The sequence below is a fragment of the Liolophura sinensis genome, chromosome 13, assembly GCF_032854445.1.
Source record: "Liolophura sinensis isolate JHLJ2023 chromosome 13, CUHK_Ljap_v2, whole genome shotgun sequence".
Lineage (NCBI taxonomy): Eukaryota > Metazoa > Mollusca > Polyplacophora > Chitonida > Chitonidae > Liolophura > Liolophura sinensis.
In genome coordinates this window covers 978,715-1,050,803 of record NC_088307.1, presented here as the reverse complement: position 1 = coordinate 1,050,803, position 72,089 = coordinate 978,715, and the positions used below count along the sequence as shown (strand labels likewise).

Sequence of the window (72,089 nt, the reverse complement as noted above, 5' to 3'; positions counted from 1 at the left end):
ATCTTATACAAATATAAATGCCCATGAAGCGAAATGCACAAAGCATCAAAACAAAAAACAATGTTTTCCTAAGAAAAGTATTAAACAGTTCTGTAAGTTCTGTCTTCTATAAAAAAAAGTCCGAGCGATTACACCAGGATCATTATAAATACATGCTACTGTGTAAGTAAATAGTAAACACGTGTTCATCCACAAACAATCAACCTATGCAATACCACTGTGTGAATTACCCGCCACTCCCCCCATGAATCAACCACACAGTCTACTCGCCTTTCGCGGAGTTTTACATAAGTGTATGCTGAAGTGATCTGCTCAGAGGTTTGTTACGGTTCTAAATCCATATCAATGTGTAGGTGCAGCAAGCTGTTGCTGTTGTACAATGTGCAGTGGCCAATGTTGGCCTGTGTCCTGTGGTCAGAGGACGTGACCGCGGACCCTGGACACAACATCGACCCAGGGGAATCAATAGCAGTGATGAAAGCAGAGGTACTCAGCGTAGTTACCTAACGTTGTTATGAGCCGTGCTGATATAACAACGCCATGTCCTAGACTTTTTCATTGATGTGATGGCAGTTAGGATTATAAGTGCAGGAAACCTGCATGAAACGCTGACTTTGACAAGGTGTACGTGAAAATACCTCCTGACGATATGCCGCAATTGAAACAACCAGAGCTAGATTCGAACACACAACCTCGCAGTTAACACTACACAATACACCCATTATGAAACCGGATACGGTAAGAGAAATGTTTAATGATTACCGGCATCTGGAGCAGTGCCTTTCTCCAGCAGTCGTTATGTTGATGTAAACAGAGGCGGGTGGCCGGAAAAGTACCGGTACGGGGCTAGTCTTCATCAGCGTTATAAAACTCGGGAACATGGATTACCCAAACAATCAATACTGGTGTCCTCTGAGAGTTTTGTATTTAAATATAGATCGTCCGGGCAGACAGAGTGTGAAACGGTAAACAAATTTAAACCCGGACAGACCCAAGGTTTGGTAACCAAGTACAATTTCACACAAACAACGTTGTCGCTATTATTCGGCACGGCGTTTAGAACGAACTACCCCAGATGACACCGACTATTTCATGCTAACAACAGGCTGCACTGGTCGTGGGCGGATGTTACCCCTCGGGGGATCCGTCTGGAGATGGGTAGGGCTGGGCGTAGCGCTCATGGCCAGCGTCATGACTGGATTTGACCTGGCCTTTACCGTGTACTCAGTGAAACTGAAAGATGAACTAAATCTGACACAAACTCAAGGTAAGAATCGTCAGGTTGTCATTCATTAGTAATTTGTCTTTTACTGTATTAACAGTTCTCTGACATATGTACGGGTGTTGTCCGTTCCCTAAAATCAGTTTGGCAGATATTTAAATGTTAAAAAAAAACAAATGTTACGATACATATACCATATATTTGTAACGTTAATCAGTTAATCCTTTAAATCCGGTGAAATGAACACAGAAACACGTGTGCCTCAAATGAAGCGCATACCATGTAGGCTCAATTAGATATTACCACCCAAATAATACTGTAATCTACGAGGAGTTCTATGAGATCTGATGAACGCAATATATGTCCCACGTATCTGATTTGTTTTGCACGATTGATCAGTTACAGGCTGATGTTTCCTCCACTCACTATGATACCTGTTAAATATTACTGTAGAACAGCGTATACAATCATTTAATAAACAACCGGGACATGGTGTAAATTTGGTGACGATATGCGGTCAACAACACACACGTTTGATCAGCCTAACGGAGGTTGAAGACCACTTGTCATCCTTCAATATGACGAGCTCCTGCACATCACAAGTCGGTGGTTTACTCCGGCCATCGCAGTCTCCTTCAGCCATAAGAGTGATCGTCATTGTATAAGTGAAAACTTCTTGATTATAGCGTTAAGAAACCGTCAAATACACGAATCCATCAATTAAACAACAACAAAGCATAAGTAAATACCCATCCTTACATGTATCGTGAACAACTGTTTGAAGATGTGAGAGGACAACCACACTGCCCCTGTCTGTTCATCGTGGTTAATGACGCGCAGCCGTAACAGCAACTCTCTTGAAGCCTTCTGTTATCTTATCATTTGACTTTTAGTTGAGATGGTGTCTAATTCTGGTATGGCTGGCTTCCTAACTACTCCCCTGACCCCAGTACTGGATCAGCTGGGTGGGTTGGACCTCACCTACGGGCTCACTCTTCTTACCGGAACCGGAAGTCTCATGCTTCTGTCATGCGTGGTTCAATACCCAAAACAAGTGACAAATTTACCATTAGTAGTGAGTGTGCTTCACTTTGGAACAAGTAAGTTTCAGCAGTTGGGAAAAGATCATAAATGCATATTTTCCAAAATCATGTAACAGAAATTCACATCAAAATCGGCCTTTCGTTACGTGGTGCGCTGTGGATTCCAAACTCTTACGCAGTAAAATGGTGTTGGATTAAAATGTATGTCGACATTTCCACCTCTTGAGATCTCGACGTAAATTAATGATGTGAAAATACCCTAGTGATCAGGAAGAGTAGTAAAGAAATATAAGGATTCTTCCGTTGTGAGTTCCTGCGGATGGCTTCCCCAAGATGCTGCTCAGTTTCCTCTCACCATAACGCTGGACGCGTTATATAAGTGAAATATTCTTGCGTAAAACACCAATCAAATAAAGAAATAAACAAAGAAATATTGTAGCCTCTCCCAGACTCAGCCATGCATCACTACAATTGTGAAGTATAAGTTCGCTTATATTAACTTTCATTAACTTGGTTATTAAATTTTTTGTACATTTACCGACCTAAGTATAACAACACAGGTTGATAGCCAACAGGAATAGTATGTGTCGTGTCTGTTACAAGTGTAACAAAAGGTTATCCAGCGGATATGGCGTATATTAAGACTGTCATGCATGTATGTAGACTGAATGTTAAACAGGAATTGTATGTCTTGAGCCTGTAATAAGTACGGTATAGCAAATGTTGAAGAACTTCTTACATTTCGTCGTCTTCATTTTGGCTTTTTACATTTCAGTTTCTGCCTTGTCAATTGTGTCGCTTCAGATCTGCTCCATAACACTGTCAAATTGGCCTTTATACCATAGCGGCAAAGTCAGGGCCGCCATATTTGCGACAAGTGCTTTTGCGAAAGCTTTCTTCGTGGTTTTATTTAGGCATGCTGTGGGTGAGGACTTGGTGAACTTCTTCCTCGTGACAGCTGCTCTATATTTCGGGATTATTGCTCTGTGTTCAGTTTTCCTTCGACCAGTTCCTTTCACATCTAGCGGCGGCTTTGTCGTCGTACCTACGAAAGAAGTCAACATGTTTGCAGACGCAGAAGTGGAGGTGAAAAGCACCACATGTCATAAGGATCGTTGGATAAGTTTGATCACCAGCCCTCTCTTTCATCTCATAGCTTGGCCCGGTGCCCTGTTCCAAGCTTCCTGTCTGACATTCATCAACAATGTGTCCAGACTCAACACGTCGCTGGGCGTGGCCTTATCTGACGAGGCTGCCATATTGACGCTATCAGTCTCGAATGTTCTCGTGAGACTTGCCAGTGGCGCATTTGTCGATGTGGTTGCCTCTGCTAGAAACCATCGGAGGCGAGTCTTGTCTCAAATCGCCGTCACTACTTTGTTCGCAGTTTCTCTTGCAGTTTACCTCGTGTTTTTCGGAAGCAACGTCACCATGTATGTTGTTATGGTAACGACTGGCGCTTCTCTTGGTGCGGCAGTAATCTTTCCCATCAGCACGTTAGTACACGTGTACGGAAAGCCGTTTTATACCACGATAGTTTGTTCGTACAATGTTGTGCTGATAGCTGGACTTTGTTTTCTACAAACAATGATTGGGTTTATTTATGACAATTCTGGTCTGTGTAAATCTCTCACCAGAGGCACGGACGGAAAAGATAGTGCTAAAGTTTGTCTGCTTCTCATCTTGTTGTTTTCTCTCCTCACAGCAATTCCACATTTCATTAACTTACTTTTTATTCGCGAAAGAAGACAGACTGAAGCTGACTTTGACTCAGACGACGCTATGTAATTGTCTACCCGATAGTCGTGCTGTCCGGTGTATTTAGTTCTTGTTAATAAATCTACAAAACACTTTACCTTGTCACTCAGATGGGGTCTAAATACTTAAGTTATTGCTCTCAATCTGTACTAATTCCCTGAGGTCGAGTCTATAGACTTGGTTATAACTCGTGATCCGTGATAACTCTCTCAGATAGTGTCTATAGACTGGTTTGGACTCGTAATCTGTAATTATTCTCTCCAACAGGGTGTATGAACTTAGTTATAACTCGTGATCTGTGATAATTCTATCAGATAGGGTCTATAAACATGGTTATAGCTTGTGCTGTGTAATAATTCTATCAGATAAGGTCTATAGACTTGGTTATAACTCGTGCTGTGTAATAATTCTATCAGATAAGGTCTATAAACATGGTTATAACTCGTCATCTGTGATAATTCTCTCAGATAAGGTCTGTAGACTTGGTTATAACTCGTGCTGTGTAATAATTCTATCAGATAAGGTCTATAAACATGGTTATAACTCGTGATCTGTGATAATTCTCTCAGATAAGGTCTATAGACTTGATTATAATTCGTGCTGTGTAATAATTCTATCAGATAAGGTCTATAAACATGGTTATAACTCGTGATCTCTAATTACTCTCTCAGATAGCGTCTGTAGATTTGGTTTTAACTCGTGATCTGTAATTATTCTCTCACACAGGTCGTATAGACTTAGTTATAACTTTTAATCTGTCATAATTACTTGAAGACTGCAAAGGTTTCACAGGGATAAAGAGAACAGTTTGGAGGAATACGGGCAGGTGTGTGGCTAAATGTGGCGAACTTTTAACTTAAGAAGTTTCCACTCCAACAGCTGGGGACTCTGGAATATTTGAAACAACAGCTATCCTGGTCAAACTCCACGATTTATTGTCCATTTACTTACATGTTAAGGTTTGGCCTCACACCACTGTCCCTAAATCTGCGAGCCCCAAGCGCCCCCGTCCTGATAATCATCGCCCCCTGATACATCTCCAGTCTTATCCCTGATAAGGGTTGACCCATGAATTTTGTTGCACAAAATTGACAAACAGCTGATCGTGGTCAACCTCGTCTAGTCGGGGTGGGTTACTTGGGCCTTGTGATTGTTTTGCCTAGTGTTCATCCGCCTACATTTTTGAAAAACATTCAAGTCTTAAACCTAGTATGAAACTTTATTGCCTCTGCTAAAAATGACACCACCAAAGGGTGCACTATCCTCGAGTTACGTCCCCTTAACCTCTCGGCGTTACAGAATCACTTACCCCCAAGCCATCACATGATAACACAGTTCCAAGCATTACTCACAAAGCTGATCTGATTCTTTCCCTATGACAAATATGTTTATGAATAAGGAGTGTTTATTTCGAATGACCAATGCTATACTATTACTTCCTATTCGGTGCTTTAAGTTGGGTAGTGTGTCGTGGTATGAACATGCAGTGGAAAGGGCCGTTCACATTTCAGTAAAGCTATCAAACTGGAACAAAGTGGGCACCATCAGGTTTTACATCTTTGTACATTTATAACACTTGTCTAATTGACATCCTGAGGCATATTCAGCTTTTTGAGGGAGAAAATCTAGATGGCGTTTGTAGTAATTTATTAGTTTGCAAACATTTTTCACTGTTAACGGAATAAATTAAGGCTCGTCTCATTTATTTATGAACTGATTACATTCCTGCTTTCTAAGTACTAGGTTCAGTTTGAAAACGGTGCAAGAGATACTGTATTCATATATGCAAAAGATATTGTAAAAAGTGCTGAAATCAACAGTTTTTTGTCGTTCGAAGTAATAATCAGCCTTAAAACTGGACTAAGTAAAACTACCAACCGACTCCATACATCGCCGGCCGTGTGGCGATTTCCAGATATCCCCGCTGCCTCAGTGTGGCTAACTTTCCCAACCATTCTATTGCACTGTACACCATGACCAAATATCTTCAATGTATGACCCCGTAATGTCTACATGTGGGCCTCGTAAATAAGAGAAGCCACGTGAAAATCATGTAAGGCGAAATTAGGCTTACAGGTGTGATTGCTAGATCAGCTCGGACGTCGAATTACGTGAGCTGTATATCCCCAATAAGCGATCGCCGTCGCTAATGGCTCATATCTGTTTGTGTGGTGTAACAAATCAATAAGGCATGTATAACTTTGTTGTCAAATACAAAAGATCTCAAATGTTGCTAGTTTACACCAGACCCTGCTTTCTTCCACCCATAAAACTGACCGACATCGCATAAATGCTCTTCAGCGTAAGACTGCGCAACTCCCACACTAGCGTCATCGACCGCTTGATGTCACCGAGGCCCCACAAGCAATGACAGCTGGTGAATATCCCTGTGCAAGGTCCCTGTCAAAGGCCGTTTTTGAACCAGCAACTCCTACGGTTCTAGCGATTGAATAGAATGCACATCTAACCACACTAAAGACCATTTCGGTTGTCTTACGGTTAGAACGACTTGGGATCAAACCCCGATCAGGTCATACTGAAGACTTTTGCTGCATCGCTTGGCGTTCAGCACTGAGGGATCAGAGCAAGGAAACAGGACTGATTGACCCGGTGTCAGTATGGTTTGATTGGAAGGGGTGTCATGCCTGGTGTCTTCGGCATGATACCTAAGTGGCGGCAGCACTTTGGCGGCATGGACTCGCCCTGCCGCAAGCTCTTCGTCGTCATACGACTGAAGAATTTTACGACGTAAAGCATACCAAGCATACACATAAACATAACATACTAGACCACGTTCCGCTCCCACACTCATCTTTTAGTCCATTTTACTTTATTTTCATTTCGCATAAAAAAATTAACATATTTTAGATCCAGTGTGTGTAGATTGAACAGTATGAATAGGCATATGTATGGGTTTATACATGAACAGGTTTATGTATGGGTTTATCTGGTGGTAAAATGATTCATCACTTATACCGAGAAGACTCCACATTTGATTTCAATTTTTTGTTTATTATTCTAATCCGTTGTTCACCCTCGTGTTCACAGAATGCTATTCGAGCGTGCGTGACATATGAAGACTGGCTTACACAACACTCTCGATTGTCTACTCACAAAACACACCATATGTCGAAGTATGTCTACATTTATTTCTAAATCTTTACTTCGGTATCATTCACATATCTTATCTCCCTGCATATGTCCCTGAATTTTATAAATATTCACCAAAGGCAGGACAGAAAATGAGAACATAATACTAAGACTTGGTCCAAACAGAGCATGAATTTTTATCTGTTGCTGAACTTACTGTCGTGTTTCTATGTGTCTCTCTAGAACGAAAAGCTGCTCTGCTTATACGCCATTAAGTGTCATCATGTATATGTGAAAAACCTTTCACAATGAAAACTGATATCACTGCTGAAAACCCTCTTGGGAGTGAGACTTGTTGACTCAGATATACTTGTTCACGTACACATTCGCTTTAACAAGATTTGTCTCCAGTGTGAAGTTTTTATGTATATGTAAAAGTGGTTCGTACAGAAAGAGAGATGATAATCATATAATTCATATTTAATATAATGTATTAAGTTTTAATCCCATGCTGGCTTCCTCTCCGGCCGTACGTGGGAAGGTCTGCCAGCAACCTGCGGATGGTCGTGGGTTTCCCCCGGGCTGTGCCCGGTTTCCTCCCACCATAATGCTGGCCGCCGTCGTATAAGTGAAATATTCTTGAGTACGGCGTAAAGCCCCAATCAAATAAATAAATAAATAAATAAGTCTTAATCCAGTTTATACAAGCTGGCCCAGAGTGAACAAACATACACTGGTCAAGGCCGTCTAGTTGCAGTTATTCTCAGCCAAATGGGTAATGTAGTTGACCTTCATTGTCAACTCCTGGAACGTTTGAGGGTCGTTACGTATGATCCATGTGTGATGACATTACGGTTCTGTTCTAGAAACGATACTCCCACCGGGGACATACACATAACTGTCACGTCCATATCACCACCTAGAGGGCATAAGCCAAGTTTTCTTCATTCATACATTCAACAAAGTCTCCATATCTCATTTCCTCCGTTACGCCACGTTTTTTCGGCTACACTGAAATAATATTCTGACACAGATTCCTTTTTTGTGCCTCACAAATATAGCGGAGTATTAAAAATAAACTTCAGAAAAAAAGCTAAAGAAATAATTTAACATTGGTCACTTAGAAAGAGGACAAAACAGACCTAAATACCACAGCAATTGTTTTCGGATCTCTCTGAATGGAAACTTTAAAAATCACCCTTTAATTTAGAATCCTTTCGGGATCATGGGATACGCCATATTTAATAGAGGTCATGGCATACGCCATATTTAATAGAGGTAATGGGATACGCCATATTTAATAGAGAAATTGGAAATACAGTTAGCAGGGTGACGTCAAAGTGAAACAGGCGCTTTCTTCTTTACCGAAATAACTCGCGTCTTATTGCTAAAAGCTGAGAATTTACCAGATTAAACAGATAACGTTGCGGCCATTCCGATTTTCACGATGTCGGCTTTATTACTTGCCTTGAAATCTGATATCTGGGTTAGGCAAATTAAAAGCTACACCTTTTAAACTATGGATGGGATACTGTATCGATACATATGTACATAAAGCCTGGATTTATTTCATACAGAGGGTTCCCCGCCACGCTGCTGGGTTTTACAAGCAGCTGCTATATACAGACGTGAAGAAGTAATATTGTTCGTCACAATGTCTTATAAACCACTGGCTTTGCCCTCAAGGAATCTAAGTGTCGAAAGTTTCGCTGTACGCCTTAATTATATTATATTTCATATATTTCATATTCGTCAATAACCGCAAGACCAGTTCAACGTTCAACACAAAGAACTAACCTCCAGCAACTTGTGGATGCTCGTGGGTTTTCCCCAGGCACGGTTTTCTCCCAACAGAATGCTTGCCCTCATCGAATAAGTAAAGTATTCCTGAGTTCGGCGCAAAATTGTACTCAAACATATAAATAAATAAATAAATAAATAAATAAACAAAAGAACTAAGGAGGTATCTAAAGTAAGAAATTTTGACGGAATCATGAAAAGAGAATCTGTCAAAAGTTTTCAATAATAAATTTTAGCGTAATTTGGCAGTTTTGGGTTAGAGGTTATCTGAACGTTTCTAAGCGGGACAAAGTTTCCAGTTGTATACATGAGATAGAAGTAAGCTGATTTCACACTATTACATTGAGATGATATTAAAAGAAGAATATTTTAAGCTTAACGTCTAAATTACCGGTCTCGATCATTGGTAAGTAGGCTAACTGATTTACTTTTGCATGCGCATATATTGTGTATGTTATATTGGTAGGCAGCACGTGATGCCAGTAGAACTTCATGTAAGGCTTCCTGGAGAACCGTGCAGACATTGAGGACCGCTTATCACCCATCAAAGCCACCCAAAACGGTGGTAGCTTAGGGATACCGAAAATTCTTTGTCTGGGATGAAAACTATACACGGTGTATCAAAGCGTTTAAGTCATAAGCATCGCCAACGACTGGCCTAGACCTGTCATATTTACCCTCTGCCATCCTAAAGATAGTTTTAATGGGTTTTAAAAACTAAATTATTAAATAATCCCAAAATGAAGTTCATTAGATTGCCAAAGCCCGGAACAATATTGGTCTTGTTCGGGCGATAAACAATACCCACCTTTTAACTGATTTCCCCCAAAACTGTTCGTCAATACTAAACCAAACTCCTGGTATGTACACAAAAGCAAAAGTGCTATGCAACTGTAAACAAATGTAATTCCGGTATGACTCACATTTTCCGCCAAATTGTTAGGTGGCACATACCTGTTACAATCTTCTTTACAAGAGCCACGGCACAGATCAAGCGGATGGTATTTTGTTACATACCAGCAGCTAAGAGCGTTGAGTTCTAATGAAAACTGTTAACGCTCGCCATAGGTCAGGTGGACTCAAGTAAAGAAAAAAAAATACATGTATAAAGTTAGTTGTTACTTGGTCTCCTAAACTCCAATCTGGTTTAATTTTTAATTAATTTTTTATTTTTCTACAATGCTAGTGCGATATGCCTCATGTTTGAAGGCCATGTAACCGGAAGCTAGATCAACCACTACTTTTCATTTTATTCCCATGTAACAATTTTTGTTTTGTAGACAAATTTGTTTAAAGACTTGTTGTATTCAGTGACAAGTTATACTCTCATAGTGACAATGCTTAGCTAGAATGTGTCTATGGCGGCAGCGTACCTGTAACGAGGTTGTCTACCTTTCCGTTCTTCAATACCCTATAGTAATGTTATAATAATATTACACTACGGATATGAAGTGCTACCCGTAGTGTAATAATTGTTCCATTATATTGTTTTATTACATCACGGGCGTCTAAGCTGCATTTTATCAACAGCTTACATGCACACGCTATCACCTTCATGTTACACTTTACCACATTCTGCCTAGTTCGTGTGCATATATAACTCCCGACGGCCATCATCTTTTTTTACGCACAGTCCTGTACACCTCCAGGCTGTCAGCGGTTATAAGGCAGCTACTTGTATCAGCGGATGTGGTACGGGACACAAAGGCACACATGGCCTCTTCACTACTCAAGATAACCAAAGACCGTATTCAGCGCTACAGCCCGTTTTGCCTAGTGGACTACAAATTGCTGCCTTTGTTATGGTATTTCAAACATTTCCATGACGTATGGGGAAATAATTCTTGTCAAAAAAAAATGTTTGCTTTTGTCAACAGTTTGTATGAAAGTTTTAAATCATAACGGATGCGGACGAAGGTGAAGGTGTTCACGGCTGGTTACCTTAGTTATTGATGTTCCAGTATTTCATTGGCTAAAGACAGCTGATTATAAACAGATACAGGTACGTAGCAGTACCTCACTGAACACACCTGTATACCAGCGTGACATACCCGTGATATCACCTGGGCTAGGCCAGTCTCATCCTATCCTTGAATCTAGGCTCATTTCGCCATCGATAGTAGACAATCACAACTTCTTACGGAAGCATACCGGTAACTTACATGAAAGCAGAAGACTCAAAATACGTCTTCAGCGATAGGTACCGTGAAATCACCTGATAACAGAAGACAGAAATACCAGTAAATTCACAAGGTAACATACCCTGAAATTACCTGCTTACCGAGGAAGAAAGACTACCAAGTTCATTACGAATTATACCGATACCGTGAGATTACCGGCCTACTAAAGCCAAGAAGATTACCGAGTTCATTACGAATTATACCGATACCGTGAGACTACCGGCCTACCAAAGCCAAGAAGATTACCGAGTTCATATTCAGCTCATTAGGACTATACCTTTAGCGTAATCTGGTAAGTTTATAATTTTTGCTGGCTTTGAAAACTTTGGGAAATTTTGGGCTTATTTCAAAATTTGGGTTTTCTGTGTTGCATAGAAAAGAGGGAAGATCAGGTGGCTCCGAATAAACATGTCTTTTATAATATCTAATTAACGGTAAATCCAAGGCTGGGCATAGGTAAATGAAAATGTGCAAAACGAGAACAAAACCATAATTAAAAGATAATGGAAGAATATGTATGATATTTCAAACAAGCGAAGCGTAATGACTATAAGAGTGACTCTGGTAAACAAATCACAAACATGAAGACACCAACGCCATTCCTAAAAGAGTTCACATAATTCTGTATTTACCCTTGTTATTAACCCAATAGAAAAGCTTTTCGGCGGTAATCGGTAATCAAATGTATTTCTTATGAAACGTGTTTAAATATATTACTTGCATGCGAATACTTGCACTTTATTACATATGTATATTCCAGGGATACTTTCTTATCATTTGTTTACTTTGTATTTTATTTAAAATATCTAATGCGTGCAGTACACTATCCTGTGATTTTTTTTTATTTCGTGAGAATTTCAGCAGATCATTTACAAAAGTTTTCAAACGTTAACAAGACATCGGCTAGCTTTCATTTAGGCCTGTAAGTATATAGTTCTTGTAACAGCCTATTGTATCCGCACATTCTTGTTTGTTTTACAGATATCTTAAAGTTCAAAAAGCACTAAAAGAATATTTCACTTGTCTGACGTTAGGGCGGCGCTTGAAGCCCTAGGAGCACCACTTTACTTCGTAAGGTAACTGTCAAAACTCCCATACGTAGAAAAACGGCCGCGTTTTGAGAGATGGAATTGAACTCGCGCTTTCGTAAGCCGTATGCTTAGTGATATGAACCAACTAAGGATGGGCTGGACAGCTCACGAAGAAATTGTAACAGAAAAAAATACATATGAAAGAGGCATCTTGTCAGAATTCGACGCTAATGCTCAATGTGCAATGGTGTGTTTTATTTCAGCAAAACATATGCTTTGGCTACAGTTATTAGAAACTCACCATTTTAATAACAGGCATACTATTTGTTAACGTATCCATCCCATCGTTATTGTATGGTGCCTATCAGGACAGGAGATTAACAGACAAATTACTGAGTGACGTCTTTGTGATAGATGCACCCGATAATCGCGATATTGTACCCTAAATATTAGCTGGTTGTTTAACTTTATGTATTGAAATATCCTGTTTCCAGATATATTCTTACTATTTAATTAATTATAAAAATTAAAACATAATCGGGATAAAACTACGTAAAGCACATTCTCTCGTGCGTCTCACTATTTTTTTTTTTTGATACACTTGGAGAGTGGGTACGGAGAGCTGTGTAAGTGCGGAAGACGGGTTGGAGTTATGGGGTGGGATGGAGGGGCATTATGTGTATGTAGATATACAGGGCGCGTTCCCAAATCAGTGAAACACGCCTAAGTATGTTTGAATAGACATAAGTAAAGGGTAGTAGTAAGGTAGTAATCACTGACACAAAAACATTTTTTTATTGAAAACATTTAAAAATAGTTGTGCGTTGTGAATATAGACTTCCTAGGTGCGTACCTGACGCATACAAGCGTCTAGCGAGCCTTTCCACATGGCCACCATATGCGAACTTTTATCTGTTCAGCCATCGTGAAGGCAGCCATGTGTGACCTCTTACAAATTGGTGTTAAGAATGTCAATGGGTCGAGAGCACGTCTTTATTGTGTACCAGTGGCAGAAATATCCTGACCCATCCTCTGGCTTTCGGGAATTGACCTTTACAGTTGTAGTGGCCATACCGACCCCTTCCAAAAGTGTCGTTTATACAGTGACAATTATTCCATATGGACTAAGACGTGATTTGTTATGGCATAAGAGAACCTCTTTTTTTATACTACCATTTGTTTTCTCAGAATGTACAAAGATAGTATTTATCACGATAAAAACAGAACCTTAGTACATTTCCAGCTTTTTCAATACGGACAAAAAATAGGATATGTTTTGGTACAATAGATCCCCTGGTTAGAGGGCAGTTCTTACACCTGTTACACACTATATACTCATCCAAGTGTCTTCTAATATTTGCCGTGGAATTAGACCGTGAAGGTATTGTTGCGTCTAGAAGAGGAACTGACCTTTTCGAGGCTGTTGACCGAGAAATGACCACACCATGCTCGAGCACACTAGTGGTCGGGAGACTGAGACCGGGTCACAGCTGGGTGCTGATAACGACAGCAACTGCGCCTTGGTTATTAATAAAAGAGGAACGTTGTTAAGAATTGATGTGGATCTTTATATCTGTAAGACGAAACGAAAAGTGTCAGGTAAGCTCTCCGTCTGGTAAAGCAAGATAAAACCCTTTGAACTGTTTCTGTTTGTATGTTAGATTTTTGCTTTCGTCCTATTAAATGCAATTCCTCTAACCACTGCGGTCGCTGGGAGTTCAAGTCCAGCTCATGCTGGCTTCCTCTCCGGGGGTAACTGGGAAGGTCTGGCAGCAGCCTGCGGATGGTCGTGGGTTTCCCCCGGGCTTTATTGTTTTACTTTTCACAGAGAAAACGTGCCGATTACACACAGACCCACCTACACAGGGATGCAAGGGCAAACACTGTCTCTTTTTTTATTTGTGTTTTTTATTTCGTTTGTGATCACACTTAATGGTATTACGAAAATCTTAACTGGGTATACAATTATAATTTGCTATTATATATTATGACATATTTTAGTCATTATTCTACAAGTTATAAGAAATTACCATGCCCAGTCCTATCTTACTTTGCAAATAAAACAGTTAACCATTTTGAAAATTGCAAAACAGAATCGGGTTTAGAGATACGTGCGTTGTAACACGGTTAGCGTCACTCTTGTGCTAGAGACAGATCAATGGATTTAATAGCTATCCAGTAACATCATACGTTTCCTCTGTCTCAGTAATAGTATGTATGTCGAAATAAGTGATCATATAAAGAAAATATTGTTCATCAAAACTCGCTAATTCATACAGAATAGAGACATTCCCGTGTGACAATTTCCAGGGCATTGTACAAAGCAAAGGTGTTGTCTACGCAAATTCACTAAACTTTATCTACAGGCTTTCCTATTTTTCTGACACGTTATCAGACGTAATTTACATGGATATTTTTGTAGAATTTCATGTGAATGAATGAATATTTAACGTTATCTTCTGTGTCCTTTTTTACGAATACCTCCACACCTAAAATGGCTTTTGACTTTGTGTTTGGTTTAACCGTGACCTTGTGAAACGTTATCTCTTAAGTTAGGTGTAGAGGAGTAAGTGAGTGAGGGATTAGGGTTTAACGTAGTACTTACTCGTAGAGGAACGTGGTTCTAGATTTATTCGCCTTGTTTCAGTCACAGCCCATCAAAACTGACAATTGAGGTTGCAAGTTCCAACCAAATTCTAGCAGTTTCCTAACACTTGTTATGGGGAACACAAGCTAAAAGTGTTGATTTTGGCATCAGATTTTGTTAAATTGGCAAATTCTCTTTAGTATTAAAGAGTGTTAACCTAGCATTATAAATGCTTTTCTCTAGCTTCTCCGCCACGGACATAACTAGAGGGGGAGAAACCAGAACTTATTGTAAAGTTCAGTTGAAAGAATGAAGGGCTTTAAATATGGGCTTCAATATTTTTTCGATTTTTTTTTTCACTGAGAACACGATATTTAGAATAACACTTGTGTGGTGGTTATTTAGGACCAGATGAGCATATCAAACATATCTAGTTTGCTTCTTTATTGTGCTCCAATTTTTGCTCCAACTCTTACATTTCAAAGTGTAGATATATTAGAATACATGTTAAAGGAAACGCCAAATGGCTCTTAGCTCGCAACACTGAATGTTTGTGACTTATCCAATTGGCTCTTAGCTCGCACACTATATGTTGTCACTTTTCCAAAGGGGTCCTTAGAAAGCGCTTTCAAGTGTTCGAAAAACAGCTTGACAGCGGAATTCAGTGGAACGAACCACAGGTCTTTCACCTTTCTTTCGAGAGCAAGACTGCAAATTTGTTTACAGCCGTTGGTCGGGTTTGGGTAGTGTTGACATGCAGTTAGCAGATACTGGCTATAGTTATTGTGCCTTTTAAATACACCTGTATAGAAATGAATATATATATATATATATATATATATATATATATTATATATATATATAATATATATATTATATAATATATATATATATATATATATATATATGTATATATATATATATATATGTATGTATATATATATATATATATATATATATATATTATATATATATATATATATATATATATATAAACGTCTGGTGGAAAGAAAATGTGTAAGTATGTATAGGTTACTTGGCGCCATATTTGCGTGATCTGATGAATTCTTAGCTCCCATTTCTCACAGGTAAGCGGCAGACCGAAGTGTTATGTCATTCAGCAGCTATAGATTAGTTCTCATCTGGTTTCCTTCATTTCTCATCTAATTTACTTACAATGAGTGTCTTACTGACCTATATGCAGGTTAACTGCGCGGGGTAAGCCTGTTATATGTAGCAAATGTAACCACTCTAGGATTTCACCTTGATCAAGGCGCAGTACGAACCTCCCATTGATTGCTGTAGTTTGAAGTTCAATCTCGACCTTGTACACATTTTTGCGTATCATTTTACCTCAAACTCTCACAAATGTTAATAAATGTCACTTTCATTATTCACAATGAATGCACATGTCATATGTATACAACCAGACTTGTCAGTGCTTTAAATCAAACTGTGCTTTAATAATTTTGTTTAACTTGAGTACCTTATTCTTCATGGGATATCGTTTAAATGAGGACTACATTTTATAGAATTAACACAACTTATTTTTGAAATGTCATGATTTGCGCGGTCACAAACTGATATACTGAAAGTGCTGTGAACAGTTGAAGAAGTCATGTAAAAAGGGGAGAGGCTTTCATGAATCGTTCTGATTTCTATAACATATACAAAGTGAAAGCTGACACATTGTCACAAAAATCATTTATAACTAGTTAACCAAACACAGAAAATGTCAACTGTTTAATGACATTTTGGGAAAAACACTTTTACCGGCATGTATTGTTCCAAAATTAGTTTCCTATTCTAAATATAACAGATCATACTTGAAGGGCTTATACATACATATGAATATGGCCGTGTTGGAAACATAATGACATTCTAATTTGCCATATTCCTCTAAAATTTAAGCTAGAAAAAAAATACATCAGAGCATTGGCATAGGATTCGCTTGAGGCACGCTGAATGTAAGATGTAATGTAAGATTCTCTTGAGGCACGCTGAATGTAAGATGTAATGCAAGATTCGCTTGAGGCACGCTGAATATAAGATGTAATGTAAGATTCTCTTGAGGCACGCTGAATGTAAGATGTAATGTAAGATTCGCCTGAGGCACGCTGAATGTAAAATGTAATGTAAGATTCGCTTGAGGCACACTGAATGTAAGATGTAATGTAAGATTCGCCTGAGGCACGCTGAATGTAAGATTTAATGCAAGATTCGCCTGAGGCACGTTGAATGTAAGATGTAATGTAAGATTCGCCTGAGGCACGCTGAATGTAAGATTTAATGCAAGATTCGCCTGAGGCACGCTGAATGTAAGATGTAATGTAAGATTCGCCTGAGGCACGCTGAATGTAAGCTGTAATGTAAGATTCGCCTGAGGCACGCTGAATGTAAGATTTAATGATTTAATTCACATATTAGTCTTATATTAATAAAAAGTAATATACAGGGCATATAATGGATTAGCTCAAAGTCAATATCTCTGTACGAACATTGCAAGACGTTCAGCAAGGTTTAGCGTATAAGTTTAGGAAAATGCCCCATTGAAAAGATGATAAGAAAAATTACCACACAGTTATTAGTTCTCGGTGAAGTTCGTCTGTAATATGTAATATTCGTAATATGTCTATACTTCTGTAGATCATGTCTATACATCTGTAGATCATGTCTAGACTATACTTTGCAAATCATTGTTATACTTTGCACATGTCTATTCTTCTGTTGACCATATGTATACTTCTATAGATCATATCTATATGCCTGTAGATTATGTCTTTGCTTCCTTAGATCATGCCTATACTTTGCAGAAAATGTCTACACTTATGTACATCATGGCCATATTTTGCGGATCATGTCTATACTCATGTCTCCTTATGCAGATCATATCTACACTTATGCAGATCACACCTATACTTATGTAGATTATGCCTATACTTCCACTTACGTACACTTTCACAGTTCACTGTATAGAACGGTACGTGCCCATTCTACAGTACAATCAAAACAACGGTATGTGTCCATTCTACAGTACAATCAAAACAACGGTATGTACCCATTCTACAGTACAATCAAAACAACGGTATGTGTCCAATCTACAGTAGAATCAAAACAACGGTATTTGTCCATTCTACAGTAGAATCAAAACAACGGTATGTGTCCATTTTACAGTACAATCAAACAACTGTATGTGTTCTTTTTACAGTACAATCAAAACAACGGTATGTGCCCATTCTACAGTACAATCAAAACAACGGTATGTGTCCATTCTACAGTACAATCAAAACAACGGTATGTGCCCATTTTACAGTACAATCAAAACAACGGTATGTGTCCAATCTACAGTAGAATCAAAACAACGGTATTTATCCATTCTACAGTAGAATCAAAACAACGGTATGTGTCCATTCTACAGTACAATCAAACAACTGTATGTGTTCTTTTTACAGTACAATCAAAACAACAGTATGTGCCCATTCTACAGTACAATCAAAACAACTGTATGTGTCCATTCTACAGTACAATCAAAGCAACTGTAAGTGTCCTTTCTACAGTGCAATCAAAACAACGGTATGTGTCCATTCCACAGTACAATTAAAACAACGGTATGCGTCCACTTAACAAAACACTGCAAAGAGCGGTCAATGCTCATTTCATAGAACACTGTAGAGAACCGTATGTGCCCATTCTACAGTACACTGTAGAGAACGATAAATGTACATTTCACTGTACACTGTAATGAACGGTTTTTGTGAGTTTCAGAACACTGTATGTACCCATTTGACAGTGCACTGTAATGAACGGTATTTGTCAGTTTCACAGAACACTGTAGAGAACAGTAGGTGCCCATTTGACAGAACACTGTCGAGAACGGCTTGTGCTTATATTTGATTTTGATTATATTTGAACATGTGCGCATCAGACATGAATTAAGATGCTTAAAATATAAGCAAATGCATTTTAAGATATGTTTAGAATGTAGCAAAAGTTTAGTGTTGGTTAATTGACGGGTAGGCTATGCCGGTGTTACCAGATGCGTTCATGGTTTACCTAGAATCGCAAAACTCTTTCAACAATTCGGTTATGTTTCAAAATGAATAAAACACCAGCCTTTTTAGTTTTATTCCGGAGCGGTTTCCAGCTTCCTGAATCACGAAACAAAATATATTTATTTATTTGATTGGTGGTTTACGCCGTACTCAAGAATATTTCACTTTTACGACAGCGGCCAGCAATATGGTGGGAGGAAACCTGGCAGAGCCCGGGACAAACCCATGACCATCCGCACGCTGCTGGCATAAAGCAAAATATAAACATGAGAAAGTTAAGAACATCTCATAAGGTCAATTTCAGAAGTAATGATTTTATATTTAGCTTTTGTTGCTCATTTTAGTACAGTACATTTTAGTACAGTACATTTTAGTACAGTACATTTTAGTACAGTACATTTTAGTACATTTCATTTTCGTAGAGTACATTTTCGTACAGTTCATTTTAGTATAGAACATATAGATGTTAATATGGAGGAGTTGAAATTCTAGAACAAGGCACCGCAGAAGAGACTGTACTCCGGTGCCTGTTTATGTATGTCTCATTTTAAAGCTCAATGTTGTTTAGTAGCAGGGGAATCTAAAGTATTACGAAATATTATTGTAATTTATGTATTCCTCACCCAAATGTCCCATTATAAGGTAAGGGGGTCTTTTAACACTTCCCTTTTCACGCGAATACTGAATTTGTTTTGTATTTCTTCATAAATGCATTAGGTTTTCAATTTCAGCAGTTCTTTTTGTGTATGTCACTTGCGATATTTACTTTATTTTTGGAACCAAATTTCCGCTCTTACAAAATTCAGTGTGCATTTTGCAAAACCTGATCATTCCGGCTTTTCACTGGTATTCAGCATGACGGTATGACCCAAGAGCAAACACTGGTGAGTTACCCCACACGAACGGTACACAGCGATCATACTGTCACTGTTATGCACCTGACAAACCCACTTAAGACCTGCGGCTGTTATACTCCAGAACCGGGTATTTACAAAAGATGGTCACAAAAGAAGATTGTAACCAGGGTGTTCGAGTAAACCACAAAAACATGTTACGTTAAATGCTGAACTCATAGACATCGTGTATGGGGTTTTGACTGAAAGAATGAGCTGCATGTAAGTGTATGAACAGTTGCAAATCTATCCACAAGTTGTGGGAAACAGTGTACAGAGTGTGTCACTGTGTGAGTGTATGAAAGCAATACTGCGGGAGTGTACCATGATGTGTGCGTGCCATGCAGTAAGTGTATGAACAGTTGCAAATCTATCCACAAGTTGTGGGGAAAAGCGCACAGAGTGTGTCACTGGGTGATTGTATGAAAGCGTTACAGCGAGAGTGTACCATGATGTGTGCGTGTCGTGCAGTAACTGTATGAACAGTTGCAAATCTATCCACAAGTTGTGAGGAAAAGCGCACAGAGTGTGTCACTGGGTGATTGTATGAAAGCGTTACAGCGAGAGTGTACCATGATGTGTGCGTGCCAGCATGAGCTATACTTGAACTCACAGCGACCACATTGGTGAGAGGTTGCTGTGTCATTATGCTGCGTTAGCGCGCTAACCAACTGATCCACGGGGGCCCCTGTTAGGGTATGAAACTTTCTCGTTGTGACTATGTTAGCGTGTTACCGTTTTGCCACTTGTCTTAGATTATGAATTACCTTCGTAACTGTTTTTGTGTGTTACCGTATTTGCACGTGTTAGGGTATAAATCTCTCACTTGGTGACTGTGTTTGTGTGTTACCGTGTTGGCATGTGTCAGGCTTTGAATCTCTCACATGGTGACTGTGTTTGTGTGTTACCGTGTTGGCACGTGTCAGGCTATGAATCTTTCACATGGTGACTGTGTTTGTGTGTTACCGTGTTGGCACGTGTCAGTGTATGTATCTGTCACTTGGTGACTGTGTTTGTGTGTCAGGCTATGAATCTCTCACATTGTGACTGTGTTTGAGTGTTACCGTGTTGGCACGTGTCAGGCTATGAATCTCTCACATGGTGACTGTGTTTGTGTGTTACCGTGTTGGCATGTGTCAGTATATGTATCTGTCACTTGGTGACTGTGTTAGTGTGTTACCGTCTTGGCACCGTTTGTGTGTTACCGTGTTGGCATGTGTCAGTGTATGTATCTGTCATTTGGTGACTGTGTTAGTGTGTTACCGTCTTGGCACGTGTCAGGCTATGAATCTCTTACATGGTGACTGTGTTTGAGTGTTACCGTCTTGGCACGTGCCAGGCTATGAATCTCTCACACGGTGACTGTGTTTGTGTATTATCGTCTTGGCACGTGTCAGGCTATGAATCTCTGACTTGGTGACTGTGTTTGTGTGTTACCGTGTTGGCATGTGTCAGTGTATGTATCTTTCACATGGTGACTGTGTTTGTGTGTTACCGTGTTGGCATGTGTCAGTGTATGTATCTGTCATTTGGTGACTGTGTTTGTGTGTTACCGTGTTGGCATGTGTCAGTGTATGTATCTGTCTCATTGTGACTGCTATTATAATGGCACTTTTGATGGTAATGTTGTGACTGTGCCTCGTATGTATTTTCTAAGGTTTAGGGTCAGTGTATAAAAATGTCGGGGTTTTCATGGTGTGTTGTATGTTGTGTGATCGTGTCACCTAAAACAAAATATATTTCATCTTTCTATTTACTATATATATACCGTATACATAGTTTAAACGTGGTACGTGGGAACAAATATTGTAGATTTGCTTTTATACCTCATAGACGTGTATAACTTATTAAAATCATAATAAAATCCTGTAGACTTGTTTTAAAACTTGATAGACCTGTAGACCAATAGCGTATTCAGGGCATAATAAAAAACAGACAAACCGTTGAACTAAAAAATTCCTAAGACTGAGAAAGTAAATAACCATGGAACCATGTAACGTGGTTTATTTATAATCTGCACCTCGAAAGCAAATAGTCCGCTGTGGTATGCCATGATGGTTATGTTAGTCTGTTTGAGTGGTTTTCACTGCTCCACTCCTAAGCCAAGAACCAGTCACCAGTCACAAGGGCTTTCTTCCTTCACAAATATAATATTTCCATGGCGGTCATAGAAACTCATTGAGCCTGACACTTCTGTGCTCAGCGGTCTTTAACAATGCTCTTCTTTGTCACACACCTCTTTACACCATTACCTCATACCAGCCAATGTTCACTAAATTTTAGTACAAATACTTGACAGGTATGTTTGGGTAGGAAAAGCATAAAAATGTCGATGCACGGATATATCTGGAATGTATTTTAACAGATCAAAACCAAAACTTCAAAGATTCACTTTGTTTTCTACTGAATTAATTTCTGAGGATTTTTTTCACTGTATAAAAGTGGGATTTTTGAAAATATTGATCATGTATGTCATGTCCGAATTTTCTCTGGCCCTGTAAAATAAGCATTTATTGTTACATTAGAGTGTTCATGCGCAAACACACATTAAATGCATCTCAAGACTTTTATTCAGATTGAAAAAGGTGTAAAAAGGTTGTGTGACGTCACTAACGATATATGATTTTGATGCGATACATACAGCTGACCTTCCAGTCTCAGCATTCAATCTTGTGAAAAAAGTTTTATTAAATCAGGAAAAGTATTTTCTGACAGTTTTCAATGGTTTTATGCTGATGCTCACTTATCCCCGACAATCTGTAAAGCGCTGTCCTGTCACCAACAAGGCCCACCTGTTGTGAAGCACACACAAACGGACTACTGTCAGTCCACCTGTCCAGTCACCAACAATGCACACCTGTTCTGAAGCACGCACAAACGGACTACTGTCAATCCACCTGTCCGGTCATCAACAATGCACACATGTTGTGAAGCACACACAAACGGACTACTGTCAATCTACCTGTCCGGTCACCAACAAGGCACACCTGTTCTCATGCACACATAAACGGAAAAGTATTAATCCACTTATCCGGTCACGAACAAGGCACACCTGCTAGGAAGCACACACAAACGGACTACTGTCAATCCACCTCTCCGGTCATCAACAATGCACTCCTGTTCTGAAGCACACATAAACGGACTACTGTCAATCCACCTTCCGGTCAACAACAAGGCACACCTGTTCTGAAGCACACACAAACGGACTAGTGTCAATCCACCTGTCCGGTCATTAAATATGTACACCCGTTCTGAAGCACACATAAACGGACTATTGTCAACCCACCTGTCCGGTCAACAACAAGGCACACCTGTTCTGAAGCATACATAAACGGACTACTGTCAATCCACCTGTCCGGTCATCAACAATGCACACCTGTTCTGAAGCACAAATAAACGAACTACTGTCAGTCCACCTGTCCAGTCACCAACAATGCACACCTGTTCTGAAGCACGCACAAACGGACTACTGTCAATCCACCTATCCAGTCACCAACAAGGCACGCCTGTTCTGAAGCACACACTAACGGACTGCTGTCAATCCACCCTCCGGTCACCAACAAAGCACACCCGTTCTGAAGCACACATAAACGGACTACTGTCAATCCACCTTCCGGTCATCAACAATGCACACCTGTTCTGAAGCACAAACAAACGGACTACTGTCAATCCACCTGTCCGGTCAGCAATAATGCACACCTGTTCTGAAGCACACATAAACGGACTACTGTCAATCCACCTTCCGGTCAACAACAAGGCACACCTGTTCTGAAGCACACATAAACGGACTACTGTCAATCCACCTTCCGGTCATCAACAATGCACACCTGTTCTGAAGCACGCACAAACGGACTACTGTCGACCTACCTGTCCGGTCACCAACAAGGCACACCTGTTCTCATGCACACATAAACGGAAAAGTATTAATCCACTTATCCGGTCACCAACAAGGCACACCTGCTGTGAAGCACACACAAACGGACTACTGTCAATCCACCTTCCGGTCATCAACAATGCACACCTGTTCTGAAGCACGCACAAACGGACTACTGTCGATCTACCTGTCCGGTCACCAACAAGGCACACCTGTACATATTGACCTGATAACATTACACTCCACTCTGATTAATTACATCAATCAGTGAACTGTTGATAATTATAATACTCAGTCATTCATGTAACAAATTAGCCAAAGTATCTATTTTCTTTTTTTCAGATAGCGCACAAAATCACATTACCACAGCAAGATGCGTCGACTTGACAACTCAGCATCGTTGGAGCCGACACACATCCGCATACTCCTCATAGTGTATGGGAGTGAGTAGATATACCTTCTGTTTAGCAACTTAAAGATCACAGGTCGTTCATGGAGAAGTTATTTTTATTAAGCTTAGTGGTATTTTGACCACATGTCACAAAGCAAAGACCTCATTCCAGCGATATTTGTTTAGTTACGATTTGCATTGGTAGAGATGAGAAGGCAATGTGAAGGACGATGACATTTAGGGTTGACATCCAGCATGATTGTTGATGTCCGGAACGATATTTAGCGTTGATATCCAGGATGATGGCATTAAGGGTTGATGTCCACCTTGATGATATGTATCGTTGGTGTCCGGAACGATGATGTTTAGCATTGATATCCAGGATGATGGTATTTAGCGTTGATAACCGGGCTGATGGTACTTAGCTTCAATGTTCAGGACGATGACATTTAGCCTTGATGTCCATCTTGATGCTATTTAGCGTTGATGTGAAGGACGATGATATTTATTTTAGGATGGAGGGGGGGGGGGGCGTGGCTTATTTGGTTAGCGCACTAGCGTAGCTCAATGACCTGGCGGCCAATGCGGTCGCTGTGAGTTCAAGTCCAGCTCATTCTGGCTTCCTCTCCGGCCGTAAGTGGGAAGGTCTGTCAGTAACCTGCTGATGGTCGTGGGTTTCCTCGGGGCTTGCACGGTTTCCTCCCACTATAATACTGGCCGTCATCGTATAAGTGAAATATTCTTGAGTGCTGCGTAAAACACCAATCACATGAATAAATAAATAAATGATATTTTAGCGTTGATGTCCAGGATGATGATAGTTAGCGTTAATGTCCAGGATGATGGTATTCAGCTTCAATGCTCAGGGCGATGATATTGAGCGTTAATGTCTAGGACAATTATAATTGACAATTGGTGTCCAGAACGATGAAATTTAGCGTTGGTGCCTAGGACGATCATATTTAACGTTGATGTCCAAGACGATGGCATTCAGTGTTGATGTCCAGGATGATGGTAGTTAGCGTTAATGTCCCAAGCGATGATATTTAGCGTTGATGTCTAGGGCAATGATATTTAGCGTTCAGGGCGATGACATTTAGCCTTGATGTCCAGCCTGATGATATTTACCGTTGATGTCCAGGACGATGATATTTAGCGTTGATGGACAGGATGATGGTATTTAGCACTGATATCCACGACAATGATATTTACCATTGATGTCCAGGATAAAAATAGTTAGCGTTAATGCTTCGGATGATAATAGTTCGCGTCGATTTCCATGACGATGGGATATATTGTCGATATCCATGATGATCATGATTACGTTAATGTCCAGCATGATGATAATTAGCGTTAATATCCAGGATGATGGCATTTAGCATTGCTATCCTGGATAATGGCATTTAGCATTGATGTCCAAGATGATGATACTTAGCCTTGGTGTCAGGAACGATGATATTTAGCATTGATTCATGGTATTTAGCTTCAATGTTCATGACGATGACATTTAGACTTGATGTCAGGGATAAAGATGTTTATTGTTGATGTCCACGGTGATGGTACTTAGCGTTGATGTCCAGGATAAAGATGCTTAGCGTTGATATCCAGGTTGATGGTATTTAGCGTTGATGTCCAGGATAAAGATGTTTAGCATTGATGTCCACGGTGATGGTATTTAGCGTTCATGTCCAGAACGATGATATTAAGCATTGATGTCCAGGATGGTGGTATTTAACGTTGATGTCCGGGATGATCGTAGGTAGCTTCAGTGTTCAGGGCGATGACATGTAGATATCCACCTTGATGCTATTTAGCGTGGACGTCAAGGACTAAGATATTTAGCGTTAATGTCCAGGATGATGATATTTAGCGCTGATGTCCAGCATGATGGAAATTAGCGTGAATATCCAGGATGATGGCATTTAGCATTGATGTCCAGGAAGATAAAATTTAGCATCGATGTCCAAGATGATGATATTTAGCATTGGTGTCAGGAACGATGATATTTGGCATTGATGTCCAGGATGATGGTATTTAGCATTGATGTCCGGGATAATGGTGTGTAGCGTTGATGTTCAGGATAAAGATGAGTAGCGTTGATGACCAAGGTGATGGTATTGAGCGTTAATGTCCAGGATAAAGATGCTCAGCGTTGATGTCCACGGTGATGGTATTTAGCGTTCATGTCCAGGATTAAAATGTTTAGTGTTGATGTCCAGGTTGATGGTATTTAGGTTTGATGTTTGGTATGAAGATGTTTAGCGTTGATGTCCTGGCCAGAAAAGCATGATGGTGAAAATGCCTCCTTTCCACAGGAGGTTGCTGATCCCGAAGCGGCCTTCACTTAGGACAGACATGGTGAGGGGCGGTGGTTTCTTCTTTATTCTGATGACAATCATCTACCCAGAAAGCCGACCGTCGTCCCGCAAGCGAAACAGTCCTGCATAAGAACACGAATCAATTATTTATTATGTTATTCTTTATTCTGTTTCGTGGTTGAGGTAGAAAATGAGATAGATCTCATGCAGAAAATGAGATAGATCTCATGCAGAAAATGACATAGATCTCATGCAGAAAATGGCATAGATCTCATGCCGAAAATGACATAGATCTCATGCAGAAAATGAGATAGATCTCATGCAGAAAATGACATAGATCTCATGCAGAAAATGACATAGATCTCATGCCGAAAATGACATAGATCTCATGCAGAAAATGAGATAGATCTCATGCAGAAAATGACACAGATCTCATGTAGAAAATGAGATAGATCTCATGCAGAAAATGACATAGATCTCATGCAGAAAATGACATAGATCTCATGCAGAAAATGAGATAGATCTCATGCAGAAAATGACATAGATCTCATGCAGAAAATGACATAGATCTCATGCAGAAAATGACAGATCTCATGCAGAAAATGAGATAGATTTCATGCAGAAAATAACATAGATCTCATGCAGAAAATGACATAGATCTCATGCAGAAAATGACATAGATCTCATGCAGAAAATGACATAGATCTCATGCAGAAAATGACATAGATCTCATGCAGAAAATGACATAGATCTCATGCAGAAAATGACATAGATCTCATGCAGTTAACGTGGCTGACATCAATCATTAACCATGGTTTCCTATCCATTCGCAAAATCATGGCAATCATTTTTCAATGATTACAATTTTTGGTAGGCCTACATCAATTAAATGCTGTCATTTGTGTTTTTCTTCAGGCCTCATTTGAGCAGATTTAACGTGTGCTAAACGACTTTATTTGTTGTCCTTGTTTCAGCTCTTCTGTTGGCACAAGGAACGAGCTGTGCCCTTGTATTTACAAAGCAACTGTACGAAGTAAACTGTGAGGAAAACACCTATATAGGCACAATCATATTAACAGTAAACGCCAGTGACGCGGACACCGGCCCGCCTGGAGATTTGGTGTTTAGTATAGACCCTCCTAACCCCTGGTTTACAACTGACAATGAGGGTAATGTCAAAGTGAATGCCAAGCTTGACGCCGAGGATCCCAGGCTACCAAGAGTAGTAAGGTTCGTGGTCAGTGCTACTGACCAGGCCCAGCCTTCGCTCACCGCTAAGGCCGATGTGGTCATCAATATCATCGACGTGAACGACCATCGACCAAAGTGGAGTAAGACTCTCTACTCTGCCACGTTGACGGACGGCGATCCTCCGAACAAAAGCGTCATTCACACGAATGCCACGGACGGTGACAGAGACGCCACGTTGGTTTTTAAATTCCACCTAGCCGAGTCTTTCCTGGCGATTAACAGGTCAACAGGGGAGATAACCACTACCAAAACGATTGTAATGTCGGACGTCTTGGCGGATAAAGGCTCTCCCAATTTCGTTGTCAACCTCCGAGCCGACGACGGCCTGTACGTGGAGGGCGCACCGGTTTTGGTAAGTCTAAGCATATGCTTTCTTTCTAACACCACTCGATGTCCTTATGTTTACTCTCCTTACCCACAGCGGGAATAGCCCTACATAAACTCGCTGCCCTCACACTCCTACACCTTGCAACCAGGACAATTCACGTGCCTACCCTATAGTACCAATCCTGTATCATATGAAAACAGTGCACTAACTAAGGCTAGTATTCGGGAGTCTGGATACCAGTAGATCAGTATATGCCAAATAAACTACAATGTTTGGCCAACTGTCTGAACGTACTAACAACACATACAACAACATAGTCCCGAATAAACAATGTTTAACTAATTATCCGTACGTATCGTTAACACATACTACAGCATAGTCCAACATAAACTACAATGTTTGACCAATTGCCAAAACGTAAATACAACACATACTACAACATAGTCCCGAATAAACTACAACGATTGACCAATTGCCAGTATGTAAATGCAACGCATACTAAAACACAGTCCCGAATTACTGAGTATTCCGGTTACATAAGCGGTATCATGTATTCAGTTGGTAATATATAAGCCTATCAGTCAAGTTAATATGAAAACTATTCTAATGGACTATTTTCTTACGCACTCTATTATCATGGCAACAACAGCATTTGGGTAGCTTTCATTATTTTTTACCAAGTGAATGGAAAAGACAATATTTAGAACTAATAATCAGAAAATCCAAATTCTGTGTTTGTAACAGTTTTTGATCGTGGATCGGAATCATTTTCCTCCCGAGTTTAATCCAGTTGTGTACAACGTAACTGTAGAGGAGAACATTTCCGGTGCGGAGCTCGTGACGGTTCTGGCGACAGACGATCGGGAGGAGCCTCGTCAGGAAATCACCTACAGCCTGGGGCTTCAACCCATTCCAGGTACGATTAGCCACATCTGATTATTGTTGAACAGACAGGCTACATGAATATAAGCTAGCTCAGGGGACAATTTCACAAAAAGTCTATAGGCACAGCTAAACCGACTAACTTCATGTAATTCAGTTAGACGACTAGCACTTTTAGTCTAACCCATTTCACAAAGAAAAAATATTTCGCTATCGGCTAAACCTTTTTGTTGTAGACGTTGAAAGTAAGCCCCAGTTCAGGGACAGAGACAGTAAAGTTGACTTTAAAGGTTTATTTATTCATCCTAAAAAATAGGAATAAATCACGGTCTTGAAGCACAAAAGTGTTTTTAATGCTCAAAAACTACTGAAACGCATACGTTGTTGTTGCTTTGCTTCGACCATTTGTTGTGAAAGTTATTGCTCTTGGTTAACAAACTGTGTCAAAAACGAAACTGAGACAGAAATTATCACCTTTTTCTGTTATGTGTATATAGTAATTTAATATATTTAGTTTTTGGATATAATTTAACAATTATCAGCAATGATTCAACCACTGAGACTGATGTAGAACGGCCATATAACCGGCTATGGCAAACCTCCCAAGCTTTAGACTGCTATATACGCCACATAACCGGGTATCCCGTGACCTTCGAAACGTTTTAATATGGGACATTGGTTTTAATCCAAACGATCCACGAGTTTAACCTTTTCCGGCTGATGTTTAGTGCGACCGACACCGAGTGCGACCGACTCGATCAATTCGAAAATGGCGACTGGCTGTCGATGCTCCAGTCACGCTTGTTCGTGTTCACTGTGACGTGATGGTCTTCATTATTCGCGAATAGCTAGGTGATATGAGGCCAGAATTACTACAGGATTGACAGAAGCCTGCTTTGTGACATACAGCTTTGACATGCTGTGTGGTTGGGGGGGGGGGGGGGGGGAGGGGGCGCACTCGAAACGATCTGCACGATGTTCCAAGCTGGTGAATGGAAGAGTACAGATGAGTAATTCAGAAAGTTTGCACTCATCTGCCGCACAACTACTGTATGCGCCATGAAGCTGGCGTTGTCTTTAACATGAGGTAAAATAGCCTCACATCACAATCCCTTCCGAGAACAATCATCAGTAAACATGGTGAAGTATAGTGATAGTTTGGGCTAACGTAACTAGCGTTTCACCTAGATCGTAAAGCATTTGAACGTTGCTAACCGCAATATTCATATCAGCCTGCGGATGGTCGTGGGTCTCGCCCCAGCTCTGCTCACATTCCTCCCACCAGAATGCTTGCCGCCGTCGTATGAGTGAAAAGCTTTTGAGCCCGACGTAAAACACCAATCAAATAAATCAATAAAATAAAGTATGAATGCTATGTCATACGTATCGAAAATGTACATCATTGGCAACTCTACAGAGTATGGACTTCCCTATACCTTGTTAGACACGTCTCTGCTTATACACCTCTTACACGTGTCATCGCAAGGGTGAACAACCTTGAACATAACGGGCAAATAGATCCAAAAATAAGGACGAAAATTATAAAATCAATGTAGCCTGCTTGCTAACAAAAAAAAAAAACGCTCAACGGTTTGTTTTGATTTCAGGGTTAATAGAAATCCACCAGAAGTCAGGCGCTATAACACTGATGGCGCCTCTGGACAGAGAAGGTCCACTAGGTGACAGACTGAGCCTGCTTGTGTTCGCTAATGACGACGGTAACCCTGGCCCTGTCATGACTGGAACAGCGACCCTGTATATTACCGTGGCTGATGTAAATGACAACCCTCCCAGATACGACACCGACGCCTACAGTCTCCTATTACCACAGGTACAGTAGTACATTACTCCTACAACTTACTCTTACCACAGTTAGTCCCACAACCCCAAGTTACCCAAGGTGCCTCTAACAACCTATCCTTAAAACCGGTACCATAATACACTGCACCTACAACCTACTCTTACCAGCGGTACCGCACTACATAGCTCCTACAACGTACTCTTACCACAGGTACTTGCTATACTACTCCTACAACCTCCTCTTACCACAGCTACCGTACTACACTACGCCTTCAACCTCCTGTTACCCCATGTACCTCCTCTTACCACAGCTACCGTACTACACAGCACCTACAACCTCCTGTTACCCCATGTACCGTACTAATACTCCTTCAATCTACTCTTACCACATGTACCCCGCTATACTACTCCCTTGATCTCCTGTTACCCCAGCTACTGTACTAAACTACTTCTACAACCTACCGTTTGCCCAGCTACCGTACTATACTACTCCTACAACCTCTCCTTACCACAGCTACCGTACTACACTACATCTACAAGCTCCTGTTACCCCATGTGCCCCCTCTTACCACGGCTACCGCACTTACTCTTACAGCCTTCCGTTACCACAGCTACTACTCTACTCTTACAACCTACTCCTAACACAGCTACCGTACTACACTACTCCTATAAACTACTTTTACCTCCGGTACTGTAATACACTACTCCTACAACATACTCTTACCACAGCTACCGTAATACACTACTCGTACAACCTACTCTTACAACAGCCAATGTACTACACTACTCTTACAGCCTACCCATACCACAGCTACTGTATTACACTTCTTCTACAGCCTACTCTTATCCAAGGTATATCAGAACAGTCATTATTTGGTCGCTCAGCGGCCGGGTTTCGAGTATTTTAGAATGTCTCGGAACTACGTGGTTACCATGTTTCTCTGTTGGCTCTCCCTTATTTGGTTGCAGCCTTGCGTCAGAAAGTTTTCTGGTAACCAGGGAGGTGCGATGGGGCCTCAGCGGCCTACAGCGGGAAGTTTTCTCCTTAACCACTCTGTCAAGAATTAACCGAAATAACAATTGACTTTCCTAAATTGGCATGTATAATCAACCCTAACTACAGCTAAACTCTCACAGATAAACACGTGGGCTACAATGAACATCCAAAACAATTATGATCTCATGGACAGACTTTTATAATGAACCTTAAATACAGTCAACTTTCCCTGGACTAGTCATCCAAGGTGAGTGAGTGAAATATACTGCTGGTATTGCCTCAATGTTGTAGCTTTTAGTACTTTGTCAATACTATCTTCAAGAGAGCGACTTTCACTGGATTGAATTGTCTTATTCAAAAAATTGTGAATAAAATTCTGATTGATCCAATTTTGAGTCAGTAAATATCTCCACCTTCAAACAGACATACACTTCCGGCCAGCGGTACACACTTCCCACAGCAACCGACCTTGACATTGGTGAGAACGCCAGGATAGAGTACGAGTTGATCTCCGCCGGAAGTGAGGCATTCAGACTGGATAAAGATACTAGTGAGATAATGACCGTGGCGGACTGTGGAGACGACTGTGTAAAGACTGTCAGCTGCTTCTCCCAAAAGGTTAGAGTATATTCATCTCCTGGTCGAGGGAAAATATTATATCTAAAATTCAAGCGGTGTAATAAAGTGACTTGCAGCAGTTTCCGGTCGTACGTGGGAGGGTCTATACGCGAACAAACCTGCCGATAGTCGTGATTGTTCACCTGGCTCTGCGCGGTTTAATATCACCCATAGTCCTGGCCTCCATCGTTTAAGTCAAATGAATCTTCCACGTTTGCACTCCCATGTTGATAATCTGATCCAGACAGATTGACGAAGAAACTGGAGATTTTGATTTTCCCACGTACGGCTGGAGAGGAAGCCAGCATGAGCTGGACTTGAACTGACAGCGACCGCATTGGTGAGAGACTGCTGGGTCATCACACGGCGCTAGCGCGCTAACCAACTGAGCCACGGAACCCTGATGTTCCGATTTTGATATTGATATTGCAATGTTTCCATTCTGATATTAATATTCTGATGTTCTGATTCTGATATTAATATTCTGATGTTCTGATTCTGATATTGATGTTCTGGTGTTCCTTTCTAGTGGTGCTATTCTGGTGTTGATATTCTGATGTTTTCATTCGGGTGTTGATATTCTCATGTTTCGATTCTGGTGTTGATATTCTATTGTTTCGATTTTGGTGTTGATATTCTGATGTTTCGATTCTGGTGTTGATATTCTCATGTTTCGATTCTGGTGTTGATACTCTAATGTTTCGATTCCGGTGTTGGTATTCTAATGTTTCGATTCTGGTGTTAATATTCTAATGTTTTAGTTCTGGTGTTGATATTCTAATGTTTTAGTTCTGGTGTTGATATTCTGATGTTTCGATTCTGGTTTTGATATTCTGATGTTTCGATTCTGGTGTTGATATTCTGATGTTTTCATTCGGATGTTGATATTCTATTGTTTCGATTTTGGTGTTGATATTCTGATGTTTCGATTCTGGTGTTTCGATTCTGGTGTTGATATTCTGATGTTTCCATTCTGGTGTTGATTTTCTGATGTTTCCATTCTGGTATTGATATTCTGATGTTTCCATTCTGGTGTTGATATTCTGATGTTTTGATTCTGGTGTTGATATTCTAATGTTGCCATTCGGGTGTTAATATTCTGATGTTTCCATTCTGGTGTTGATATTCTGGTGTTTCGATTCTGATGTTTCGATTCTGGTGTTGAAATTCTGATGTTTCGATTCTGGTGTTAATATTCTGATGTTTCCATTCTGGTGTTGATATTCTGATGTTTCCATTCTGGTGTTAATATTCTGATGTTTCCATTCCGGTATTGATATGCTAATGTTTCCATTCGCGTGTTGATATTCTGATGTTTCGAATCTGGTATTGATATGCTAATGTTTCCATTCTGGTGTTGATTTTCTGATGTTTCCATTCTGGTGTTGATATTCTGATGTTTCCATTCTGGTATTTATGTTCTAATGTTTGGATTCTGGTGTTGATATTCTGATGTTTCCATTCTGGTGTTGATATTCTGATGTTTCGATTCTGGTATTGATATGCTAATGTTTCCATTCTGGTGTTGACATTTTGATGTTTCGTTTCTGGTGTTGATATTCTGATGTTTCCATTCTGGTGTTCATATTCTAGTGTAATTTGATCCATTTATTCACAGGGGATAATTCCACACTGCCATTTGTCACAAAATCCCAAGTTAAAACCTTTAGAAAATCTTTAGTGTTTTGCAATGAAATTTGATTTACTTGATGGGTATTTTACTGAAGAATATTTTGCTTATACGATGGTGGCTAGCATTATTGTGGGAGGAAATCGGGGAGAGTCCGGGAAACCCACGACTAACCAGAGGTTGCTGTTGGACAAGGTATGGCCGGAGGGGAACGTAATGAATGTTGAAATCTGACATATTTGTTTATTGATGTTAGGGGGGAGGCCAAACTTTTGACTCATACGGTCCAAGAAGTGACTATCCCCTGAATCGTATTTCAAATTTTAACTTACTTCAGAGATGGCTGAGTAGAATCAGCCTTCGAGTGATTGTAGACTGAAAGCAAAACAATGTGCGTTCGTGCTCAGTTCCCAGTTCTGCATACTTACATGAGCCGAGTGTTATAAATACGCGATAATGCTGGCTTCCTCTCCGGCCGTACGTCGGAAGGTCTTCCAGCAACCTGCAGGTGGTCGTGAGTTTTCCCCTGGCTGTGCCTGGTTTCCTCCCAACATAATGATGCCGGCTGTCGTATAAGTGAAATATTCTTGAGTACGGCGTAAAATACCAATAAAATAAATAAAATAGATATAAACACAAGGTATGATCTTGTGTAAGAACGCCTGCTTTAACTCACTTCATCTTTGTTTCTAGATCATAGTATACGCAAAGGACCCTACCAATACGGCCATGAATGACAGTCTTGTGGTGAACGTCATACTGACCCCGCCTGGATTCACCGGAAACAACGTACCCGGTGTCTCTGGTAAGTGAATTTGGTGGTCAGTCCACCGAATGGCATGATGTAAGGGGGCGTGTAAGCAAAACGTTAGGGTAAGCATTTTACCAGATAATCTAAGGCTTCTATAACGTGACGTGACGATGGACACTTTAGTAAACCACGTAATAGAATTAAATAACCTGACAGACTTAAATCAATATCACATACATATCTTAGTGATTTGCTGTCGTCAGTATGCGACTTCATACATGTATACAGAGATGATGAAAAATGTTATGCTGCCAGAGAGTGGCATGGTACATGTACATACATATACAAAGATCAAAAGGCGCTGTATATTTGCTGTTGTCAGCGTGTGGAATTACACACTTTTACATTGTCCTAAAGCGTTTCAAGCATTTTGCTTGATTGTTCCGGGAGGTACCCCATCCTCCAAAACTTGATCAATGTGCAGGGCCAATTACAAGCTTGCACAGAAATGCGAATGTTTGAAGATTTTCAAGAAAATAATCTCCAATTGCAGGTTTGGTAGACTGCTCCCAGGCACCGTTACCTAACAACTACGATCCTAGTTTTTCGGAGAATGTCTACGACATAAAGGTGTACGAAAACGTCTCTATAAACACCGTCATTAAGACTTTGTCAGCCAGTGACCCGGACCGAGGCCAAAGCGGTATTGTCACCTACAATTTGAATTCTCCCTACCTCACCATAGAGCCATCCGGTAACATTTCCATCATCAAAGATGTGGACTTTGAAAACCCCTCGGAAAGAAGAATCTGCGCTGACGTTACGGCCACAGATTTGGGCACGCCTCCTAGGAGTGCAACAACAACGGTCTGTTTGAACGTGATGAATATTAATGATAATAGACCTGAATTTGGTGCCACGGGCTACACGGCCAGTGTAAAGGAAGGCGATCCTCCCGGCACCTCTGTGGCTAATATTACCGCCTCGGATAAAGACGATGACACACTGCGCTTCTCACTGCTGGGTCAGCAGGACTACTTCTCCATTAATCCCACAACAGGGGAGATAACTGTCGCCAAAGCTATAGACGTGGCCGACCTTCTTCAGGGTTCCACCGGTGACATCGTCTCTCTCATGGTCAGAGTAACAGATGGAATTTTCACAAATGACGTCACTGTTACAGTGAGTACTGGACAAACTTAGCCTTGGATTATACAGCTACCTTACACTAAAGTGTGACTTTAAAGTGTGACAAAAGAATTATCTTTTGGTATTACATCTAACTGGGCAGCGCTGTGCAATGACCCAGGAGTCTCTCACAAATGAGTTCAAATCCAGCTTATGCTGGCTTCCACTCAATCCATATGTGGGGAGGTCTGCCAGCAATCTGCTTGTGATTGTGGGTTTCCCACCGGCTCTGCTCGGTTTCCTCCCACCATATTGCTGGCCGCCGTTGTACATGTGAAATATTCTTGAGTACTGCGAAAAACATGGAGACCATGAAGGTCGTGAAAAACCTTGAACGAATGAGAACTATTAAACTAAAACTTACTACTTAAGTCACACTTTTTGCACAGTAAGTGGTTTTAAGTTAAGATTAAGTTTGACAGCAATCTAAGACAGTTTGATTACCCCATGCCCTGTAAAATGAACGGTGTCGGCCGTCTGAGTGGTTAGCGTGCCAGTGCGGGGAAAACACTCAGGCGCCTCCCACCAATGCGATCGTTGTGAAAGTCCTCTCCGGTCGTACCTGGTAAGGTCACCAGCAATCTGCAGGTGGTCGTGAGCTTCCCCCAGACTCTGCTCGGTTTCATCCCACCATAATGTTGGCGGCCGTCGTGTAAGTGAAATTCGGAGTAAAAACTCCAATCAAATAAATTTGATGTATTTATTTATTTGATTATTGTTTTACGCCATATTAAAGAATATGATGGCGGCCAGCATTATGGTGCGGGGAAACCGAGCAGAACCCGGGTGAAACCCACGACATTCTGCAGCCGGCTAGTCAATGGTTACCATCGAACGTGTTTAAAACAGTTGGTTTAGTCAAGACTATTTCTGTTATATCACGCGTCGGGTACCTCCACGTTAAGGATACCTCACATTAAATAAGTCTTAGCGTTAAGGATAACCTACATTAATCAAGTCTCCACGTTAAGGAAACCCTTCATTAAACAAGTCTCCACGTTAAGGATAGACTACATTAACCAAGTCTCCACGTTAAGCATACCCTACATTAAACCAATCTCCACCTTAAGGATACCCTCCAGTAAACAAGTCTCCACATTAAGGATACCCTACATTAAACAAGTCTACACGTTAAGGATACCTAGAGTAAACAAGTCTCCACGTAAAAGATACCCTCCAGTAAACAACTCTTCACGTCAAGCATATCCTACAATAAACAAGTCTTCGTGTTAAGGATACCCTACATTAAACCAATCTCCACCTTAAAGATACCCTACAGTAAACAAGTCTTCGCGTTAAACATACCCTTCAATAAACAAGTCTTCACGTTAAGGATACCCTCCAGTAAACAAGTCTTCGCGTTAAACATACCCTACAATACACAAGTCTTCGCATTAAGGATACCCTCCAGTAAACAAGTCTTCGCGTTAAACATACCCAACAATAAACAAGTCTTCGCGTTAAGGATACTTTACAGTAAACAAGCCTCCACGTAAAAGATACCCTACGGTAAGCAAGTCTCCACGTTAAGGATACCCTACCGTAAACCAATCTCCACCTTAAGGTAAGCTCTAGTAAACAAGTGTTCACGTCAAGCATACCCTACAATACACAAGTCTTCGCGTTAAGGATACCCTACAGTAAACAAATCTCCACGTAAAAGATACCCTACAGTAAACAAGTCTTCGCGTTAAGGATGCCCCACAGTAAACAAATCTTCACGTTAAGGATACCCTACGTTAAACAAATCTCCACGTTAAAGATACCCTACAGTAATCAAATCTCCACGTTAAGGAAAGCCTACAGTAAACAAGTCTCCATGTTAAGCATACCCGACAGTAAACAAGTCTCCACGTAAAAGGTACCTACAGTAAACAAATCTTCACGTTAAGGATACCCTACATTAAAGAAGTCTCCACATTAAAGATACCGAACAGTAAAAAATTCCTGACGTTAAGCATACCCTACAGTAAACAAGTCTTCACGTTAAGGATACCCTACCGTAAACCAATCTCCACCTTAAGGTAAGCTCTAGTAAACAAGTGTTCACGTCAAGCATATCCTACAATACACAAGTCTTCGCGTTAAGGATACCCTCCAGTAAACAAGTCTTTGCGTTAAACATACCCAACAATAAACAAGTCTTCGCGTTAAGGATACTTTACAGTAAACAAGCCTCCACGTAAAAGATACCCTACGGTAAGCAAGTCTCCACGTTAAGGATACCCTACCGTAAACCAATCTCCACCTTAAGGTAAGCTCTAGTAAACAAGTGTTCACGTCAAGCATACCCTACAATACACAAGTCTTCGCGTTAAGGATACCCTACAGTAAACAAATCTCCACGTGAAAGATACCCTACAGTAAACAAGTCTTCGAGTTAAGGATACCCCACAGTAAACAAATCTTCACGTTAAGGATACCCTACGTTAAACAAATCTCCACGTTAAGGATACCCTACAGTAAACAAGTCTCCATGTTAAGCATACCCGACAGTAAACAAGTCTCCACGTAAAAGGTACCTACAGTAAACAAATCTTCACGTTAAGGATACCCTACATTAAAGAAGTCTCCACATTAAAGATACCGAACAGTAAAAAATTCCTGACGTTAGGCATACCCTACAATAAACAAGTCTTCACGTTAAGGATACCCTACATTAAACCAGTCTCCACGTTAAAGATACCGAACAGTAAGCAAGCAAACGTTAAATATACCTGCACCGTACAGTAAATACACATTACTGTTACAGGAGCGGAAATGAAATTGTGATAACTTATTTTTATTTCCATCAACACAGGTAAAGGTTGAAGACAAGAACAGATATCCACCCGTGTTTGACGTCCCAGTATACAACGTGACGGTCGAAGAGAACAGATCTGGTGTAGGCCTGGTGACGGTCCGAGCCACTGACAACCGAGAGGTGCCTCACCAGCAAGTAACCTACCTCTTGGGAAACGTACCTAGTCTAGGTATGTAGTCAGAGATTACGTGTTAAACGATTAAAGACGTAGACTGTGAGGTTTCTATACTTGTAGTTGCGGAAAGTATTTATTTTGTGAACGTTTTTGGTTCGACGAGACTCAGAACAGGTTAGTTGATTATGGGGACCAGTCGGTTGACATAAATTTACGCTAGGGAAGATTTAATGCGCGTGTGAAGATGGGGTAAATGGAGATGGGGATGGCTTACCGTCGATCCGTCACATTAAAAGCAGTTATTTCCCGTAACTTTCCCCAACACTTCTTGTTGATCGATACCGAGAGTTACATTCCGCAAATATCATTGTATCCTGGACGAAGATCCCTCCATGCGTGTTGGCAAGAATAAGATTTTTTGAATTATTAAATTGGTGTTTAAAGCCATACTAGACACTTTTGCATATATTCTGCCGTAGTCAGGTTTATAGCGGGCGGAAACTGAAAATGAGATTCCCGCAATAAACCGAGCGTCCTTCACTAAACACTTGATAAACACCCTAACTTAAGGCTTCTACCAAATCAGCCAGGATCCCACTGACCAGACGCCAGTCAGTGGTTGATTTTGGGCGTTGTACCAGCATTATCCCACTGATAAATGATAGGCTTATCAATACGACAAAATTTTCATTTGACTCTTTTTGTCCACTTTGATATGAGGTCAGTTACACGTATGTGGAAGGAATCACCGTTGAATACTTAGAATTATCAGTGGATAAGTAACTATCACTGGATGCGTAAATATTATTGAATGTGTGACTAGCACTGGATGTGCAACTATCATTGGCCGTGTAACTATCATTGGATGTGTGCCTATCATTGGCTGTGTATCTATCATTGGATGTGTGACTATCATTGGATGTGTAACTATCATTGGATGTGTAACTATCATTGGATTTGTAACTGTCATTGAATGCGTGACTATCATTGGATGTGTGACTATCATTGGCTGTGTAACTATCATTGGATGTGTGACTATCACTGGCTGTGTAACTATCATTGGATGTGTGACTATCATTGGATGTGTAACTATCATTGGATGTGTGACTATCATTGGATGTGTAACTATCATTGGATGTGTGACTATCATTGGATGTGTAGCTATCATTGGATGTGTAACTATCATTGGATGTGTGACTATCATTGGATGTGTAACTATCATTGGATGTGTGACTATCATTGGATGTGTAACTATCATTGGAAGGGGCCTCCGTGGCTCAGTCGGTTAGCGCGCTAGCGCAGCGTAATGACCTAGGAGCCTCTCACCAATGCGGTCGCTGTGAGTTCAAGTCCAGCTCATGCTGGCTTCCTCTCCGGCCGTAAGTGGGAAGGTCTGCCAGCAACCTGCGGATGGTCGTGGGTTTCCCCGGGCTTTGCCCGGTTTCCATCCACCATAATGCTGGCCGCCGTCGTATAAGTGAAATATTCTTGAGTACGGCGTAAAACACCAATCAAAAAAAAAAAAAAAAAAAATATCATTGGATGTGTAACTATCATTGAATGTGTGACTATCATTGGATGTGTGACTATCATTGGATGTGTAACTATCATTGGATGTGTAACTATCATTGGATGTGTAACTATCATTGAATGTGTGACTATCATTGGATGTGTAAATATCACTGGTACGAAAGAATGAATGCTTGGGGTTTAACGGCTGACTTAATGATTTAATACTGTTTCTTCTTATTTCGTTGCTCTGACCTCACGGTGCTGGGCGCCAAGCAGGGCAAGAACAAACACCATTTTTATAGCCTGTGGTATTACACGACCCCAGTTTGAAGCCGGTCTCCCGATTTCAGTCATCATTGGATGTGTAACTATCACCGGATGTATAACTTTCACTGGATTTCTTACCTCTAAGGTGGCCTAATGGTTAGAGCGTCATCCTCGAAGTCCAGAGACCGGAGATCAAAATAGGACTAGCTGGCCCGATGTCAGTATATTGTGACTGGGTGTGATGTCATATTTGGTGTCTTCGGCATTGAACTTCAGCGACGACAACACTTATGCGGCATGGACTTGCCACAAGAAAACACAGTACATGTACACACGCCTAATGAATTTTCGCCGTCATATGGTGAAAAATTGTTAAGTGCGTAGTAAACCCCCAAGCATACTACCATTCTTGCTTTTGTCTGTCGTTACAGGGTTGATATCTATAAACCCAACGTCAGGAACGGTAACTCTGGTGGCGCCTCTGGACAGAGAAGGTCCACTGGGTGACAGACTTAGCCTCCTTTTGTACGCCGTTGACGACGGTAACCCTGGCCCGGTGATGACTGGCACAGCTACTCTCTCCATCACCGTGACTGATGTCAATGACAACCCTCCCAGATACGACACCGACTCCTACAACCTCCTGTTACCACAGGTACCGTACTACACTACTCCTACTACCTCCTCTTACCACAAAAACCGTACTGCATTACTCCTACAACCTCCCGTTACTACAAAAACCGTACTGCATTACTCCTACAACCTACTCTTGCCACAGATACCGTACTGCACTACTCCTACAACCTACTCTTACGACAAAAACCGTACCGCACCACTCCTACATCCTAATCTTACCACAGCTACCCTTCTCTTACCACAAGTACCGTACTGCACTACTCCTACATCCTACTGTTGCCACATGTACAGTACTGCACTACTCCTACATCCTACTGTTACCACATGTACAGTACTGCACTACTCCTACAACCTACTCTTATCACAAAAGCCGTACTGCACTACTCCTACAACCTACTCTTATCACAAAAACCGTACTGCACTACTCCTACAACCTACTCTTATCACAAAAGCCGTACTGCACTACTACTACAACATCCAACTACATGTATGACACTCTCGTTGCAGCTTTGGTTTTAATCTTTATCTTGTAATTTTTATGTTGAAAAATCAAACAATTCGTTCGGTGCATTTCGGATACCGGATACAAATACCCACGCTTTTTTTTTCTGAAATAAAGATATCATATACCATTTCACAATTGCCGTGGACTGATTTAACTTATCGGGCTACATGTATTAGAGAACTCTGGACCGTGATACATACTAATAATATAAAACACTGCAGCATGTAGCATAATACACTCCATATAAAACACTGCAGAATATAGCACAATACACTGTGTATAAAACACTGCAGCATATAGTACAATACACTCTGTATAACAAATTGCAACATATAGCATAATACACTCTGTATAAAACACTGCAGCATATAGTACAATACACTCTGTATAACAAATTGCAACATATAGCATAATACACGCTGTATAAAACACTGCAGCATATAGTACAATACACTCTGTATAACAATTGCAACATATAGCATAATACACTCTGTGTAAAACACTGCAGCATATAGTACAATACACTCTGTATAAAACACTGCAGCATATAGCATAATACACTCTGTATAAAACACTGCAGCATATAGCATAATACACTCTGTATAAAACACTGCAGCATATAGCATAATACACTCTGTATAAAACACTGCCTCCTATAGCATAATACACACTGTATAAAACACTGCAGCATATAGCATAATACACTCTGTATAAAACACTGCAGCATATAGCATAATACACTCTGTATAAAACACTGCAGCATACAGCATAATACACTCTGTATAAAACACTGCCTCCTATAGCATAATACACTCTGTATAAAACACTGCAGAATATAGCATAATACACACTGTATAAAACACTGCAGCATATAGCATAATACACTCTGTATAAAACACTGCAGCATATAGTACAATACACTCTGTATAACAAATTGCAACATATAGCATACTACACTCTGTATAAAACACTGCAGCATATAGCATAATACACTCTGTATAAAACACTGCAGCATATAGCACAATACACTGTGTATAAAACACTGCAGCATATAGTACAATACACTCTGTATAACAAATTGCAACATATAGCATAATACACTCTGTATAAAACACTGCAGCATATAGCATAATACACTCTGTATAAAACACTGCAGCATATAGTACAATACACTCTGTATAATAAATTGCAACATATAGCATAATACACTCTGTAGAAAACACTTGCAGCATATAGCATAATACACTCTGTATAAAACACTGCAGCATGTAGCATAATACACTCTGTATAAAACACTGCAGAATATAGCATAATACACTCTGTATGAAACACTGCAGCATATAGCATAATACGCTCTGTATAAAACACTGCAGCATATAGCATAAAACACTGCAGCATATAGCATAATACGCTCTGTATAAAACACTGCAGCATATAGCATAATACACTCTGTATAAAACACTGCAGAATATAGCATAATACACTCTGTATAAAACACTGTAGAATATAGCATAATACACTCTGTATAAAACACTGCAGAATATAGCATAATACACTCTGTATAAAACACTGCAGAATATAGCATAATACACTCTGTATGAAACACTGCAGCATATAGCATAATACGCTCTGTATAAAACACTGCAGCATTAAGCATAAAACACTGCAGCATATAGCATAATACGCTCTGTATAAAACACTGCAGCATATAGCATAATACACTCTGTATAAAACACTGCAGAATATAGCATAATACACTCTGTATAAAACACTGTAGAATATAGCATAATACACTCTGTATAAAACACTGCAGCATATAGCATAATACACTCTGTATAAAACACTGCAGCATATAGTACAATACACTCTGTATAAAGCACTGCCTCCTATAGCATAATACACTCTGTATAAAAAACTGCCTCCTATAGCATAATACACACTGTATAAAACACTGCAGCATGTAGCATAATACACTCTGTATAAAACACTGCAGAATATAGCATAATACACTCTGTATGAAACACTGCAGCATATAGCATAATACGCTCTGTATAAAACACTGCAGCATATAGCATAATACACTCTGTATAAAACACTGCAGAATATAGCATAATACACTCTGTATAAAACACTGCAGAATATAGCATAATACACTCTGTATAAAACACTTGCAGCATATAGCATAATACACTCTGTATAAAACACTGCAGCATGTAGCATAATACACTCTGTATAAAACACTGCAGAATATAGCATAATACACTCTGTATAAAACACTGCAGCATATAGTACAATACACTCTGTATAACAAATTGCAACATATAGCATAATACACTCTGTATAAAACACTGCAGCATATAGTACAATACACTCTGTATAACAAATTGCAACATATAGCATAATACACGCTGTATAAAACACTGCAGCATATAGTACAATACACTCTGTATAACAATTGCAACATATAGCATAATACACTCTGTGTAAAACACTGCAGCATATAGTACAATACACTCTGTATAAAACACTGCAGCATATAGCATAATACACTCTGTATAAAACACTGCAGCATATAGCATAATACACTCTGTATAAAACACTGCCTCCTATAGCATAATACACACTGTATAAAACACTGCAGCATATAGCATAATACACTCTGTATAAAACACTGCAGCATATAGCATAATACACTCTGTATAAAACACTGCAGCATACAGCATAATACACTCTGTATAAAACACTGCCTCCTATAGCATAATACACTCTGTATAAAACACTGCAGAATATAGCATAATACACACTGTATAAAACACTGCAGCATATAGCATAATACACTCTGTATAAAACACTGCAGCATATAGTACAATACACTCTGTATAACAAATTGCAACATATAGCATACTACACTCTGTATAAAACACTGCAGCATATAGCATAATACACTCTGTATAAAACACTGCAGCATATAGCACAATACACTGTGTATAAAACACTGCAGCATATAGTACAATACACTCTGTATAACAAATTGCAACATATAGCATAATACACTCTGTATAAAACACTGCAGCATATAGCATAATACACTCTGTATAAAACACTGCAGCATATAGTACAATACAATCTGTATAATAAATTGCAACATATAGCATAATACACTCTGTAGAAAACACTTGCAGCATATAGCATAATACACTCTGTATAAAACACTGCAGCATGTAGCATAATACACTCTGTATAAAACACTGCAGAATATAGCATAATACACTCTGTATGAAACACTGCAGCATATAGCATAATACGCTCTGTATAAAACACTGCAGCATATAGCATAAAACACTGCAGCATATAGCATAATACGCTCTGTATAAAACACTGCAGCATATAGCATAAAACACTGCAGCATATAGCATTATACGCTCTGTATAAAACACTGCAGCATATAGCATAATACACTCTGTATAAAACACTGCAGAATATAGCATAATACACTCTGTATAAAGCACTGTAGAATATAGCATAATACACTCTGTATAAAACACTGCAGCATGTAGCATAATACACTCTGTATAAAACACTGCAGAATATAGCATAATACACTCTGTATGAAACACTGCAGCATATAGCATAATACACTCTGTATAAAACACTGCAGCATATAGCATAAAACACTGCAGCATATAGCATAATACGCTCTGTATAAAACACTGCAGCATATAGCATAATACACTCTGTATAAAACACTGCAGAATATAGCATAATACACTCTGTATAAAACACTGTAGAATATAGCATAATACACTCTGTATAAAACACTGCAGCATATAGCATAATACACTCTGTATAAAACACTGCAGCATATAGTACAATACACTCTGTATAAAGCACTGCCTCCTATAACATAATACACTCTGTATAAAAAACTGCCTCCTATAGCATAATACACACTGTATAAAACACTGCAGCATGTAGCATAATACACTCTGTATAAAACACTGCAGAATATAGCATAATACACTCTGTATAAAACACTGCAGCATATAGCATAATACGCTCTGTATAAAACACTGCAGCATATAGCATAATACACTCTGTATAAAACACTGCAGAATATAGCATAATACACTCTGTATAAAACACTGCAGAATATAGCATAATACACTCTGTATAAAACACTTGCAGCATATAGCATAATACACTCTGTATAAAACACTGCAGCATGTAGCATAATACACTCTGTATAAAACACTGCAGAATATAGCATAATACACTCTGTATAAAACACTGCAGCATATAGCATAATACACTCTGTATAAAACACTGCAGCATATAGCATAATACACTCTGTATAAAACACTGCAGAATATAGCAGAATACACTCTGTATGAAACACTGCAGCATATAGCATAATACGCTCTAACTTCATGACTTCTATTTTAGTTGTAGTGTTAAGCTTCAACTCATTAGAGCCATTCTCGTAGCTTACTGTAGTAAGCGTGTGTGTATAAGTATTTAGTCTGTGTTCATGCACTGATTCAAACGTTTTCTTCTTCTTTTCACACATAAAACAAATCTGATTAAATGATGACATACATGACATAAATGATGAATACTTTTCCTTCAAAAAGACGTATACTTCCGGCCAGCGGTACGCAACTTCCACAGCAACTGACCTTGACATTGGTGAGAACGCAAGGATAGAGTACGAGTTGATCTCCAGTGCAAGCGGGGCGTTCAGACTGGATAAAGATACGAGTGAGATAACCACCGTGGCGGACTGGTGGAGACGACTGTGTAAAGACCGTCAGCTGCTTCTCGCAAAAGGTCAGTTCATCCACAATCACTTCCGTTGTATTTTACGGCATCACAAAGGTTAAATAGCCTGATAATAGAGTAGTGCGCTCATAAGATGGAATAAATTCTGAGAAGTCACTTATTTCATGTTTCAGTATATCGACAAAATTTTAGTTGTCGACTTCAGGATACTCCAGGTTACTCCTTAAGACGACAGATAAAATTTTGTAGGCATACTGAAACGTCAAATATGGGACTTCTCACTTTTCTTATAGTATCTATGCTTTTGCAATATGCTAAGAGCCAGTAATGTGGGCATGTATGATGGTTCAAGTCATAATTAGCCCGTAATATCACAACATACAGAACACAGTTTAATGCTTTAAGTTTTAAGGAATCAGTTTGTTAATAATTCGAATATTTATTTATTTAATTACTTATTGATTTGGGGTTTTACGCCATGCTCAAGAATATTTCCAATTACACGGCTGGGTTCAGCATGATGATAGCAGGAAACCAGACAGTGCCCGGTGCTAGCAGGTAACCAGTATAAGGACGAATTGACAGGTCTACTACTGGCCTCCATCGGACTTCCATGCATTGTGCGGAACATGCCTCCAATCAGCATTCACTTTTAGTTTTACCGTCGTCCCTGTTGTTTCATTTAACTCAGGCAGAGTAAATGAATAATTATCACATGTATGAAGTGTGAGATGAACGATGTCGGACTTTTCAGTGAGCTGTGTTTGGTATTATTGTATATTTAAGTGTTTGACTGTATCAGTACATGCAACATCAGTTGTTGCATTAATTATCCAATCATTCCATGAATCAATTATGTATTCAACCAAATATTCAATCAGGCGTGTATTTTATCAACAGCTTAGGGTCCGGGCATTTAACCCGAATATGCCCTCAAGAAATGAAGTGTTGGATATCAATATGGCCCTTCTACGTCCTGGGGACGATGGTAGCTCCATACAGGATGTTTTACGTAAGTACAAGGAAACGCGCCAGTGACCCAATGTCAGATCACATGCTGGTCCGTTTCCATGGTTACATTATATGTCCATCACACCTTTTCTGCATTAGTTGGTAGTTTAAAACTATCCACATTCGAGGGACAAGCTTCATATGGAAATGGCTTCCTTCTCTGTCAAAGATACATAATTGAGTCATTTTATGTGTCTTGTGTTTTATCTGGGCAAAAGAGTCTTGTCAAACCTTACCCGAAAGTGCTAAGTTGCGTGCATTTATTAACGTATTTTGTAATTGTTGATAACAGTACATGTAGTTCATTAATTAAGACAATATTTAATTTCAAATAGTTCCGCCTAAGGTGTGCTGAAGCCAAAAAATAGGTCACTGACTTTTTTTGAAAAGACGCGTTTGGAGAAAATGGTAGGATCCCTATTGTCCATGTTATCCAATACTCTGGACTACGCTTGTTATTTGATCCCAAATGCCAAACATCTGTTTTTAGGATTGCAAGGGTTTAGATTTGTTAGGAACAGCCTGAACAAACTTCTGACTTCTGACCTGCTATTCACACCGGGGTATACACAGCCGTGTTAAGTGCCATTCACACCTGGATATAAAGAGCCGTGTCAAGTGTCCATTCACACCTGGGTACATATAACCAGTTATCAAACTGTTCTCGGTGCCCACGGTTAAATTGTTCTGACATACTTGTGCGTGTAAGCGTCAACGGGAAACATGCCAAATGTTGTACATGGAGATTACATTTGAACCGCATATGAGCTGTTAAATTCTATTGGTCACACTTTAACATATGCCGTGCACATACATGGATATTTTTAATATATATATATAATTGTGTAGACAATCATGTGGTATATTATGGTCCACGGCATAATGTAAGACCGCAAAACTAGCAATCTGCTAGGGGTACGTGTATACAAGGATCACATGTACGTGCATACTAGGTGTACTTGTATACAAGGGGTACATGTATACTGGGGTACTTTTATACAAGGGGTACGTGTATACAAGGGGAACGACTATACTAGGGGTACGTGTATATTAGGCGTGCGTGAATACTAGGGTTACGTCAACACCAGGGGTACGTGTATACTAGGGGTACATGCATACTAGATCTCAAATAAACTTGCTATTCACTTGAAGTGTTGATAATTCATACGTGTTTTACAGGTTTGGCGGACTGTTCCACTGCCTCATCCCCCAACGTGCACCCGCCAAAATTCTCCCGGCAGACATACGAGGTTAACATCACTGAGAACATGCCTGTCAATTACGTGCTGCTTGTGACGTCCGCCAGTGACGCGGACAGCGGGCTCAGTGGCAAAGTTGTGTACACCGTTAATTCTCCTTATTTTAACATAGGACCTTCTGGAAACATTTCAACCAGTACAGTGCTGGATTTTGAAAACCCATCGGAAAGGAGAATATGTTTTGAGGTAATGGCCACGGATCTGGGCGTTCCACCCATGAGCGCAACAGCAGCAGTCTGCGTGACGGTGACGAACCTGAACGATAATCCGCCTGTGTTTAATCCGAAGTTTTACCGCGTTCTCGTTGAGCACGGAGATCCGGTGGACACAATCCTTACGCAGATGTCGGTCACGGATGAAGACGGCGTGACGGGTCTGAGGTTCGATCTCATCACCCCATCTCAGTACTTCGAGATAAACCCCGCGAATGGTGAGCTGTCTGTCTCCAAAGTCATCAATATAACAGATCTTCTATACAGCACCGCCAATGAACAGCTCTCACTGCGCGTGCGCGTCACGGATGGAACATTTGATGACAACGCCACCGTGACAGTAAGTTGTGACAGTGCTATACATAACATGCCAAGTTCCCGTCAACCAGAAAAATCCGTGTTGGAAGTCACATTTACAGTTTCATCGATAATATAACGACCACAAGCCCTCAAAACATAGATATGTATCATAAGTGAAATAGTTAGTCTGTTATCCGGAGTCAGAAGTAATTAACTGGTTTAACCGAAGTTAGAAAGACAAGCATGAAAACCCGACAGTCCAACATGACATAAACCAGAACTGATACCGATTTGGATGAAGCTGATGACGTTGACCTTAAATTAACAAATATACAAACTGTATGTCTTAGTTGTCCAGTAGTACGTAAAGGAAGAATGTGGAACAGAAGTCACATGATAACCTTAAAACTCATGATAGTGGTGATTTTATACCTAATCATCTGTTCAATAAAATCTCAATGTGGTTTCAGGTAATGTTAGAACGAACCAATAACCACGATCCCGTCTTTATGAAAGACATGTACAACGTCACTGTTGAGGAGGAGGTGTCTGGCGTTACCATGGTGACGGTGTCTGCGCAGGACGCGGATGTGCCTAGGCAGACATTGCGGTATTACATCCAAACATCCTCAGTGTCTGGTGAGTTGGCAGGAAAGCGTTTTAATGTCTCACAAATCCAAACCGTTTTACACAGGATGATTTTCTGATCTCAACCAGTCTTCACCGCTCGATTGGTTTGAAAGTTTCGCATCGCTTCTACATATTGCATAAAATAAATTCCTTACCTCGTTTTCTTTTGACAACGGTTTCACATGTAACTGCTGGGAATGGTTTTGCTTGCTGTTTTTGTCGTCAGTAAAAAGCTACTTCCACGAGAAAAACGGTGTGTCCTGATGGAGTCTTTACGCGGGCTAAACTTAACAGGAACCAAGTCAGTGTAATACCATGAGTGGCGTTTGCATTTTACTAGGCTCTCATCACGATATATATTAGAAGACTGGGAGACTTGACTTCCTGTTTGCTGTGTATGTATTTCTCGTAACATCTGTGTTGGCTTGAAGTTTTGTGAAGGAGGTGTAAGAACAAGAAGAAGAGTTTGAAGTCGTTACTATTGTAGTGTACTTGCAAAGAAAAACAGTTCATTTTCTAACTTTGTCTAAAATACCCCTTCACGCTGACAACGTAGAATATAATGTTCTTACAGTTGTGCTATCTATTGGTGGCTTGCAGATTTCTTTTCCATCGATTCTACATCTGGTGTAGTGACGCTGACGAAGAGGTTTGATCGAGACACCATGTCTGCTGACTACGTGGATCTCGTTGTCATGGTTTCTGACAGCGGAAAACCACCACCAATGAGATCATCGTCTGCCATTGTCAGAGTTCGCGTAACTGATATTAATGACAACGTGCCCGTGTTCCCAGTGGACGTGTACAATCTGAAGATGTCCCAGGTAAAGCATGTACTCTTTGATGGAAGACAGTCGTCTTGCCATTTTTTCTTGCCATAGGTTAGGCGAGTGGTCTATGTAGACAGCGCAAGTAGAGACCAATAGAGTTTGACCACTGTGGTAGTGGGCTCGGATTCATCGGTCTCCGGTTCAGCTGCAGCCTAACAGAGAATTGTCTGGCGCCTGATGTGGTGTTGTGCAGTCTTGTACTCAGAAATTTTTGCGGTCCAAAATCTTACATAACACTCATTAAGTGATGGGTTCGGGAATGGGCCACTATAGTCAAGTGGTCATTTACTAGTTGGAGCAAATTTCCGTGAAAGGAAAGGCGGCAGTGTAATTTGGGTTGCTAAAGAAATTATCATTTCATCAACGCTGAAATCAACGATGCAAGTATTACAAAGTTTTTGTTAACCTTTTGGTTTTTGGGTAAACCCTTTCATCCCATGTGTATTCTGTTTTTTGACTTAATCGTTGTTTGTTTTATTCCAAATGTCACATTCGCTGGACATGCGCAAAAGTTTACAGAAAGTGAATAGCTGTACTTTCTGATTTCAGAACTACTATTCTAACGTCACCTTGAGAATACCACTGGCGAGCGATCCAGATGTGGGGGACACGATACACTACAGCATCTCCAAGAACGCCATGGACGTGTTCCACATCGACCCACTCACAGGGGTGATCACAACACGGGAAGGCTGTAATGACAGTTGTGATCGGTCCCAGGATTGTCATCTGATCATGGTGGGTCTCCCGCAGAGATGGAGTCGGGATTCTGCTAAGTCAAACTCTGCCTAAGTCAAACATGGTTTTCCTTGGCTTTATAACTGAGGCCACTGGCACTCACCATACAGATCAGGGCTTCACAAATGAGGTCAGGTGTTCGAATCCAGTTTTGGTCACGAAGGCTGCGGTCTTACGTCAGCAGGGCTATCAGGTACCCGACCAGGTGCGGTGATGCTTCCTCCATTCATAAGCCAATCATAGCGCGTCATAAGTGAAGCGTGTCGTACTAAAATCAGTCGTATTAGCCAATCTATAATGATTTTAGGGATCGCTGTGATTCCAAGTCCAACTCATGCTTCCTCTCCGGCCGTGCGTTGGAAGGTCTGTCAGCAAGCTCAGATGGTCGTGAGTTTCCCCGGGTTCTGCCAGGTTTCCTCCCTCAATAGTCCTGGCCGCCGTCGTATAAGTGAAATATTCTTGAGTACGGGGTAAACCACCACCCAAATGAAATAAAACAAAGTACATTAATGACTTTATGAAACTATAAATGCAACCACTGACAATGACATCAGTTTCCGAAATAGCACATAGTATTCCAAACAGTGACTACGAAAAGTCGTTAAGGGAACTCCGGTTTTAGATTAAGTTACGTGTTGTATTTTCCTCTCTCCATTACTTACAGTTCACGGTTTGGGCGATTAATCCGGACAAACCCTCACTGAACGCCTCCATGAACGTCAACGTGTCCCTGCTAACACCTTCGTCACCAGGACAAACAACAGGTAAGCATCAAAGTGTCCCTGCTAACACCTTCATCACCAGGACAAACAACAGGTAAGCATCAACGTGTCCCTGCTAACAAATTGGTCACCAGGACAAACAACAGGTAAGCATCAAGGTGTCCCTGTTAACACTTTCGTCACCAAGACAAACAACGGGTAAGCATCCACGTGTCCTTGCTAACACCTTCGTCACTAGGACAAGCAACAGGTAAGCATCAACGTGTTCCTGCTAACACCTTCGTCACCAGGACACACAACAGGCAAGCATCAAGGTGTCTCTCCTAACACCTTCGTCACCAGGACAAACAACAGGTAAGCATCAACGTGTCCCTGCTAACACCTTCATCACCAGGACAAACAACAGGTAAGCATCAGCATATCCCTGCTAACGCCTTCGTCACCAGGACAAACAGCAGGTAAGCATCAATGTGTTCCTACTAACACCTTCATCACCAGGGCAAACAACAGGTAAGCATCAACGTGTCCCTGCTAACACTTTCGTCACCAGGACAAACAATAGGTAAGCATTAACGTGTCCCTGCCAACACCTTCGTCACCAGGACAAGCAATAGGTAAGCATCAACGTGTCCCTGCTAACACCTTCGTCACCAGGACAAACAACAGGTAAGCATCAACGTCTTCCTGCTAACACCTTCGTCACCAGGACAAACAACAGGTAAGCATCAACCTGTCCCTGCTAACACCTTCGTCACCAGGACAAACAACAGGTAAGCGTCAAGGTGTCCCTGCTAACACCTTCGTCACCAGGAAAAGCAATAGGTAAGCATCAGGGTGTTCCTGCTAACACCTTCGTCACCAGGACAAACAACAGGTAAGCATCAACGTGTTCCTGCTAACACGTTCGTCACCAGGACAAACAACAGGTAAGCATCAACGTGTTCCTGCTAACACGTTCGTCACCAGGGCAAACAACAGGTAAGCATCTACAGATCTCTGCTAACACCTTCTTCACCAGGACAAACAACATGTAAGCATCAAGGTGTCCCTGTTAACACCTTCGTCAACAGGACAAACAGCAGGTAAGCATCAGCGTGTCCCTGCTAACACGTTCGTCACCAGGACAAACAACAGGTAAGCATCAACGTGTTCCTGCTAACACGTTCGTCACCAGGGCAAACAACAGGTAAGCATCTACAGATCTCTGCTAACACCTTCTTCACCAGGACAAACAACATGTAAGCATCAAGGTGTCCCTGTTAACACCTTCGTCAACAGGACAAACAGCAGGTAAGCATCAGCGTGTCCCTGCTAACACCTTCGTCACCAGGACAAACAACAGGTAAGCATCAACGTGTCCCTGCTAACACCTTCATCACCAGGACAAACAACAGGTAAGCATCAACCTGTCCCTGCTAACACCTTCGTCACCAGGACAAACAGCAGGTAAGCGTCAAGGTGTCCCTGCTAACACCTTCGTCACCAGGACAAGCAACAGGTAAGCATCAGGGTGTCCCTGCTAACACCTTCGTCACCAGGACAAACAAAAGGTAAGCATCAACGTGTCCCTGTTAACACCTTCGTCAACAGCGCAAACAATAGGTAAGTAGAAATTTGTCACTGCCAACACCTTCGTCACCAGGACAAACAACAGGTAAGAATCAACGTATCCCTGTTAACACTTTCTTCACCAGGACAAACTATAGGTAAGCATCAACGTGTACCTGCTAACACCTACGTCACCGGGACAAACAACAGGTAAGCATTAACATATTCCTGCTAACACCTTCGTCCCCAGGACAAACAAGAGGTAAGCATTATCGTGTCCCGGCTAACAAGTTCTTCACCAGGACAAACAACAGGTAAGCATCAAGGTGTCCATGCTTACACCTTCGTCACCAGGAAAAGCAGCAGGTAAGCATCAACGTGTCTCTGCTAACACCTTCATCAGCAGGACAAACAACAGGTAAGCATCAACGTGTTCCTGCTAACACCTTCATCACCAGGACAAACAACAGGTAAGCATCAACGTGTTCCTGCTATCACCTTCCTCACCATGACAAACAATAGGTAAGCATCAACGTGTCCCTGGTAACACCTTCGTTACCAGGACAAAGAGCAGGTAAGCATCAAGGTGTTTCTGCTAACACCTTCATCACCAGGACAAACAACAAGTAAGCACCAAAGTGTCCCTGCTAACACCTTTGTCATCAAGACAAACAACAGGGAAGCATCAACGTGTCCTTGCTAACACCTTCGTCACCAGGACAAGCAACAGGTAAGCATCAACCTGTCCCTGCTAACACTTTCTTCACCAGGACAAACAATAGGTAAGCATCAATCTGTCCCTGCTAACACCTTCGTCACCAGGACAAACAGTTGGTAAGCATCAAGGTGTGCCTGCTAACACCTTCGTCACCAGGACAAACAACAGGTAAGCATCAACGTGTCCCTGTTAACACCTTCTTCACCAGGACAAACTATAGGTAAGAATCAACGTGTCCCTGGTAACACCTTCGTCACCAGGACAAACGACAGGTAATCGCTATACATGTGCATGTATGTATCTGCTTGCGTAGAACCATGTAACAGTAAATAGTTTAACGTTCTTTATTTGGGTTGTAACAACAATCGTTTTAGCAAAGCACTAAGAGCAGTAAGAATGTACAGCAAATTCAGATGACCTTTGAATGAATAAAAGTAACTTCGCTGAAGTTATTTGCTTAGAATAGTTTTAACCTTAATCTTTCCAATCTTATTTACTTGGAATAGTTTTAACTTTTACCTGTCCAATCTTATTCATTTGGTATAGTTTTAACTTTAACCTTTCCAATCTTATTTACTTGGAATAGCTTTAACTTTAACCTGTCCAATCTTATTCATTTGGAATAGTTTTTAATTTTTACATGCCCAACCTTATTATTATTTTTTTTTGGCATTTTTTAAATCTTTACCTGTCGAATCTTATTTATTTAGAATAGTCTTTAACTTTTACCTGTCTAATCTTTTTTTTTAGAATAGTTTTTAAATTTTACCTGCCCAATCTTAATTATTTGAAAGTGTTTAACTTTTGTCGGTCCAGTCTTATCTACGTGGAAAAGTTTAAATTTTACGTTTCCAATGTTATTTACTTGGAATAGTGTTTAACTCTTATCTGTCGAATCTTTGGGGGGGGGGATTTTTAAAATTTTACCTGTCCAATCTTATTTCTTTGGAATAGTCTTTTTTGGGGGGGGGGGGGAATAGTTTTTAAATTTAACCTGTCCAATCTTATTTCAAATAGTGTGTAACTTTTGTCTGTCCAGTCTTATCTACGTGGAATAGTTTAACATTTACCTGTCCAGTCTCATTTACTTTGAACAGTGTTTAACTTTTACCTGTCCAATCTTATTTACTTGGAATAGTTTAACTTTTTCGTTTCCAATCTTTTTTACCTGGAATAGTTTAACGTTTACCTGTCCAGTCATAATTATTTGGAATAGTGTAACTTTTACCTGTCCAATCTTGTTTATTTGGAATAGTTAAACTTTTACCTGTCCAATCTTGTTTATTTGGAATAGTTTAACTTTTATCTGTCCAATCTTGTTTATTTGGAATAGTTTTTAACTTTTACCTGCCCAATCTTATTTATCTGGAATAGTTTTTAACTTTACCTGTCCACTTTTATTTATTTGGAATAATTTTTGATTTTTACTTGCCCTATCTTATTGATTTGAGATAGTGTTTAACTTTTTTCTGTCCGATCTTTGTTTGTTGTTTTTTTTTAAGTAGTTTTTGAATTTTACCTGTCCAGTCTTATCTACCTGGAATAGTTTAACTTCTACCTGTTCGGAATTATCTACTTGGAATAGTTTAACTGTCGAATCTTATTGACATGGAATAGTTTAACTTTTACCTGCCCAACCTTATTTATTTGGAATAGTGTTTAACTTTTACCTGTCCAATCTTATTTATTTGAAATAGTTTAACTTTTACCTGTCCAATCTTATCTATTTGGAATAGTTTAACTTTTACCTGTCCAATCTTATTTACTTGGAATAGTTTAACTTTTACCTGTCCAATCTTATTTATTTGGAATAGTTTAACTTTTACCTGTCCAATCTTATTTATTTGGAATAGTTTAACTTTTACCTGTCCAATCTTATTTATTTGGAATAGTTTAACTTTTACCTGTCCAATCTTATATATTTCTAACATTACATATGACACAAGAAAGGGATTAGATCAATATGCTGTTTCTCCACCTCAGTGTAAATAAGGGTGGAGAATACATTTTCTTCTCTCCTTCTCACCAAGGAGGTGGGCAATACACCCCTCAGAACTTTCAGGTGTAAACAAAAGACTTTCTGTATCACAGTATTGTTCTGGCTTCTCTATCTCCAGATCTGATGTCGTGTGACTCAGTGGGCATACGCAACAAGAACGCGCCAAAGTTTGTACAGGAGTTTTACGGGAAGTCTTATTCTGAGTCGGTGACCCCGGGGACAGTTGTGGTGTATGTGAGCGCGGTGGATGGCGACCCGGGTCCCGAGGGCGAGATCGACTACTTCCTCAGGGGAACAGCCGACTTCGACATCAACGCTCAGGGAGGCATATCCACTTTAAGGAACATGGACAGCCAGCGGCCGGGGATCGTGCCCTGTGCATGTTGGCCGTGGCACGGGATAGAGGGTCTCCTTACCGGGAAGGTACGACTACTGTGTGCCTCTACCTCAATGAGAGCAACAACAACCGTCCGCGATTTACGGAGGAGCGTTACTTCACCACTGTCATAGACGGCACCCCGGCTGGCGTGTCTCTCATTCAAGTTAGCGCTCGAGACTTCGACAAAGAGTCTAAAGTGTTGTACGTTCTTGAGACTCGGAGCCAGTACTTCGCCATGAATGGTCGAAACATCACCGTAGTTCAAAGAGTTAACAGAGATGACATTCTGCAAAGTTACCCAGACTCCGTGGTCAAATTAAAGCTGGTAGCGAGCGACGGACCGTTCCAAGACGAAGCCTGGCTCTATGTAAGTTTATGCTCGTTACATAGGATAGTTTAATTCAACCTTTCGTATTCAATTCATTTTATAGTTACCTTAATTTTTGTAAAATATTGTCCGAAAAGGTCAGTTGTTTTTTCCACCTTACCCAGTCATTTAAATCTTTAGTTACACAGAAAACGCTGAGCTTCATTCATACTAGTATACTAGTCTGAATGAAAGCTCAGCGTTTTCAGATCAGTATATTTATGTCTCTTGCAGGCCTATCCTTGTTTCAGATCACTATCTTTGTCTCTCTGTAGGCCTATCCCTTGTTTCAGATCAGTATATTTATGTATCTCTGTAGACCTATTCTTGTTTCTTATTTATATCTCTCTTTCTGCCTTTTCAGATAAGTGTATTTCCTGATAACCAGTCTTGTCCAGCAATCGAAACCGCCTCAGGTAAAAATTTGTTTCAATATTAACTGATCTAATATCTAGATTAATAACCTTTGAAGGTGTTTGGACCTGATGCTAACCGACTAGACAGAGTGTCCTTACCAGCGATACTCCTATACGTTTACAAGAGGAACAGATAGATCCTTGAAGATAATAGCCCTCACAGATGAACAGGAAAACATGGCATAACACATGTTATGGAATTGATCTTAATACGTTGATTCAATGACCATGGACTATAAGCATCTTGTATACAAAAAAGCCTATGTTTACTCTTTCTCATAATCAATCAAACATTCACTCACACAACGTCACTTTAATACGCATGCAGTACCAGTACCCCTCTGATGTCAAGCACTGGTGTATAGAGGTTACCGTTTGAATGTTCTTAGTATGTTTAGGTTTGAATCAAAACCACCAACAGAACAGAGTCTTGTTTGGCTATGTTTAGGTTTTAACCAAATCCACCAACAGAACAGAGTCTTGTTTGGCTATGTTTAGGTTTTAACCAAATCCACCAACAGAACAGAATGTTCTTTAGCTATGTTTAGGTTTGAATCAAATCCACCAACAGAACAGAGTCTTGATTGGCTATGTTTAGGTTTTAACCAAATCCACCAACAGAACAGAATGTTCTTTAGCTATGTTTAGGTTTGAATCAAAACCACCAACAGAACAGAGTCTTGATTGGCTATGTTTAGGTTTTAACCAAATCCACCAACAGAACAGAATGTTCTTTAGCTATGTTTAGGTTTCAATCAAAACCACCAAAAGAACACAATGCTCTTTAGCTATGTTTTAGTTTGGGGCAAAACCACTAGTAGAACGGAACGTTCTATCGTTATGTTCATGTTTGAATGAAAACACCTTTAGAACGGCATAACCTAGAATCAACACTCGATGTCGTTACTCTAAAGCTCGACCGAGGGTAAGAATCAATAATGAGAAAACAAACTTTACAGTGTGGTGTGGAAAAAATATCAAATGAAATTTAAAAGAACTGTGGAATTCCCTTTTACAGTATACCGATGATATATAGCTGAAAACATTAGTTTATTTAAGTCGTGTATTGTTTGTTTTGCTAACAGGAACTTTGATCGGAATCCTGATTGCCTGCTGGCTCCTAACCATCCTCATTGCGATTATCCTTATTATATGGTGTCGAAGGTTTGTATGTTCTATCAACAATCGCATGTATTCTACGTGTAACGTCTACGAGGTCACGGGATTAAATCCAGCTCTCGCTAATAATTCTCTTAAACGACTGCGGCCAGCATTAAAGTGTGAGGAAACCGGGCAGAGCCCGGGATAAAGCCACGACCATCCGCAGGTTGCTGCAAGATCTTTCTACGTACGGCCGAAGAGGAACAAAATATTATTTTCTCTATATATTTTCTAAATGTTTCCGCATGAAGGGGCTGCAGGAGTTATCATCCTCCTCACAGAACAATAGCAAATCAGCCGTACTGGAGTCCTGTCTACATGGGCTGGTATGGCTGCCAGAAGTAGGCCACGTAACTACTATGTACTATAAAAGAACTATATACAATTGAAGCATAGTGAAGTCTTAAATAAGCCTTCTTTCAATATTTAGTTAAAATTTCCACCTATCTCTCATTTCTTTGTGCTTTAACGCTGCCACTTTTTGTTCTGATTGTCCAGACGAAAAGAGCAACAGAAACCGTCACGAAGAGGTTCGGCGTACTCCAGTTACTATAGCAACAAATCTGAATCCGACAACTCGGCCAATGACAGATCTTTATACATGAGCGCCACCTTGACATTACCCAGGGGAAGTCACTCTGAAGATTTTCTCCAAAATTTACGAGCCGTTTCCAATGGCAAAGCAATATAGTCCTGTTGTGAAATCGAACAGGTAGCGAACTTGAATATGTAGCCTGGTAAAACAGCAGTTTGGTATAACACAATTTATGGAAAGCTCAGGCCGCCTTTTATTGTTTTTACGCCACGGTCTTTACAAGAAAGAGCGTTAATACGTTCAGTTGCTCTATACGCAGTGCGTGTGTGGTATTCATGTTGTTTGTTGAACATTCATATACTTAAACTTAAATATATTCATGCAGTTCTGCACAAGTACAATGCAGTAGGATATCCAATATAATATAATACATTACTGATAAGTTCTCTCCACAAGTTATTGTATAAATCTTGAGAGTTGACCGTTTGCTCTAGCTGCTTGTGATTGGTTAAATCTGAGGGCAATACATGTATATCACTGTAGCTGTAGCGGAGGACTTGTACCTGGACAGATTTCATACCTAACAACTGTGTTTTAAAATCATAAATCCCTGTGGCGTTATGGCCAAAGCAGAGTTATTTCTGGAAATGTTGCATATAAAAATGGACTGGCTAAATTTGACAGATCTTTTGTCACGAATCTATTATGACTGTAAATATGACGTTCTATAAGCACTGTCCAGTTATAATTACATGCACATTTAATTATGGGATGGTTAGTGTACAGAGGCGGTACCGTTCTATAAGCACTGTCCAGTTATAATTACATGCACATTTAATTCTGGGATGGTTAGTGTGCAGAGGCGGTACCGTTCTATAAGCACTGTCCAGTTATAATTACATGCACATTTAATTATGGGATGGTTAGTGTGCAGAGGCGGTACCGTTCTATAAGCACTGTCCAGTTATAATTACATGCACATTTAATTATGGGGTGGTTAGTGTACAGAGGCGGTAACGTTCTATAAGCACTGTCCAGTTATAATTACATGCACATTTAATTATGGGATGGTTAGTGTGCAGAGGCGCTACCGTTCTATAAACACTGTCCAGTTATAATTACATGCACATTTAATTATGGGATGGTTAGTGTACAGAGGCGGTAACGTTCTATAAGCACTGTTCAGTTATAATTACATGCACATTTAATTCTGGGATGGTTAGTGTACAGAGGCGGTACCGTTCTATAAGCACTGTCCAGTTATAATTACATGCACATTTAATTATGGGATGGTTAGTGTACAGAGGCGGTACCGTTCTATAAGCACTGTCCAGTTATAATTACATGCACATTTAATTATGGGATGGTTAGTGTACAGAGGCGGTACCGTTCTATAAGCACTGTCCAGTTATGATTACATGCACATTTAATTATGGGATGGTTAGTGTGCATAGGCGGTACCGTTCTATAAGCACTGTCCAGTTATAATTACATGCACATTTAATCCCACAAGGGTTCGAGTACACACGCGGTAGCGTTCTATAAGTGCTGTTATGTTCTTATTGTATTTACCGATGGGCGGGCTCCTGTACACAGAATCCTTACTGTTATAATGATCACCCTTGTAAAGCCCTCATCGTGTAGATGGCTGAATTATTGAGATTGTGAAACATTTCGAAATGTGTTAGTTTGTAAAATCTGCGTTCATCGTAGTAAGTTCATATGGTGCTATGTTTGTGGGTCTCTTTCTTTTATTTGTTTTGTTTGTTGATTTGTTTTTCTTTTTTGATGCGTTTTTAAATGTCCCATTTTTGATAGAAAGTATACTGTGGTCTGAATTTAAATTTTTGTTAGCGTCTCTTCGAAAATGCTAAGTATGATATTGCATTGAAAGGGTTGTGCTTGTATCCACGTATGTACTGACAAAATTACTGTTTTAGAGATTTAGAAATGAAAATTTTATTAATTTATTATACAACTTATGCCGTTTGTGATACTAAGACAGTTCTTGCCCATATTGTTATTTGGCGCCTTTGAAAATGTGTATATATTTCCTGTCGTCTACATAGATGTATATGTCATAGAATATTTAATTTGTAAATACATTTATAAGAAATGTTGTAACCATTAGAACGATCTCAGCTGCAGCAAAAGTTCATACCCGTGCATAATAAGATGACAAGGCAGGTGTTACCCGCCTTGTTATTATATTAACAGCTATTTTGTTATAACTCCGGTTACATACGACACACAAGACTTTCTGTGACAGGTAACTTTCTGTGACAGGTAACTTTCTGTGCCACGTATGCTAGATGGATCTACTGTCACATATGCTGGACAAATCTACTGTTAAGTATGCTGGATAGATCTGCTGTCACATAGGCTGGATAGATCTACTGGCACTTATGAAAAGTAGATCTACTGTCAAATGTGCTGGATAGGTCTGCTGTCACTTATCGTAGATAGATCTATTGTCACATGTGCTGAATAGATTTACTATCACACATGTTGGACAGATCTACTGTCACACATGCTGGATAGATCTACTGTCACATGTGCTGGATAGGTCTGCTCTCTTATATGCTGGATAGATGTACTATAACACATGCTGGATAGATCTGCTGTCACACATGCTGGATAGATCTGCTGCCACATGTGCTGGATAGATCTGCTCTCTTATATGCTGGATAGATGTACTATTACACATGCTGGATAGGTCTGCTGTCACACATGCTGGATAGATCTGCTGCCACATGTGCTGGATAGATCTGCTCTCTTATATGCTGGATAGATGCACTATTACACATGCTGGATAAGTCTCCTGTCACTTATCGTAGATAGATCTATTGTCACATGTGTTGAATAGATTTACTATCACACATGTTGGACAGATCTACTGTCACACATGCTGGATAGATCTACTGTCACACGTGCTGGATAGGTCTGCTCTCTTATATGCTGGATAGATGTACTATAACACATGCTGGATAGATCTGCTGTCACACATGCTGGATAGATCTGCTGCCACATGTGCTGGATAGATCTGCTCTCTTATATGCTGGATAGATCTGCTGCCACATGTGCTTGATAGATCTGCTCTCTTATATGCTGGATAGATGCACTATTACACATGCTGGATAAGTCTCCTGTCACTTATCGTAGATAGATCTATTGTCACATGTGCTGAATAGATTTACTATCACACATGTTGGACAGATCTACTGTCACACATGCTGGATAGATCTACTGTCACATGTGCTGGATAGATCTACTGTCATGTGCTGGATAGATCTACTGCCACACGTGCTGGATAGATCTACTGTCACATGTGCTGGATAGATCTACTGTCATGTGCTGGATAGATCTACTGCCACACGTGCTGGATAGATGTTTCACATATGCTGGATAGATCCGCTGTCACATATGCTGGATAGATCTGCTTCCACATAAGCTGGATAGATCTGCTGCCACATATGCTGGATAGATCTACTATCACACAGGCTTGATAGATCTACTGTCGCATATGCTGGACAGATCTGCTGTCACGTATGCTGGATAGATCTACTATCACACAGGCTGGATAGATTTGATGTCCCGTATGCTGGATAGATCTGCTGTCACATCTACTGTCACGTATGTTGGATAGATCTACTGCAACATATGCTGGATAGATCTGCTGCCACATGTGCCGGATAGATCTACTGTCACGTATGTTGGACAGATGTACTATCACACATGTTGGATAGATCTGCTGTCACACAAGCTGGATAGATCTGCTACAAGTGCTGGATAAATCTGCTGTCACACATACTGGATAGATCTGCTGCCACATGTGCTGGATAGGTCTGCTCTCTTATATGCTGGATAGATGTACTATAACACATGCTGGACAGATCTGCTGTCACATGTGCTGGATAGATCTGCTGCCACATGTGCTGGATAGATCTGCTCTCTTATATGCTGGATAGATGTATTATAACACATGCTGGATAGATCTGCTGCCACATGTGCTGGATAGATCTGCTCTCTTATATGCTGGATAGGTCTGCTGCCACATGTGCTTAATAGATCTGCTCTCTTATATGCTGGATAGATGCACTACCACACATGCTGGATAGATCTGGTCTCTTATATGCTCACGACAGGAGAGTTGAGTCAAGTACTATCGCACAACTATATGTACCCTATAACGCTGTAATGTACTCCTCACATTAAACATAGTTTTTAATCCACAATGTCTGTGTCATAAATTCAGATTTTGTACTTTGCTGCATGGTTTGTACAATGATATATATGCCACGATTTCAATTCTTCCATTTTCCATGTACATTAATAGTCTTCCATATGTCGTACACTTCTTCCATATGTCGTACACTTCTTCCATGTCCTACATTTTATTGGTGGCGTGCTAATCCTACGGAATTTTATGAGAGTGTAACACAAAATATTGTATTCAAATTTATGCAATCATTGTGCTAATGATGCGTCCTGAATATGCCAGTTATGCTTGTTGCTATGTTATAATATGTTTTGTATGACCTGTTTCATATATGACATGCTGGTCTAAAATGTGTGAATAAAAGTATATTTTCTGTTAAAGAAACAGGTTTCTATTACTGACGTAAGCTTTTCTTTACATATCCTTGTTTACTGGTTGTGCGGTTTTAGTTACCACTCCAACCTCGGTGCGCGGATGGGATACGGGTCTGCACAAACTGACTCAGATTGTCAGGTATATTGGACTCACATTTTAAGGGACCTGACTCACACGTACGGAGGTTTCACCTAGTTTCTGTCAGATGTATTCGCTGAGAATCTACGAGTAAAGCACAGAACCCACCAGAGCTGAATGCACGACTCAAATAGGTCGAACATGTATGGAGCTGGTCTCAATCCCCGACGGTCATACAACTTTGAATTGCATACAGGTAAAGCTCAGTATACATACTTTGGTGACTCGACTCGACTCGACTCGACTCGACTCGACTCGACTCAACTCAACTTAGACAGGTTGAACTTGTACCGAGCTGCTCTCAATCCCCGATGGCCATATACAAGACGTGTGAATAATTCATGACAGGAGAGTTGGGTCAAGTCCTCTTTATTCTAGAGAAGAGATACACAAAATACAGGCTGGTGTGATCTGTGTATCATCCGGGAAGACGGCGAAATGACAACTACCATAGATGCCATTACATTACAGTAAGAGTTTTGCAGGAGACCTTTAAACTTAGGGTGTGTACATCTCATGTGATAGATATTGAACAGCCTAATATGAAATTACTGTATATGCTCTGCTTATGCAGAAATGAATTATCCGTCCAGTATCTGGATATACAGGCAGCGAAATTTGGCGCGAACGAAACCGTCGGTCGCGCAACGGTTACGTGCGGTTCAATTTGGCTAACCGGAAAATCGGTTAGGCCAACTGTCCAACGAGAACGTCCTTAGAGTCAGTGTGCATTAGGTAACTACAGATAAACTGGACTGAACAGCTTTCATAACCACAACGCGGCCAGTATGCGGTCAGCCACAGCCAGCTGCCTGTGCTGGCCACATGGAAATGTAATCATTCATATATGCTTTACAGGCTTTGAGATAATACTCAAATTATTTATTTTGACTTATCTTTTCACATATAAGCCTGTATAACGGAATTTCACGTAAAAATGTGCCACAGGAGTCAAGTACCAACCAGGCAACACACAACGTTGAAACACCGTGTGAGTGTAAAATTTCTCTTTCTTTTGTTCACCAACCTTACGGTATGAGCTGCTAGATATAGAAAAGAAAAACAAACATAACACTGAGCTGAATACTTTTATTAATGATCCAGAATGATGCCTGAAACATATACCACGTAAACAATTAGCGTAACCGATCGGGTTGATAAACATACGTGGCGTAACCGAATGATCGGTTAGGCGAGGCGGAAAAGACGTAACCGATTTCTGGGTTTCGCCGGCAGGCCAAATTTCGCTGCCTGATATAGTAAATAACATTTCCTACATACACTCTCCTCGACTTCGAACTGTATGTCTCCCAATACGAGCGAACCGTGTACCGAATGTGGGCTTAGTCATTTGCATGTTGACCTTTTACTTCCAATGAAACAAATTACTAAATCTACAATTTGACAATTGATTTTTTATAATTGATCTTACATTATAAAATTAAAAGAATTAACAGTTTGGAACGGGTTAATTAGGATGAACTAATTCACATATTTGAACATGCTGATTGCCAGCTGGTGTTTACATGACGTACGCACTACGTTGCGACAGTTTGTGTAACGAGACCGATGTGAGGGTGGGCTTCACAAAGAAACATGAATTTAGCGTTATTTGTGAGCTATCAGAATCTAGCAAATATCATTCTCATGAATGTTTATGAAATAACAATCAGCTTTGCTCCGGTATACAATACATGAAACTGCTTACCTGGACAAGAGACAAACAACGTAAGTCTATATGCTGGAGTGAATCATCGGGGAAGATGGCAAGATGGCGACCAGCACAGGCCATTTCAAGCCACTCATCCGCATGCGACAAAACAAGGAATGTACAATATTTATCCCCACCTGATGACAATTTCCGTATACACAAATTAAATGATAATACTTGTAGATAACTGATGGCACAAATAAACAATTTTAACATTATAATTAAAATACGCAAATCACACTTCTCAAAGCGTAGGCAGTGAGGTCCCAACGGCAGGGTCCCACGCCTATAACTTTGCACGGCATGCACGTGAAGTTCAGTAAACACCAGAGCATATTGAATCGACTCAACTCACCTCAGATAGGTCGAACATGTAGGCCTACGGAGCTAGTCTCAACATCCGATGGCCATACAACTTTGATGCGTCGAACTCATACGCAAGTAAAGAGGGACAGCTCTGTGACAATCCTCGCTGGACGCACGTGATGCTTCATCAACTAAGATGTGTGACGAGATCAGAGTTTCCGGTAGAACACCACTATAGACGTTGTACACGGACGTATCACTGACCAGTACAAATGGGAAACTATCCATCCTGCAAGCACACGATGTGCCATTTGCGCGTCGGTTTTTCTTCGGAGATGGCAATGCTATGGTGCGTATAGTTCTTAAGTTCTCGTTGATCATACTATGTATCTCAGTTGCGCTTTGATTGCAACAGTTCGTATATTCAAGGTGACAATCTAATTCAGCACGACAAATATACTTCACAAGGCCCCGGGCCAATCGGAATTAGACACAGTTATGAAGCAATTATGAAGGGCTATGTTCTCAATGTAAACCAGAGAAAACTTGAAGTAAAGGGTTTTGATGAAATATCCTTGACAGGGTAGTTTTCGTACTGTAATAACTCGTGACGTTGATTAAACAGCATACAGTATCTTAACAAATGCCACAAGGCCAGATACAGGTACGTAGACACAATGTGATTCGCTCGATAGTAACAGGGGGTCATTTTCCAGTCGTCACATCAAAGTTATAGTCGAATGATTATCTGTTTATCTAATTAAAGACTGGAGCATAATAGCTATGGCTCGTAAAATATGTCGTAGTTTTTTTTAACAATACATTTTATGGCCATCTTGATTTTAAGAGATCGCAGAAATAGATGTTAACGCTCTATAAACACGCCATAATGTAAATGAGCCGTTTTCCGAGTTCTAGGGATGTAGGTTTTGGTTGAATTCCTATCGAACAAAAAGCTGGCAGGATAGGCTTGCCTTTTTGTTTTTGGTGGCCATTTTGGATTTTGTCAATAACTACGTACATTGTAACGTTGTATATACATGAGTATGTATATTCAGAAAAGGTCATGGATCTTGGAGACAGTTGACAATTTCTGTCAGGAACCCTTCGGTTTTTGTCATCGGTGTGACAGCAACCTCTCCACCGGGACATTTCCACGTTGTTGACATCTTTACATCATGATAGATCAGGGGTCAACTTTACAAAACCGTTTCTGACTTAAGTAATAATTTCAAACACTCTTTACAATGCTTAGATTTCATTACTACAAATTGAAAATAGGACACATTTGTCTTAAGATAACGCTGATAAGTGGAACAAATGATCATATTCAATGCTTCCCCCTCCCCCTCCAAAAAAAAAAAATTTTTTTTTACTTAATATGGCTTTGTGGATTCGGTACGGGATGTGTCTATTGCTTGACCAGCGTAACCTGTCAATGTTATCAGTACCCTACAATCTGAACACAGGCTGTCACAGCCATTTTGTGACTATTGTTTGACCGGCGTAACCTGTCAATGTTATCAGTAGCCTACAATATGAACACAGTCCGTCTCAGCGATTTTGTGACTGTTGTTTGAACGGCGTAACCTGTCAGTGTTATCAATACCCTACAATTCGAACACAGGCTGTCACAGCGATTTTCTGACTATTGTCTGACCGGCGTAATCTGTCAATGTTATCAGTACCCTACAATCTGAACACAGGCTGTCACAGCGATTTTGTGACTGTTGTTTGACCGGCGTAACCTGTCAATATTATCAGTACCCTACAATCTGAACACAGGCTGTCACAACGATTTTGTGACTGTTGTTTGACCGGCGTAACCTGTCAATGTTATCAATACCCTACAATCTGAACACAGGCTGTCACAGCGATTTTGTGACTGTTGTTTGACCGGCGTAACCTGTCAATGTTATCAGTACCATACAATCTAAACACAGGTCGTCACAGCCATTTTGTGACTGTTGTTTGACCGGCGTAACCTGAGAAAGTTATCACTGCCCTACAATCTGAACACAGGCCGTCACAGCGATTTTGTGACTGTTGTTTGACCGGCGTAACCTGTCAATGTTATCAGTACCCTACAATCTGAACACAGGCTGTCACAGCGATTTTGTGACTGTTGTTTGAACGGCGTAACCTGTCAATGTTATCAGTACCATACAATCTGAACATAGGCTGTCACAGCGATTTTGTGACTGTTGTTTGAACGGCGTAACCTGTCAATGTTATCAATACCCTACAATCTGAACACAGGCTGTCACAGCGATTTTGTGACTGTTGTTTGACCGGCATAACCTGTCAATGTTATCAGTACCATACAATCTGAACACAGGCCGTCACAGCCATTTTGTGACTGTTGTTTGACCGGCGTAACCTGTGAAAGTTATCAGTGCCCTACAATCTGAACACAGGCCGTCACAGCGATTTTGTGACTGTTGTTTGACCGGCGTAACCTGTCAATGTTATCAGTACCCTACAATTCGAACACAGGCCGTCACAGCGATTTTGTGACTGTTGTTTGACCGGCGTAACCTGTCAATGTTATCAGTACCCTACAATCTGAACACAGGCTGTCACAGCGATTTTGTGACTGTTGTTTGACCGGCGTAACCTGTCAATGTTATCAGTACCCTACAATCTGAACACAGGCTGTCACAGCGATTTTGTGACTGTTGTTTGACCGGCGTAACCTGTCAATGTTATCAGTACCCTACAATTTAATTACCAGCTGTTACAGCCATGGACTAAATTGTAAAAATTAATGTGTTAAATTGAACAGAAGGCCTGTTGTCTGAGGGATGCTAGAATCTATTCTGCTTTTGCGGCAGATTGTTCTGTTAAATATAGCACACATATTCTTTTAATTGAACATAAAGAATCTATTAGACTAACAGGATATTATGTCAAGTGTGATTATTATGGATTATGTTATACATAACATAAATGTTATGTTATATTAACAGAATACATTCTAGCATCAGCCAGACAACAGAAAGTTGTGTTAAAATAAACAGATTAATTCTTGGAGTGTACGTTTATTATCCGTCAAACATTGCCTTCGATATATGATTCCTGACACGCAGCACTCATGTTATCAAAGTGCTACATATGTATCTTGTGATTACGCGATTTATGGTTTCGGTTCAAAACTGTTTTTACCAGATTGATTATAACCGTGAAGAGTGACGATTTATGAAATGGTACCAAGCACTTCGAAAACTCTCTCAAACTATTAAAGGATGCCTTAGGAATTAATTTTGCTTAATTTTTTATTTACATTTTCCTGCATAGCTGGGTGATATTTCAGCCACTAGATTGTGGATTGCATGGCAACAGATTGTCCGTAAACCGACGAATGAAGCTAGTGCTGAACCAATCGTGCTCCATGTCACAGTGTTGAGTGTTGGGGATGGTACAGGGGAAAGCGAACCACGTATTGACACGGCTCTACATTCCCCAGGACATCCCCGGGAGAGGGCTGCACAAACCATTCATCTGTCCCAAACGTGCATTACTCACCCTTTGTCCTTACGATACGATGCATGTCTTACATCAAAGGAAGAAACAAAATTGTGAAGCAGACTGAAGGTATTCTACTCCCTTGCGAAAGTAAGACTTTCCCAACTTAGGTATACTTCTAGTGCATCTGAAAGGAGAATTCGCATACCCTATCAGTTTACAACCTTACATTAATGGAGTCTGGAAGTCAATGAAACAGAAGGCGCAGAGCAATGGTGTTAATCATAAGGGCTATGGTCTCTTTCCTGAATCATTTTCCACAGCCTATCCATGGTTCTGGTTGTAGCGATTAGCAAAATTGTCATGTTGAAAATACCGAACAGAAATGGAATTTCTTTCACAAAAAGTTCTAACTTTAGACGACGAATTCAATAAGTTAGCAACTTGCCTGGTTCGGTTCACCAAGAAACAATCGGGCGATCGACTAAAGCCTTTTGTTCTGGATTTCGAAGGATACATCAAAAAGTCGGAGGTGACAATGAGGAAGCATAATCGGCTTCAAAAGTTTTATGCGTACCGTTTTGGAAAGTTGATGATTGGAGAAAAATAGTGGAATAAATGATCTTCTTTCAGCACATTATGTATTTTTAAAGCCTACAAACCACCGCAACGCATGCCTTGTTCAACCTCGGCCGTCTGGTGTAAGAGTTATCGCCCTTCAATAGTTTACAATATCTGCCCAATAAAAGCAGAGAGCTTATCATCTTTTTTTTTTCTCTGTAATTTATACATATTCTGTAATTTAATCTATTTATTTATTGAAACTACTTATAACAACTGCCATCATTAATTCAACGCATAAGACTGCTACAAAGCGTCCACATAACCGGCTACGGTCAAACAGGCTTCATATAAGCATTGTGCACTTCTGCGAAACGGTTTAGGTTAATGCTGTTCGTAGACTGCTTATGGTAGTTTGCTAAATGACCTCAGATGACTATGGAAGTGTTTTGCAATTCCTTAACTATTCAAAGCCTATGTGGGTCAGTCAATTGAATCTACACTCAAAAAATTAATCTGTTTAAAACTAACACAAATTCTGTCGTCTGAGTGATGCTGGAATGTATTCTGTTATTATAAGACAATACTGTGCCACATTCAACATAACATCCACTTAGTTTAATAGAATGGTTATGTTGACATAATAGAGTATATGTTACATTTAGCAGAATAGTTTGCTACAATACACAAACACAATCTAGCATCACTCAGGTAACAGACGTCCTGTCAAATTTAAGAGATTAATTTTTTGAGTGTATACCGACATGAGATCCAGCATGCTACCAACTATAACCATTAAAACTCCAAGTGCTGCACGGCACCTCATGTATGTATGTGGCATTCTTATATGGTAATGGTGTGGAGGAAAGTATGTGACTTTAGGTTTTACGTCGTACTTTTTTTCCCTTTTTTTCAGTGCCATTTTCAGTCATATGACGAGGAAGAATTATTACGTGTGTGTACATATACTGTGGAGTCTTGTGACAGGGCGAGTCCAGGCCCAGTCCATCTCGCCAAAGTGCTGCTGCCACTAACGTACATGTATCAAGCTGAAGACACCATAGACGACACCTCACGCAGTCACATTTCAAAAGCCTTTGTTATGACCCGACCGGGGTTTGATCCCAGGTCTTCCAGCTTCCAGGGGGACGTGTAGAGAAAAGAGCATCTCCCCTATACTACTCTGTCGAAAGCATAAGTACACACTCACAAAGACCCCTTTAACTGTGTATGGCTGACATGTCTCTTTATTCAAATAGCACGAAATAACATAATAGGGCTCCCGACTCCTCAAAGCGTTTTCACGAAGATAACACAGGTGTGTAGCAATAAAGTTTGCGACGCTACAGAGGGGGCCCTATATTTTGGACAAGCACTTGTATATATACAGGTCAAGGCACAACACTGCTAAACAAATAACACACATTTAGCAAGAAACCTGTCTTTAAAGATGACTCGGATGGAACGATTATACATGTGCACTAGATTCTTTGATACCCTGACTGCTCAACATTCAGTCCACAATTAACATCAGCCCACAGACGAAAGAGTCAAAATACATGTAGAGATATACGACAGATGGCACATTACCGTAATAACGTCACCTTGCGTCAATAACGTAACCTTCAGTCAAAACCTCACCTTACGTCAATGTCAAATTACTTTAATAATGCGCCTTACGTCAATAACGTCGCCTTACGTCATAAGCCTCACCCTGCGTCAATAACGTCACATTACCTTAATAACTTCGCCTTACGTCAATAACGTCACCTCACGTCCATAAAGTCACCTTACGCCAATAATGTTAGGAGAAAAATAGCTTGTCCACAATGCGGGAGCCAAGACAGGCATGTAAAGCAGAAGATCTCCAACATGGCTCCCGTATCAGGAATGTAATCTGAACACCGAAACAAGATATGATCAGCAGGCAAGAGTGTTCAGCCTTACAGACGATCAATATCAAATGGAGTAGCAATTCTCGGCAAAGACTGCCAAATTTATTGTACCATCTCACCATATGTATCTTTATACAGAATATATACAAACTATTAACATACATGTTAAAACACATGCCTAAAGCAGAATAAATAAAAATAACTTTTTATTCACAACTTTGATTCACTATTACCCCAAAACACCTTTCAATCACGTGTTAAAACAAGGAACGCGTATAATCTCAACACGAAAT

General features: G+C 40.3%; 2 protein-coding genes and 1 long non-coding RNA gene across 3 annotated transcripts; all 3 read left to right on the top strand.

The window, feature by feature from the left end:
* Nucleotides 1-25,920: 25,920 nt before the first annotated feature.
* On the top strand, nucleotides 25,921-48,832 carry LOC135480365 (protocadherin-like wing polarity protein stan; the record flags this gene model as incomplete). The annotated part of the gene is made up of 9 exons (XM_064760195.1): nucleotides 25,921-25,951; nucleotides 27,214-27,842; nucleotides 34,439-34,550; nucleotides 35,050-35,678; nucleotides 38,485-38,656; nucleotides 40,813-41,036; nucleotides 46,154-46,399; nucleotides 47,202-47,313; nucleotides 48,492-48,832. Coding segments are annotated over exons 1-9 (2,496 nt in total), but the record flags the coding sequence as incomplete, so codon positions are not given.
* Nucleotides 28,701-31,966, top strand: LOC135480798 (uncharacterized). The gene is made up of 3 exons (XR_010445965.1): nucleotides 28,701-28,734; nucleotides 30,308-30,531; nucleotides 31,921-31,966. It is a non-coding gene; the product is annotated as an uncharacterized LOC135480798 (long non-coding RNA).
* Nucleotides 48,833-50,452: 1,620 nt separating the features above from the next.
* On the top strand, nucleotides 50,453-59,960 carry LOC135480751 (protocadherin-16-like). Its single transcript, XM_064760673.1, has 7 exons — nucleotides 50,453-50,537; nucleotides 51,093-51,281; nucleotides 51,946-52,045; nucleotides 56,387-57,014; nucleotides 57,379-57,430; nucleotides 58,516-58,594; nucleotides 59,090-59,960. The coding sequence occupies exons 1-4, from the start codon at nucleotides 50,529-50,531 to the stop codon at nucleotides 56,776-56,778; spliced, it is 690 nt and encodes a 229-aa protein (XP_064616743.1). The 5' UTR covers nucleotides 50,453-50,528; the 3' UTR covers nucleotides 56,779-57,014; nucleotides 57,379-57,430; nucleotides 58,516-58,594; nucleotides 59,090-59,960.
* Nucleotides 59,961-72,089: the final 12,129 nt, after the last annotated feature.

Coding starts and splice junctions, on each gene's coding strand:
- LOC135480751 (XM_064760673.1), top strand. Junction 51,282..51,945: donor AGGATTGTCATCTGATCATG/GTGGGTCTCCCG, acceptor CATTACTTACAG/TTCACGGTTTGGGCGATTAA. Junction 52,046..56,386: donor GTCACCAGGACAAACAACAG/GTAAGCATCAAA, acceptor CTCTATCTCCAG/ATCTGATGTCGTGTGACTCA.